This window comes from Denticeps clupeoides, chromosome 5, assembly GCF_900700375.1.
Source record: "Denticeps clupeoides chromosome 5, fDenClu1.1, whole genome shotgun sequence".
NCBI classification, from domain to species: Eukaryota; Metazoa; Chordata; class Actinopteri; order Clupeiformes; family Denticipitidae; genus Denticeps; species Denticeps clupeoides.
In genome coordinates, this window is record NC_041711.1 from 19,972,471 (window position 1) to 20,044,559 (window position 72,089).

General features: G+C 41.7%; 1 protein-coding gene across 3 annotated transcripts; it reads right to left on the reverse strand.

Moving 5' to 3' along the window:
• Nucleotides 1-1,784: 1,784 nt before the first annotated feature.
• Nucleotides 1,785-57,499, reverse strand: nlgn4xa (neuroligin 4 X-linked a). Of its 3 annotated transcripts, XM_028980091.1 has the most exons (7): nucleotides 57,159-57,499; nucleotides 51,410-52,184; nucleotides 46,245-46,304; nucleotides 40,624-40,776; nucleotides 11,721-11,906; nucleotides 9,849-10,638; nucleotides 1,785-4,093 (listed from the first exon to the last, which is right to left on the reverse strand). In XM_028980091.1, exons 2-7 carry the CDS (start codon nucleotides 51,870-51,872, stop codon nucleotides 3,205-3,207), a joined length of 2,541 nt encoding a protein of 846 aa, XP_028835924.1. In that variant the 5' UTR covers nucleotides 51,873-52,184; nucleotides 57,159-57,499; the 3' UTR covers nucleotides 1,785-3,204. The 3 variants fall into 3 exon arrangements, with proteins under 3 accessions (XP_028835924.1, XP_028835925.1, XP_028835926.1); XM_028980092.1 differs by lacking the exon at nucleotides 46,245-46,304 and having other exon boundaries at nucleotides 57,159-57,498; XM_028980093.1 differs by lacking the exons at nucleotides 46,245-46,304; nucleotides 51,410-52,184; nucleotides 57,159-57,499 and adding an exon at nucleotides 41,496-41,565.
• Between the last annotated feature and the right edge of the window lie 14,590 nt (nucleotides 57,500-72,089).

The window sequence follows — 72,089 nt, forward strand, 5'->3', positions numbered from 1 at the left end:
TTTCAAATCCTACATTAACCCTTAGTGAGCTGACAGTTGAAGGACGAAGGGCTTTGATTAATTTTACAAATGACTTTATAAATGTCACATTTGTATTTTGTTTGCTTGCTCTAGTTGGTTAAGTTATAGGATGCAGAACTAAAATAATCTGGGTTAATGATTATTATTATTTTTTTTTATATAATTATAATAATTTTTATTTACACTCATTCACTTGCATTGAAACTCCAAAAAAATCACAAGCCCAGCACAATACTTTACATATTGCTAGCATATGACAATTAATAATATCTAACATATATTCTTTACAAACATATTTAACTAATATTGATACCAAAATCCACTGCCTTTTCCGTAAATAATACAATGCTGGTCACATTAAAAGCTCAGGCAGTGTTGCCAGACAGTAAAATATTAAAATAAAAACAATGAGGAACCAATCCATATGGTCATGCACAGGCTTGGTGAGACTCAAACCCAAGACAAGGGGTTAAATTAAGAAATGACAAACATACAGTATCCTACACATGGCCAATACCCTTCCAAAAAGCTTGACAAAACTCTCCTTATCTAACCCACTTTAACCTCACAATAAACAAAAAAAGAAATATTAAACAGATTCATAACCATATGGCATTCAAGGGTTTGTCGTAATTAATAATTATTTTTTATATATATATTTTGATTGGTCTGTTTTTCTATTCTCCAGAAAAATAAAGAATCCATAGCAATACAGTTCTCACTGCCTGTGACATCATGACCTGCTCAGCTCTGTAGTCACTTGGAAGTTTTGTGCATTTTTAAAATGTATTTATCTCAAGCTAGCTGGCATGTTTATTACATAGTTTTACAATTATTGTAATACATTTATAAATATGACAAACTACAACCCCAATTCCAATGAAATTGGTGTGTGTAAAACGTTAATTTCTTTACAGAATACAATGATTTGAAAATCCTTTTCAAGTTATATTCAATTGAATACACTACAAAGACAAGATATCTAATGTTCAAAATACTAAACTTTATTGTGTTTCTGCAAATCTTCACTCATTTTGAATTTGATGCCTGTAACACATTCCAAACAAGCTGGGACAGGGGCATATTTACCACTGTGTTACATCAACAGCACTCAATAAGCATTTGGAAACTGAGGACACTATTTGTTGAAGCTGTGTAGGTGGAATTCTTTTCCATTCTTGCTTGATGTCATTTTTGTGCAGAAGTGCAAGTTATCCATGCCATGAGCACTTGCATCATATTATCACGGATGCTGATTTTCTAAACTTTGTGCTGGCAACAATCTGGATGGTCCTTTTCCTCTTAGACGCGGAGGACACGATGTCCATGATTTCCAAACACAAATCGAAATGTGGACTCGTCAGACCACAGCACACTTTTCCACTTTGCGTCAGTCTCAGAGAAGCCAGCGTCATTTGGGTGTTGTTGATGTATGGCTTTGGCTTTGAATGGTAGAGTTTTTACTTGCACTTGAAGCTGAAACAATTAACTGTGTTAACTGACAACGGTTTTCTGAAGTTTTCCTGAGCCAACATGGTATTATCCTTTACAGAATGACATCAGTTTTTAATGTGGTGCTGCCTGAGGGATCGAAGGTCAGGCAAATCCATTGCTGGTTTTCAGCCTTGCTGCTTACATATAGAGATCTTTTGATAACCATCCAGAATCTGGATGATTAACTTTTCCCAGTCTTTTGGTGCCCCTGTCACAGCTATGATGCAAAATGAGTGAAGATTTGCAAAAAAAAAAAACAATAAGGGTTATTAGTTTGATCATTAGACATCTTGTCTTTGTAGTGTATTCAATTGAATACAGGTTGAAAAGGATTTTCAAAGCATTGTATTCTGTTTTTATTTACATTTTACACAATGTCCCAACTTCATTGGAATTGGGGTTATATTATAAAATTTGAGATTGGCACCTGTTTTTCTTTTGTACACCACTTTGGTTCCAAAAGGCTAGATAGCAGAATGAATAATCTTAAATTATTCAAAATGGAAAGGAACAAAAAACTGTCTGAAAGAACAGCTCGGTGTGCTCCACAGTTGATGGACATCCATCATCAGGTGCATATGGCCTTTTGTTACACTGCTATTGTAAAGTTTAACGAACAGATATCAGTTATCCATTGCATCTCAGCTAGACGAAAACAAGCAAAGAATGTAGACTAACCACCACTGCATTGTCTGGAAGATTTTTGCACTATGGGGTTTTAACAGCTGTAAGATAATGACAAGAAGACTGTGGGTTTGTTTGTCTTACCAAAACGTGCATCTGTTCAGACATGGAGCCTGAGCCCCAGGGCCAGTGTCAGTCAAGTCCTGTGCATGGGCCGTTAATGTCTGCTTATTTGTACATGGGCATGCATGCTAAAGACGTCAGAATGAAAAAGTGTGACCCTTTTTTGAACATTCTCCCACTGGAATGAATTGCCCTTCTCTCTGTGGCACAAGAAAATTAAATAATAATAAAATAACAATAACAAAATAGATTATCATGATATATTTACACACACATCAACAGAAAGCACAAGCTCATTAATAGCCATATTTGAACTCAATAGCTTGTAATTTCTTTTATGTATTAGATTTTTGACGACAAATATTTACAATTTTGATCTGTACAAAGTTTTCATAAATACATTTCAGGCTGGGAAGTATGTTTTTTTAATAGAGCCCATGTCCTTTGTTCAAACACAGTTTGTAAAGTACTGGAGTTTGTGAAGTAAAGACGTCTTCCTCTTCAAAACTTGCACAGTAGATGTGTTTGTCCTATGTGTGCAATGTGCAGATCATACAATACTCTCTGTTCAAATGTGTATGTGTTGTCTATGCAAGCACCCATGAGCAATCACTTTCCACTTCCAGTTCTTATCTTCTTTTGGTAAAAGATGTTTTTCCCCATGATAATCTGCAGAAGCTTAGCTCCGAATATAGTATTACTATAGTAACATTCACTTTTTCACAAGTAAGTCATTGTTGAAATTTGATATAATTAAATAATAAAAGGCGTCGTACCAAAATAACATCTCATACTCTGAGATCAGTCTGATAGTGAAGCAGTTTGCCCCTATAACATATTACATTGTCCTAAGACGAAGTGCAATCTCTGGCCAGGGCTACCTCCACCCCCAACCAAAAAAAAAAGGTGTACCTCTAGGCCAGCACAGTCTCCCATATGGAGCTATACCCGAGTGGTGGAGTGTCCATGAGGCAGATTGGTACTGTTCTGGCTCCCACCAAATGTGTTGAAGTTGTGCAGCGGCTGCATCCCGGCCAGTGAGTTGGGGATCATGGTGATGGTGCTGGGGGTCATGAGTGGGATGTCATCAGGTGAACGGCGCAGGGTGAGGGTGTAGTCGGATGGACAGGTAATGCGTAGTGTGTCGTGGGCCTGTAGGGACTCACACTCATGGTGGTGTTCGTGTTCCAGCTGCTGCTGTTTCATCTGCAGGGACATTAGCTCTTCACTCTGCAGGTGAGCGATGTCATTGGTGTTAGCCGCTGCATTGGCTGGTGTAGAGTTGCGCTGGGGACTGGGCACTCGGCGGTTGGATTCGTGGCGCCGTTTGTCCTTTTTATAGTAGAGGGCAGCAAAGGCCAAAATGTTGAGGAAGAGCAGTGAAGCTCCTACAGCAATGGTGACACTTAACTCAGTGGAGTAGTCCCTCTTGTTCTCAATAACCACTGGAGATTCATCAGTAAGACCACCAGCCTTTCGCTGATCTGTGCCCTGCTTTGTATTTGCTGGTGGTACCCCTGGGTGGCGTGTAGTGGACGGCCATGATTTACCTAGTTTCTTGGTGTACGGAAAGGGGGTTGTATCTTGTGGTGGGATCTTGGTGGTCGTGGATACATATTGAAACAATTCATTTATATTGTGTAGATGCGGTACCAATTCTAGCCAGAATGCAACTTTGGTGGCTCGATAATGGTCCCTGACCCTTGGCTTGAGACCAATGTGTAGGTACAGCTGGTCTTTTGGGTTGTATTTGGACCAGGCAACCTCCTCAAAGCGATTGGGTTTAGTGTGGATGAATTTGGTGTCCTGTGGAACTGGTTGATTAGGATCTCTGAAAATGCAAAAAAATAGGTATTTAGAAAGTAAGAAAACACCAAAATGGGATCAGACAGAAGTTCTGTAAGTATAATTTTCACAGTAATAGGCATAGTGGCTATTGACAGAACTAGCCTGCAGCTATTTCTTGTTCATTTTTTTCTGTGTATCTTTGACAGAGGGAACTAAAACTACCCCCTCTGCCATTTTTTGCTTGAAGACACGTAATAGTGAGCCCATAGTAATGACTGACAGATAATTCTAGACTATTCTTTAGTATTAACAATAATAACATAGGGATCATCGACTGCTACTAAACTAAACATACATTAGAATTATAAATGCCATTTTAAGGAATTTTGATGTGATTATACATTTACAAGTACAAGTACACCCTAAAGGCCTTCTGAAGCAGGTTGATTGTAAATGTTGGAAGAGTGTTTCCTCAAATGAAATATTGGAATAATAAATCAGATCCAGCCAATTCATGCTTCCATACTGTAATGGTCCCCACGACCCAGTCTTCTTCCCCCAACAACATCCATGCAAAACATAATGTCTGTATTTTATTTTACTGTATTTTATTTTACTACTGTATTTTATTTTTATTTTACTATTTTACTATCTTCCAGAGAAAACATTATATCAACATTAAATGTTTACATCCTGTGATTTTTATTTATAAGATTAAGGTTAATCTTTTAATCATTTAATAACAGGTTAGGGTACATCTAAGTTTACACTACAGGTAGACTGGTAACGTGACCATTTGGTAAATTTCAGACAATCCATAATAGTACTTCTTTTGAAGACCTGTCATGGACTGACTCCAGAGTGGGTACACTCGCTCCGCAATTCGGGCCAGAACTTCATTGTGTTTTGATCATTGTTATCCTGATTGTGTGCGATGCAGGTGTATAAATGTCGCCTCTTGTATCGCTTCCCTGTCGGGTCCTTAATCTATAAATGCATGTTCTTATGCATGTACCTGTTTTATGTAATAAACCCTTTGTTTTTGAAGCCTGCATCATGCCGCAGAATCAAGACTTCACCTGGAGTTCTGAGCCTCTACTTGTTGCTGTGTCCCTACCATTCAAATGCAGGGTCAAGCATGCAATCCATCAATCCATTTTCAAAACCAGGTCAGGGTCACAGAGCAGCTTTATCCTTTATCAAAATTATTTTTTTGCACAAGGCATGAACCATCCCTTAGCAGGGTTCCAGACCATTGCAAGGTGAACACACTAAACACAAACTCACTAAACACAAGTATAACATAAGACAGAAAACACGCTAAACTCATGCATTCTGAAGCACACTGTCAACCAGTGTGCTTCAAATATAACTTATGCATTCACTTTGTCCTGGCAGCACATCAAAAGCAAAATATTGGTTAAAACTGTTATGTATTTACACTGACCTATTTTACATTTTTTTGCTGAAATGCTGTCATGCTCCCTGAAAAGCTTTAAAAGCTGCAAAAGCCTGTATGCTAAAGTGAAAACAGCCACTTCACTGTACCTTTAGTAAAGTGCATTAGTAAAGTACCCAACTCTCTAATGATTTCAATATTTTGCAGCAAATGGCAACTACAGAATTTTAATTTTGCTGTTAATAGCTAACATTTTCACAGATCTCCACCACTGGGACACATGTTACAGTCGGAGAGAAGCTCTTACTTTAACAATCAAATGTTCACAATCTGAAGTGCAATCAGGGCATATGTTCACATGTCCAGGCTAAACATGGAAGAATGGTCACCGTTATATGGAAGTTATAGTTGATTCTTGTTTAATGTTATAAAAGCTAGCTAAAATACCCAAGTTCAGATTGCATGCTATGAGGTGTTAGCTCTTGTGCAATATGTTAACTAATAATTCAGAGGGTGTAGATGCGTTTTAAACACTGAAAGGATTCATTTTGTTCAAAAATAACAATTTTACATTTCAGTGGGTGCATTTTTGCACTTTATGAATATTAATGCATTTTAAATTATATTTGCCCAAATGATAGCCTTTGTAGTTGTGTCTATTTCTTATTGCTGCACTCCTAAACCTTGAAATAAAGCCTCTGTTTAATGCCACCTACTCTAACAGGTTCTGAATTTCGAGTTGTGGCTCAATTTCGGTGCATCAGAGGAAATTAATCATGTACACTAGTAAGGTCATGGGGTTGCTGGTAAATCCTGTGACATAGATTTTGAAATAAGGTAAACAAACCATGACATGCACTTGATCAATATTCTCATCAGTTCTGATAAATGCAATACTTTAAACCATTCGTCATTCATTAATGGAACAGAAACACAATTTTCTTAAAACTCAACCAGTCACTACATAATCATTTCTCTGCACAGAATTAGAATTTTAGCTTGTGCCAGGCTTTAAATGTCTGTCAAATGTGAAATGTACAGTTAGATTAATAATTATAAAAATCCATGGAACTTGTGGCTGAAATAATATTTCAATATAATGTAGTCTAATGCAATGGAATCCTAATGTCTTATTTGATTTAGCCTGAGGAAATACTGATGCATGAAAGACATTTCACCTTTCAATCATAATAATCATAGCCTGAATGTCAAAATTGGTCTTCAATGTAAAAAAAAATTATAATAAAAAATGCAAACAAGATTTCCGGTAGTATTTTGTGAAAGTCGCTATCCATTTACATTTACATTTACATTTACATTTACGGCATTTGGCAGACGCCCTTATCCAGAGCGACTTACAACGTGCTTTCAAGTTACCATCGATGAAGAGATCAATTCCGGTTCACTAGGACCCCAACTATGAATACATCTATTTAGTTCACTCTGTTGTAGATTCCACAATGACAATTTAGACAATCTACTGACTGTCTCCAAATTAATTTTTTTCTTTTTTTTGTGACATTTTAACTGATCCTAATGTCTTTGCATGTGACCTTAAACGTACATGGAAATGGGTATAAGTTTTTATTTTGAAAATAAAATAATGATGAAGTGGCCCCAAATAGGCAGAATTCTAAATTAAAGAGTAAGAATAACTCTGATGCAGGCTGAAGAGACATTTACACAAAGTAAGAAGTAAAACTAGGACTAAGGAAACCAAAGCACTATATAAAGGATGAAGGGCAAATAATACACAGGTGAGTCAGGAGGACATAACAGGAACATACTGGTGGACCTGCTGACATAAAAAAGGGAGAAATGTAGGGAATTGGTTCTGAGTCTAAATAGCGGCCACTAGTGGCAGGTAGACGCTAGGGTAGGGATGTGGACCTAACTGAAGCCTGGGCAGATTCACAGGTGTAAATAAATCTGCCTAGGAGCACAGCTTGGCTCTTTGGAAGGTGTCTGTGTGAAGGGGCAGAGCACCTTATAAGTACATCTCATACTGCATATACAAGCATCTAAAGTCAGGCTCAGGTGAACATTAATATAATCTATAACCTAATCATGGCACCATAATAACAATCTACAGATTGTCTGACATCAGTTGGAGGGATTCACAGCCTCTGAAGTCTATAAAAAAGATCTAGGATTGAACAATTTACTTAAAATGTATTTTCAGTGCAAATGCAGACCAATCAGAATATAAACTAACAAGCCATTGTCAAACAATAAAATGCATAAACCTTTTTGACTTTCTGAATTAAAGTGTATTGAATAACTTGTACTTGAAGAGAATTGGACGGTTGGTAGGATCTGATCCCCAACCTTTTTTGGCAAATTTGAAAATGTTCTGGTAATAACTTGGTTCTTCCAGTTCAGCATCTAAATAATGTTTGTATGCCTCTGCTACACTACTTTTATATTTACTGCTGCTGCTACTGCTGTTACTACTGTCAAACCCACATCAGTGCTTGGGCAAACACATTGACTTTTGTGTTTGGCCCTCAAATGTTCACTGACATTCTTAAATACATTTTTTTCTAGCAAATTAGTCAAATTAACATTAGCAGGACAGTGCTGGTTCACTGATCTACAGTTAGTGCCTTAACAAAGGTTAGTGTATGGAGCCCCTAAAGTAACATGAAACTTACACACCTCATGATGGAGAGGATTTAATTATTTTCATTTTGGAATGTCATACAAGGAAATTGCTGCTGGTCTTGAACATGGGATTCTAATCAGCCGGACTCATTTTTTGCGCACACTGAAAGATAACAGGATTAGCTGATGGAAGGCCTACCCAGACTTAGGTCACATTATTGACTTAATCTAGGAACAATTACAAGGACCGGGGAAAATGCATGGTCACAAATGACTTCTCAAAGGGACCTAATTATATTTCGCACATTGATTAATATGAGAAGGTAAAACCTTTTGGCATGTGTATTAATGGGCTTCTCATGAAAAAGAATTTGTCTGATATCCTACAAAACAAGCAGTGCTTTAAGAGTTAGAAATATTACATAACTGTGCTAAACTTGTGCCCACAGAATAATAACTTGTGCATAGAGGATACATTTTTCCATTTCATGCTGCTCGCAAGAAAACAATATCTCCCCCTTAACAAATGAGCATATACAGCATTCTTTGTCAGATTTAGTCTTTTCATCATAGTTTGACAAGAATGCAGAGCTAATCAACGACTTTGTAGATAGTTACTTTTCATGGTGCTTTCTCTCCAGTTGCCTTGTGATTTCAGATGTTGTGCTAGCTGTGTCAAGGTGGCTTGACAAAATCGTTCAGAAGGTGGCTTGACAAAATCGATTTTGGCTTGAAAAAAAATCGCATTTAAATTGCATTTTCAGTGTGTGCTGCCACCATATTAGATTTGTAAAACCTATTACATTGTTTCAGCAATATATTTGACAATGTATAAACCTTTTAAGTCAGACCCGTATTTTATAGTATTATTTGATATGTTTAAGTTCATCTGGATAAATGCTTCTGAAAACCATGAGAGGTCAATTAAAAATTATCTTAATCACCAAACAACTTATTTCCACATTCACAGAACATCTGATTATGCATCAATAGCCCTGAATACTATGTTTTTATTATTGTTTGCCCTGAAAATTGCTGCAATAATGATGAGAATTTCTTTCAGATCACACGTGCAAGAAAAACACATCATTCTAGTGGTTAAGATACTATGAACCAGAAGACCCAGGTTCAAATCCAACTTGCTACCATAACTATGTAGTCTGTAATTACTGAATGTAAATCGCTCTGCATAAGGGTGACAGATAAATTCCATAAATGTAAAAGGGAGTAGCTGACATGAAAGTGGTGAACTCTGGAAGACCATTCCTTATATGCATGTGATGCCCCAGAGACTTGAAATCACTCACGTGTCAATCACCCGCTAGAACATTCTTAAAAAAAATATGAAGTCCTCAGGTACTGCACCTGCCTACAGCCTTAAAATAGAACAGTAACATAATAGTCACAGACTGAGCAGTCAGATTCAGGGAGCATTAAATGCGTTGGCAAGTCAGTTTTTAGTGCTTCAAAACATAGAAAATTTTTTTTTTTTTAAATGACACTGTATGTGAAGTGAAGTGAAAGTGATTGTCACATGTGATACAGAGCAGCACAGCACACGGTGCACACAGTGAAATTTGTCCTCTGCATATAACCCATCACCCTTGGTGAGCAGTGGGCAGCCATGACAGGCGCCCGGGGAGCAGTGTGTGGGGACGGTGCTTTCTGATTATGGGCTTCCTTAACTGCTAGGCCACTACTGCCCATGTGTGGATGTGGATTACATTGTCAATGTAGTGTGTAAAATACAACAAATTGCATCACAGTTTAGGCATCCATATAAAAATCAGCTTACCCTGTTTTGGCAAAGTTAGTCCAGTAGGTCATCACAACAGCACTAAGCATGACGTCATTCTTGGAGAAGTTGCAGTTGAAGAGGTCAGTTGGACCAATCATGGGAATACCAAACACATAAGGCACCTCATCCCCATGTGCCGAATCTGCCCAGCTTGGCTTCATTTCACTCTGGCAATGGTGGTAAAAAGCGTAAAAGTAAGTAGGCGAACCGTATTGGGCATGCAGGTCCGCTGTGGCTACCGCTGGTGCTACCCACTGGTGGTCAGTGAAGAGAGCCACCAACGTCTTTCTTCTAGTTTCGGGGTTGTCCCTATCAGCCCAGTCTGTGTACATGAACTTGATGGTCTCACGCAGTGTGTCCTTGCCTTCAGGGTAGCCATAAAGGTGGTCCACAAAGTCAGACACAGCAAAGTCAAAGTCATTGGCTGACACACCATCCTCACTGTCCACAATGCCATCCACAAACTTAAAGCCCTCCCCTTGGTTAACCCCAAGCATGATATCATAATTAAGGAATTCCCCTTGCTCCATTAGGATCTGTGGGTCATCTGGGATGACATCACCGTCAATCACAGGCCCAAACGCAATGTGATATTTGGCCTGGGTGATGTACTGCTCGATCAGTTCCTTGTAATTCTTGTTCTGCAGACACTCCACCAGGTCAATGGTGTCCAGCATGTTGCAGCCAACTTTCTCTGCCAACATGCGGGTGTACTTGGCTGGCTGGTAATTGACAGCCCAGCTGGACAAAGCTGTTCCGCTCTGTATGATTGCTTTCTGGAAAAGATCTGAAGACAAGACAAAGAATCAATTTTTGAAAAAAAAAAATATAAAAAATAGAACATGACAGCACATTTTTGAAGAAATTCTTGAAAACCAAGAAATTTACAGTTTAAGAAAATCACATCTAGACTAGACAGATTAAATTTAAATGTACTGAATTTATCAGACACCCTTGTCTAGAGCAACTTATAATCAGAAGTTACAGGGACAGTCCTCCCTGGAAACACTCAGGGTTACGTGTCTTGCTCAGGGACACAGTGGTAGTAAGTAGGGATTGAACCTGTGACTTTATAGCGATTTCTTGGCGACTACCACCCATCGTACATTGGAGGGATAAATAGTCTGATAACAATTTTATCTGAGCTCCCCAGTGGAGTGCGCCAGAATCTGAATGTTCAAAGGTTCTGCAATTATTGCTGGGTTTTTAGGGAAAACTTTTTCCTGATCCGTCATTTTGTAAATAGGCCACAGCTCTCAGTCCACAAGTTCTATTTATACCCTACTCAGGTAGTGGTGACTCAACGAGGCCATTGTGAAGAGTATGTTCACTCCTCAGAGAAGGCCTCGGTTCCCGAAAGAGCTAGTTAGCTAGCCACGCACGCATTTTCTCTCCATCATTTGAATATGGAGCATCAGCTACAGCCTGAGTACACAACCCTTTGCCTGCTCACTGAGGCGAGGCCACAGTCCCGTGACACACATTGTGTATGAAATAGCAGCACCAGTGGGCATCTCTCTACCTAAGCCCCATTAGCCAGTACAAAATGGTTGCGATAAGTTGTATTTCCAAATAACCTCTTAAAGCTTTCAAGCCTGCTGGTGCCAGGTAAAAACACATTTTTTTGTGTAATATGGAGTCTGAGGTCAGCTTTCTGAGAGCTTTAGAAGGTCGCTGTCACTATCATTTATGGAGAAGGGAGAGAAAGAAATCAGATTGACGTCTTATTGAAGGAACACCTCACAACACTAGAATGAATGCAGATGTGTTGCGAGTGTTTAATTATGATATAATGAGATATGTTTAATTATTTACAGATATGTAAATAATACAGATATGATTTTATTGTTTCATCCATGAACATCATACCTTCTGAGTAGTGTGACAGGGTCAACAAGCTGACACACGATGCCCCAGCTCCCGACCCAAAGATGGTCACCCTTTTTGGGTCTCCTTTGAAGGCCTGGATATTCTCTTTGATCCACCTCAGCGCTTGAATTTGGTCCAGGAGTCCATAATTTCCTTTGGCTGCCTGGTCGCCTGTACTGAGGAAACCTATTGAAGAATAAAAGGGGAGGTTGATTCATGTGTGTTTCACAGATCTTGAATACAAGCCTCTGATACTAGACATGTGCATTTGTGGTGTGCACTCGTGTTTGAAAGGGACTGTGCACGTCTTTTATTTGGCCGAGGTGCTTTTCCTCCCAAGATGCATCTTTGTCTTATGAAAAGACCAGCCGTCCACAGCTCCTCTAGCTGCTCTAATGAAAAAATGGAACAAAATCTGCTGTCCAACCCTACTGCTATATAAAACACAAAAGACCTTAATGCACCAGCTGTTTTGAGGCTCTTAATGGCTTAGCTAATGATCGCCAAATTCAACAAGCCAAATGTCTTTCTGGAGAGACACTTTATTCATATTCCACTCAGACATCAGATGGCAACAAAAGCCCATAAAAGCAATTACAATTATAAGAAATATTGGCATGTAACTCTCGACTTTGATGTTTCACCTTTTTGAAGAATTTTGCTGCAAAAGTCAGTGAGATGAATGTCAAGCAAACACACAAAAAATGAGTGGGGTAGTAAAACATGTTAATAGAGACATCTTGGCTCTCTGGGCAGAGCAGCCTGTGACTGGATCAGCCCTCTGTCCCCTTCAGAGGACAACCTGGGAGAAGAAGAAGTGCAACAAAGGACAAACAGGATGAGCAGCCTGATGGAAAGCAGAGCTGCCCTGTGGCTCTTTGATTGGGAGCACATCCAGTTTGTCATGGCTAGGTGGAGGGGAAACGAAGGAGGATCTCAGGATTACAAAGCTCTTCACAGCATGAGCCAGTCTTACACCTGAACCCAGGCCCCAGGTACAGCTCCACCCACAGCTATCCCCTGTTGCTGTGAAGATTGAGTTTCAAGGGGTACTTGAGGCCACATCCAGGAGAGTGCTAAATACAACAAACTGTTTCTACACATGTATTAAATACAGTCATGCTTTAAGTTCTCATACAACGTGTGAGTGATAAAAAGAGCAAAATCAAACATGTCACTTGTTAGACTAAAAATAACAAAAGTTTTGAATTGGTATGGAAGCCAAGCAAATTAATGGAATCCCTTTAAGGTCTTGTAAGATCTAATGGCTTTAAATGCAAAATGCGATATACATTTTTCAAGCAGAAGCAGAAAAGTGCACCCAGTGTGATTACCATAAAGCTAGATGAAAGTGCATTATTTCCTACCCCTCAACTCTTTACTCCTATTGATCCTTCCTTTCAATTTGAGCTTTACGTATTGCAAGAGAGGCACTTTGAAGAAAGTTTAAAGTCAGCCAAACAGAACAACAGAATTCTGCAATATTCCCCGCAGCGTTACAGCATCTCCAGAGAGCACTTTTTTTTCTTTTAGTGATAGACTCTCATCATCAGTCAGGACAGACTAATCCGCCTCTCAACCTCTGTAATAACAGTGAACCGGCAGGAGCTTTAAGCTAAATGTAGGTCGGCCATTGCACAGTGAGGGCAAATCTGGAGTTTGACGGACAGCTGCAGAACAGATCCGGCTGGTCGCTCAGCTATCTGCTCACACTTCCCCATATTGTCACATGCCAGATGCGGCTCTTCACTCTGCTAGATAGATACATAGATACAATGTAAAACATTACAAAAAAAGTGAGCTGATGAGTAAAGTGTACATGACACAAATTTGCATAGACCTTGTCATTGTGACACAATGACACAAGAGCTTCTTTGCTCACCATTTGCATGTAAGACACTGAGCAGAGTGCAGTACAGGTCATTCCCAAGAAAGCCTATTTTATCTGCATCAAGTCACCAAAGCTCAGACCTATAAAAAATAAATAAATAAAAGTGTTACGAGTATTGATTCTGTAAAACTGTGCCATGTGACCTGTGCACTGACTGTACAACAGCGAGGTGAAGTTATCGTGAGCCTGGACCACTGCCAGCAGACGAGAGAATTATTCACATTGCTGGGTATTGTGTTCTGCCCATTAAGTTCATGTAAAGGTGCCATTACGAAAAGCTGTGCATGAAGGCCGTGGTGTGCATGTGTTGTGTGTTTGTGTGTCATCTGTACGTTTGCGTTTGTGTGATTTTGAGTGTGGCTGTTGCTAATCCTCATACTGCCAGCTGTCCTTGGACTCTCCCTCTGTCATAGCTGCTACATCAGCATCTACTGTACCCCTGGCCGTTCTGTATAAAACGCTGTGCACTTTAACAAAATATTCTGGTGAATTAAATGGGTTGATCTGGTTTGTTGGAAATTGGATTATCTTTCTGGGTAAATCTATCTACTGTTGCTATGAAAAACAATCCAATTAAATAAAAGTGATTAAAAAAAGAATAAATTTTTGTTCAGCTTTATGTATCATACCACTATTGACATTTCACATGGCAAAATCAATGTTCCTTGAAGTGCTCTTTATTTTAGTTCATTTCATACAATACAGACATGACAAGATCCTTCAGGACCAACGTGCTTCTGTCAAAGATTATATTGCACGTCTATTGACAAGAAGATGGAAAATCAATAGAAAATAATTTATTGTCACATATAAAGACCAGGCTTCTGGGTAAAGCTATAATTTACAGAAAGTCAGAGAATCAATACATTGATTATTGCTTGTGCTGTTTAGTTGAAGTTCTGGGACTGTGTGGGCAGACCTCATTAAATGTTCTATTTTATGATCTGTGAAAACACAGAAATCATGGACAAATAGATGCCAAATGGTGTGCGTAAGCCCAGGTCAGGTCTTATTCCTGATGGAACTGTGGAGTCTGCCAAGATGACAATGCTCCTATCCTCAGGGCACCGAATGGATGGATGACTATGAAAATAATAAAAAGGAAAAATAAGGAACCTTCTTTAATGCAGCAACATATGTTTGGCACGAGAATGAGTCACGTGAGGCTGAAGGCATCAGTCTGTATGAACAGGCCTGTTTAGTATGGTACACCTCACATTTCGCCGGGCTGCACTGCATGATGCTGGATGAAAAATTCAAGCGTGCCAGATCAAATTTCCTTGCCTAATCATAGTCATAAATGGATATGACGAGGCGAAGATTAAACTATTTTTGCAAAGAACACAAGACAACAGTGCAACTCCTGTGGCTCTATCGCCTGCCAATGTAACAGAAGCCCATCTACGTCTGCCAATAATAAAAAACAGCATTAAAAACATTCAGTGGACATTGTTTTTTTCTTCTTCTTCTTAATCCAAAAAAAAAAAAAAACGGGAGGGGAAGGGGAAAAGATAGCACATTGACAGTCTGATCGTAATAGTGCCTAATTGTGCTCGCTGTCAGTAAGATAATCCCTTTGGCTCCCACATGAAATGTTAATTATCAAAGGCAAAGAAGGGAGGGGAGCGGTTTGGATTAGCTGAACGAGGTCAGGTCGCGCGCACACGTGCGCTGAGGAACCTAGCGACAAAAGTGCTTTCCACCGTCAGTCGCGCATATTCTCATCAGCTCTGACGTCGACATGTGCCACTGGGTACAAATCAGACCTCCCAGTGGTGAGGTGGACCACCTGCAATGCCGAAGTCGACCAAACTCAAGTCCCAGCCCAGAAGAAATGTAAACAAACACGGCATCATGTGGACACGTGCAGCATTTTAATAGTTTGATGTAGTTAAGACTGTGCTTTTGTGTTTAAAACAGAGTAAAACTCTCTGCCCTGCCTTTGATACACTAAATTTGTCCTACTCTTCGCTCCCCTTTTTTCTCACTGGGTGCCAAATGGCTTTGTTCTTTTTGAGCTACCTACATATGTAAATTTTGTAGCTATTGGTTTTTCTGTAAAGAGTAATTAATCAATTTATCAGGTCTGCCTTTATATATGTGAGAGGAAGTACTTAATGAGTGTTGAGTTTGTTTATGTCATGTTGTTTTTAATGCTTAAAATATTATGTTAAAAAGGCTAGGGAGGACCCTGATATGCAAGTGCCTCTGCTCACTGATCACTTATTCAGGTAATGCAGAAATGTCTTCTTCTACATCAGTATTTTTGTTGGGCACCCTTAAAAGCACTTGAAAAACGCAATTGTTCCATGGCAGATTCAAACTCACCTTCAGGCAATTTTGCATTCTGTAATGATGACAGGACAGGGCAGGAAAAAGGACGCATTCGCATGACTCACAAAAAACAGGATTTACTTTGAACAATGCACATACAGACAAAGACAGGGTAAAACACAATGACCTGACAAGGACTAGACACAATGAAGCTACATTTATGCATTTAACTTCAGGCCACACAATCAGGGCATTGGGAACACACACAGTCAATACCAAACTCTGGACTGGAACCCTACCCAGAGCACGCTGCAAAGTCAGGTCTCAACATAAGCTTATAAGGTCAAAGACATGATGATATAATGTCCAAAAAAGCTGTACCATTCTTTAAGGGCAGTGGTGGCCTAGCAGTTAAGGAATCGGCCCCCCTAATCAGAAGGTTGCCGAGCCACCGAGATGCCACTGAAGTGTACCGTCCCCACACACTGCTCCCCGAGCGCCTGTCATGGCTGCCCTACTGCTCACCAAGGGTGATGGTTAAAAGCAGAGGACACATTTCTTTGTGTGCACGCGTGCTGTGCTGCAGTGTTTCATAATGACAATTACGTCACTTCACTTTAAGGTCAACAGGTAAATTAAACTGAATTCAAAAATGTGTAACGATCCTCCACGGCTGCCCTTCCTGATTCCCTGCACCTGTTATCCCCCTCTTTACCGGTGTACCTGCACCAATGTTCCGGGTCTGGTACTGCAATCTGTCCATCACTGTGTGCCTGTGTGGTGTGAGCATGTGGTGTTGTTGAGTGTTTATTGTGCGTTTGGTCGGTGAACCCCTGGCGGGCCACACCGGCATTTTTTTCTGAGTCTGTTCGGTGGGCTGGCAAAGCTTTCAGGCGGACTCTGAATGGCCCTTGCCCATGAATCTTGATGGAGTCGGTGTAAATGTGGAGTGTCTATGTGTAGGTGAAATGTGTGTGTGTGTGTGGCTGTAATTGCTATGCTAGTATTTCTCTTGCAGACAATGCTCAAGGTCCAGGCCAGATTATCAGAATTCTTACAGTATATACATTCGTTTTCATTTATTAATGTTGGGCTTATCATTTCTAAACTATTTTTATTATGATGTGTATGCACTGCAAATAAGGACAGTTCTGCTGTAAAATAAATAAGGTAAAGCGCAACAAAGGCAGAGCAGGAGGAATACTTTCAGAAACTGTACAAATTGTCATTTGTCTCTGTTAAAGATGAAAAGAACATTGTGGTTTGGTCTTAACTTTGTCCCAGCACTATTCATTTTATTCATTTGTTCTTCTTTAGATTTAGAATTTTTCAAACTGGCTACAATATGAAAGCAACCAGTACACACAGTGTAATGTGATCCCTGCATTTAACACATCCCCTGAGGGAGCAGTAGACAGCCATGAAAGGTGCCCGGGGACGGGACTTTAGCTCAGTGCCACCACAGTGGCACCTTGGCGGGTCTGGATTCAAACCGGCAACCTGGTTATAATGAAACTACTTGTATGAGCTCTTGAGGGGGGAGTGGGCATCAAATGTATTAAGTAAATATAACAAGTACTACAACTCATTTGTTTTCATACCACTTTTTAAGTATTCTAATTATTCCCTAAAAGGACACTAAGCAAAAATAAAAAATAAAAATACTGTTCTTGAGTAAATGAGACTCACTGAAACAGACTAAAAAAAACACCCCTGATCCTTGTTGCTTTTAATGCTTTTAAATTCCCATAAATTCAGGAAAATGCCACTGCCAAGACATTATCCCATCAGACAAATAATGTGAAGCCCAAGTCACAAGATCAAATCCCACTTAATTCCAATGCATGCCTGACCCTACAGTTTGTTGCTTCAGGCATAATTAGTGTAAGACACTCTGCTAAATGAAGAATTTATTTTGAATCCTTCCAAAGGTGTTTACCATTCAAACCTGTATGATGTCTCATGTCATAAAAACTTTTTCATCACATTCTTTATAACACTGTCTGGCTCTAGCATTAAAAGTACCTGTTTTGCTAAAATCCTATATCCTGCCATGCTGTGTTTCCAGTATAGTTCACATGCCTGGGTGCATTTTATTTTCCTGTTGCTTCCTCACACAGCTGGGTGGTCTTCTCAAGCATGCACTCGAATCTATGGCGGCATCTGTTGGAAAGGTTTTGAGCTTCCTCAAGGCATGCAGAACTGTAGCTCTGCCAAGAACTCCTGGTATTTCTGCCATTTATTTATTTGGCTAATGATTTCAGATTTTTTTCTTCATATTCATAAATTATTACATAATACTTTGTAAAGTATATTGCAGTCTTTCCTTCAACAAACTCTGGATATTTGGGATCTATTGTGTTGATAATGTAGTTAACAGCGCAATGTCCAGAACAGTATGGCAGGACATGCAAGGACAGCTGGGGCAGGTGAGGTGTTCATATTTTCCGTATTTGCCAGTGATTGACAGAAACCCAGAGAAACAAACACAGAGCAGCTGTCAAAGTGCATCTAGCATTGCTGGCAAATTTGAACATATTAGCGTACTGGATTTAAAATGACAGCCGAGCGATTACTCACACTCCAAATGGCATCATAATTACAAGTGAAAAAGACAAATGCTGACATTTCCCCTCAGTTCCTCGCTCTCTTACCCCCCCGTCTGTCTCTCTCTCTCTCTTGCTGTTAAATATTCCACAAGCTGGCAAATTAATATGACACTGCGCTCCCTTTGTTTGCAATGACTTTGGAGAGCAGTTTGGATTATATCATATCACAAATTTCCAAACACTGCAGGTCACGAGGGATTATGAATGAGAGTTGTATAGTGGAAGTAATGAAAATAGATCCCACATTCCCTTCATTTTTTTTTTTTTGTGCTTTGAAAGGCCGGTGGGACATTGTTGCATGTCAGACCTGCAGAAATATTCATCTGGAGCTTATCTGAAAGCTATAATGCCAGTATGTTACCATGTAAATGAGTGACTTTAATTATCATGGCCGTGTTTGATGTGATGAGCCATGCACCATCTGTGCTTTGTTTTCTCATACCCCATGTTCGCCTCCACTGATGAGCTACCAACCGTAACCCGGTAGAAGGTGCGGAACCCAACTCGGCCCCAGTGAGCTGTGAAGTGCAACTGTGTTCCTGAGCCTGCAAAAGGAACAGGCAAAAATTTTAAAAGCTCCAATCAGGATGAGTCGAGTTCAGCACGGCTGCATAATTTTTTGTCGTTGTTCATATTCAGGACGTAAAACTCGGGCTCAAGTTGTTCTGGGTAGCTTTTTTTGAGCATCGCTATAGAACGCCGCGGTTATCGTGACCCGGGAGAGTTTTATTCACCCGCTGTTTGCTCCTGTTGATTCAGTTTGTATGCTTGTATTTTCGGCACTGGAACACACTCTGGTATAGATTTTTTATTATTTTTTTTTTACTGCAGAGAGAAAGAAAGGAGGGAGGAGAGAAGACCTTTCTCTGGAGACAAGAAAGCGAAGAGCTTCTATGAACCGTGAAGAGTGCAATTGGTTACACATCCTTGGAGCCAGGGCACAACCCCTGTGATGTATTAGCGTATGTTCATTAAATTCTGCCGAGGTAATTAGAATCTATTTGACACCCCTAAGAGAGGCACATCTTGGGGGAAATATTTCATCTTGCAGTGTGGTGCATTCATCTCGGCACGGCAGGATGCAAGTCCGTATTTGTTTAGTTTATCTCTTTGCTGTTTTTTTTTTTTGTTGGTTGCTACTAATTGCAGCAGTTGTTGAAACCGACATTAGGAGCGTAATGACGCCGGCCACCGCAGCCTGACCGGGCGCCCGGCCTCGGCCTGGCTGTAATGACTTGAAATCGGCTGCAGGCCCTGCGGCTCTCTCGGCCGCCATATTCACATTAATCAGCAAAACCACTGCTGCTAACAAATGGAAGCGCTGCTTGGCTACACTTCTGCTGGGTGGGCATAATCTGATAAACTTTTTTTTTTTAAATTGGTAGAGATAAAGACATTGTTGAGATACAGACGATGACCTTTTATTAGGAAATGCCTAGCTTCTATACATTGTAAGGGACAAGGCCCAGACTCATGGAATGAGCACAAAACAAGGAACACAATGAGACGCACAATCAGTGCATGTCCATGCATAGTTTAGTCAAGTTTATTAATATGCAGGAGTGCCTAGACTATTAAATATTAGATTAATTTTGAGAAGCTCAATTAAATATGTAACAATAAATAATAATAATTCACACAATAATAATGTTTCATCTGCTGCCAGTGTCCTCATCTGCACCATGTGAATAATGCTGCCTATACTGCAACTACAGATGGTGTGTGAGTGTTTTTATGTCTTGTCATAATGCATATTGGTTTTGTTTTGTCACTGGTGTCTGATTCTCATGTTTCATAAATAAGCACAATATTTGTTGTTCTGCTTCTCCGTCACACTCGCAACCATGATATTGCATTAATAACATGCAGCAGAGCTGCCTGTGGTGTTGGTCTCTGGAGTGCCCTTTTAAAAAGCACTAGCTAGCACTACTAATTGTAGCCCTTTATTGCTAATTTATGCACTGGGAATAATGGAAGTTGTCACGATAAAGCCTGAGAAGGCCTTACTGAGACCCTGTAAATTTAGTTTTTAACGCAAAAAAATTATCCAATTGTTGGTATTGTTGCTAGGCAACATCATTCAGCCAGCACTCAGCTACCAGGAGATAACTAAATACCAAGGACCATATCTAAATACCAAGTGAAAGTGATTTGTAAAACACTGCTTTTAACCATCACCCTTAGTGAGCAGAGAACAGCCATGAAACGCACCACTAACTCACTCTTTTCTCTATCCTTTACCATCCACTCCACTGTGGATGGAATATCCTGCCTGGGGAGTTTCGTGGTTTGGAGCAATCACATGACATGGCCGACTTCCATGGACTGCCCTTGTAAATTGTAAAAAGTGCCATATAGATCTATAGATTGACTGATCGATTGATGAAAGGCATTCGGGGAGCAGACTGCGGGGATATGTATAAACAGAATAATCATTGATGAGATTAACAATGGCTCTTTTTGCACCTTGTTCATTTAAGACAACTGTCCCTGAAACTTTCAACCACTCTCCCATCATGAACTGTGCAAACTATTCACTGATTATGTGAATTAGGTTTCTTTGCAGATAGTGTGAAATAAATACATACATATTACCGCTGTGTTAGCTGAAGTCTGACTCCACCCGGTCCCTGCTGTCTGGGGCAGACTGGTCTGGGCATGGTCATGTGCCATAAGTGCTGATTATGTCCCAAGGATCTCAATAGAGAGAACCCAGGTCACACACACAGGAGATAAGCAAGAGAGAAACCTCTCCATCCTACAACCACCGTAACACTGTTCACTGTCCCCCACGCAAATTGCAACAGTCCATTTAAAAATGCACGTATGTGGAAGGATACTCAGTCAAATGCAACCATGACTCTTTGCACACACACAAAAAAAAACACTCACACGGAAGGTCAGGACAGCAGTAACTAACACATGCACCAGCCCCAGGAGCTTCTCAGGGCAGCCGCCACACGAGGACACCACAGAGAAGATTAAGCTAAGTCAGGCAGCACCGAGGGGTGCTGGCATGACGAGCTCTCAAACACAAGTGCAAGACGAATGTGCAATCCCACAATGCCACGGTTGTCATAAACGTGAGGAAATACAGCATCCTCTGTGGACATGATATTGATATTGACAGGGTTTTCTGTCCTCTCCTTCTCTCTCCCCCTCTCCTGTCCTCTTACCTCCACTGGACACATGTCAGAATCAATCACAGTGACTGGAATGTGGATCGATACTGAGTAGCTGACTGATGACAACCCCTGGGGGATGGACCTCCATTCAGGCATGTTTGTGTGTGTGCTTCTGCGTAAGAGTGGTTTGTGTCGTTCTGCAATGAGCTGGTGTGTGTCAGCGCAGGGCACCCGTTGTGTGTGTGTGTGTGTGTGTGTGTGTGTGACGGAGCTGTCGTCAGGCCTCTGACTACCCAACACAACCGAGGGGGAGGATCACAGGGCCGCCTGACTGACAGGTCGTCCAGGTGGAGGACAGGCAGGTGACAGTGATGGAGGGTTTGGGGAAGAGAGTGGGCGTCCCCTCAGATGCTCCTCACAGTGGACGCGCTGGTGCTGGGATGTTCCGTCATCACACGTGTTCCCTCAGTGAGGAAGCTGAAGACTAAAATCTTTCAAATCTTTCAAATCTCAGATCAGTCGTGGGCCTAGATGGATGCGCTGTGTCTACATTGCCGTCGACACCCGCCAAGCTTCATTGCATCATTAATGCACCAAATCACGCAGGAATGTGAGTTTCCCAAACATGGCAAATATGCTTTTCCTAATCTGAAAATCTGAGTCTGTCAGCTGCAGCTCAGGACTGTGTGGAGATGAAAAGCGTACAGAAGCTGCAGCAGCGTTACTATGCGCGCAAATGCAAATCACAAAGCTTTAAATCTCATAGTTGATCACAGATCCACAGACGCACACTGCAGCCGTCGCCTCAACACACACACCATCTGTCCTCCAAGCGCGTGGCAATCAAATCCATCAGGGTCTCACAGGTCGCTCTCGGCAGGACGCGGGAGCCACGTGAAACTGCCATCTGACGGATATATATACGCCGAGCTCTCTGCTCGTGCCACCAGGGTGAGGCGAGAGCAGATTTGCTTCATTCCGCCTCGGAGAGAGAAGCCGTCAGGCGGCGCGAGCAACAGGGAGCCCGGGGCGGGAGCGCTCAATGACAGCCCCCGCAGGCTCGTCCTGTTTTTAATTATTACGTGCAGGACGCGCGAACTGTTAGTAAATACGCGGTGACAGGGTGAGGTGACCTCAGAGTTGAGTTGTATTAAATGTTGTTATCTATTATTGATGAAATGCATGAGGCCTGTTTACCATGCGAGTAACTATAGGGACAAAGTAATGCTAAGTCATAGTAATAGTAATGAATTAAAAGAAAAGAAAAACAAATCAAGTAGATTAAAGCTCTAAATGTAAGCAGGTAGGGTTAGAATTACAATTAGAATTATGCATAGACTTGACCTTAAAAAAGGACAAATCATCTGCAAATGACTTTGCAAAGTGCTCCATTTTGTAAATAATCTGCAGGAGCTAAAGTGTCACCGTGTTCTCCAGCAGATTCTGAATGACGCTCTGTTGACAGGTTTCAGGTGGTGAGAATGGATATGATTCCCCACTGAGACGTGGGGAGAGTTTCCAGTTGTCCTTAACCTTGATCAGAGGACAAATGACAGCAGCTCTCCCCTTTACAGTGTCTCACCATCCAGCCCCAGGTGATCTATACATTCAGGAAATAGAAGTTCCTCTTCCGATGGATTTTTAATCCTGATTTTAATACATGCCTTAAGTTTCTGCAAGTGTGGTACACAACTTCACTCTACACAGATCGATGGATAGATCCCTGTACTGAAATCCGCAGTGTTTAATTTCCATCCCAGGTATGTTCAAGGCTAGAAAGAAGTGTTTATCTATTATTAATACATTAATATATTATTATACAACAGTACATAGTACTACTGCATTGCCTTTAGAATGTTCTAGATTTGTTCAAATTTTGACACCAACCTTCAGCGTGGGCTAACAGAATTCAACGTACACAGAGCTACTTTTAATTGGTCGTCCATTTTGTGAGTGAAATAACTGTTCTGGTAACGGCCAGTGGGAAAAGGGCAGCGGCTCTCCGGCTGAAATTGGCTTAGCAGCCCTCAGCTACTCCTTGTTATGTCATTGACTCTGTTTATTCACCACGGGGAACGCTGCTCTGCGATCAATACTAAGCAAATACACGGGCCTGTCAAAACACCAGCTAATCCCCTTTTGGACTTCGGATCACCGACCGCACCACCCCGCGCCCTGCCGCCAAATCGTCCAGACGTTCGGCGGTAAAGGCGAGAGACGTGCCACGCCCTGCTCTCATCAGGCGCACATTGCTTTTCTCTTACAACAAATGCGTGCAGCCATTGCCGGGAAAATGCGATGTTGATTTTCCAGGTAATTAAACGTTGTCATGGTTACCCGCTAGGCAGGTTTTTATCTCAGTCCCCATACGCTGAAGCACAACATCGTGCCGCAAGTATGAGACTGATTAGCTAATGGAGCACCAGGCCGTTGATACGGTAAATCTCTATAAATATTGACATTTTTTGCTGATGCGTAATTCACTTTTACAAGATCACATGCCACATGAGCCAAAAGACCAGAGGATACAGATTATTTCTTCAGTACAACAAGAATGATTTTTTTTGTTGAGTATTAAATGTGAATGCAAAGTGTGCAGATTCATTTAGATTCTGCCTCGTTAATTAGGAGAGTGCAAACAGTCTATTGCGCTTTGTGTCTTCAGAAGATCAAAGCTTCGCCTCTGCATGCTGGTCGGATAATTCTGTCTCCCCTACGGTTGTTTGGTGACATTAGGCTTTAATCAGCAATACATCTGAAAAAGATTCAACCTGGAGGAAGAAGAACCCCTACTATTTTACTGTGCATGTGTAGGACACTGCTCTGGTCTAAGTTTGGGATAACTATTTGTACCAAATGATTCCCTAGTCATTATGGACCATCTTGGTAGAATTTCTATCTGTTCCTGTAATATCTTCTTTTCCTCTGTGTTCTTTTTTGTGATCCATACATTTCTGGACTGTGGATATGCATGTTCTACAAAGTTTGCAATAACTTTAAATTTGTCATTTACACACCTTCAATGCTCTCATTCTATCTATCTATCTATCTATCTATCTATCTATCTATCTATCTATCTATCTATCTATCTATCTATCTATCTATCTATCTATCTATCTATCTATCTTTTAGGGGTGTTGAAATCTGATAATTCTCTGCTGTATACAAATTCTCGTTAAAAAGTAGTGCTGCCTTGTTCTCACACGGCAGCCATTTGTTGAACTTTTAATTTTGACTGCTGTGGGCGAGTTTTCTTTCTGCCACGCCACGGACATCTGAACCAGGCATTTTTCTGCCGTTTGTGGTGTCAGGGGAGTGCGAACTGAACACAGACAATTTTTCTGCTCATTGTAGTAGAAAATGGGCAGTGGTGGCCTAGCGGGTAAGGTAACGGACCCATAAATAGAAGGCTGTGGGTTCGAATCCCAATCCGCCAAGGTGCCACTGAGGTGCAACTGAGTAAACCACCGTCCCCACACACTGCTCCCCGGGCGCCTGTCATGGCTGCTCACTGCTCACCAAGGGTGATGTTTAAAAGCAGAGGACACATTTCACTGTGTGCACCATGTGCTATGCTGTGTTTCACAATGGCAATCACTTCACTTTCACTTTGAAAGTGTACACTTACAGCATTTATCAGATGCCCTTATCCAGAGCGACTTATAATTAGTAGCGACAGGGACAGGAGACCTTAACTCTTGTATTTGAAAACATGTGACCGTGTAGAAAAGTTATGGGCTGCATCCTGATGCTTCGATATCGAGGCATTGATAATCGTAATCGAATCGAATCATGAAACCAGTGAAGGTTCACACCTCTACTATCTGTTTGTGTTTGTCTATACATCATAGAATTTTTGACACACCTTCTTTATTTAATCGTATGTTTATAATCTTTTTCAATTTCATTGACTCAATCTTCACTTTCCATTCAGTAATGACTTTCTTTTTAAATTGCACAGTAATGTTATGGTACATTTTGTGCTCAAGTGCAGTGTGACACTAGCCTCTCTGACAGCTAAAAGTTAGCTGGGGCCGGAGACACGTTGAACCAGAAAATGACCAGTGATGTGCTTGGAAAAATGGTGAAAAATAGCCAAATTGGTTTGTTAAGTAGCGCTCATTATGCCAGAGGTCACCTACCGGAGTTTGTTTTTCGAGCACTCCAGTTGTCATGTGCACCATTTGTCATGTGATCTCTGCTCTCCAAGTGCTCACAGCAGAGGCAAAACTCTGCTGATGACTTTTTATTCAAAGTTGGTAGTGCTTTTAAAATATGTGGTTAAAAATCAATAAATTAACAATCACTAAACATAAAATGATCATATGTTAGGGCTATTATTGTTACAAACTCACACATATAATATTGATGCTAACATATAAAGCAAGCTGGTTAATTTAGAAGATGCGAGCAGTCTCCTTCCTCTCAACCTACACACTGCCTTGAGCTGCGTTTATTTAAGATTACAAAGGTAACTGCGCTCTGGATGGATGCCCATGTTTTTCTCCTGCACATTGTTCACGTGAGCATAACATTGCCGTTGGCCCAGAAAAGAGTTTTTATAAAATCACATTAAGTCACATTAAGACCTTGATAAGCTGCACTTCTCTATTAATGATGCCTGGCAATGAAGAGAATTTGGACAGACAGGTACCCTCCTACACAATGTGAATGGCAGCCAGAGTTGACTTTAAATATTACATGACAATTTTCAGTTAAAAAATTTAATTCAAATTTTTTAAGTAGCCCCATGAAATTATACATTCTGTATTAATTTTGTGGAAATACATTGTGGAAATAAATGTACAACATTTAGACATATGATGAACAAACCCAATATAATAATATATTTTCAGTAAAATTGTGCAGATCATCTGAGCTCTTGAGACCCCAGAGGCTAGCCTCCACTTCACCTCATCAGCATCCATTTTCACATCTATCTTGCAAAAACGCATCAGACGGTGAATGCTATGAAAGCAACTACCTGAAAAAAGTAAATGATTTACCCAGACTGTCAAATGTCTGATGCATATCATGTTTACAGTGATGAGGAGCTTAGTGTCAGAAATAATGATAACTGCAATCACTGCTTTCATCAAAGACTAAACTATAAAGACAAACACTATTAACTCCAAATCATTGTTCTGATTTCAATGTAGATGCAAGGAACCATACGCAAAACAGCCTTTATATAAAAACAACATCATGCAACATAAAAAGCTCCTTTTGTTATATACTAAGTACATTTTATTTATTAACTGCATTTAACACATAGAATGCTGTCTGGACCTGTCAACAGAGTTAAAGCATGTTCCAAACACTGAACAGCCAGACTGTTTTAGACAAGTCATTCATCACATTTACATTTACAGCATTTATCAGACACCCTTATCCAGAGTGACATTTTATCATTCATTTTATTTTGAATTAGCTTTATAAATTCATGTTGCAGGGAGCAGAACAATCTCCACGGTGTCTCCAGACTCTATCACATATGCTGAATGTGAACCTGCTTTCATCTGTGAAGAGCAAAGTGTGCCAGTGTATATTTTGCCAATCTTGGTGTTCTCTGGCAAATGCCAAGCATGCTGCACGGTGTTGGGTTTTAAGCACAACCCCCACCTGTGGACGTTGGGCCCTTGTACCACCCTCATGGAGTCTGTTTCTGACCGTTTGAGCAGGCACATGCCCATTTGTGACCTGCTGGAGGAAGTTTGCAGGCAGTGTGTCTCTGGCTTGTCTCTTGGTTATGCCTCCATGCTTTGGACACTACGCTGACAGACACAGCAAACCTTGCCACAGCTCGTATTGATGTGACATCCTGGATGAGCTGCACTACCTTATAAACTTGTGTGGTTTGTAGACTCCATCTCATGCTACTACTAGAGTGAAAGCACCGCCAGCAAACATCAGCCAGAAAGCATAGGAAGTGGTCTGTGGTCACCACCTGCAGGACCACGACTTTATTGGGGAATCAATGACATGCTAATTGCATGTAATTTCCACCTGTTGTCTATTCCATTTACACTACAGCATGTGAAATTGATTGTCAGTGTTGCTTCCTACGTAGACAGTTTGATTTCACAGAAGTGTAATTCATCGGGAGTTACATTGTGTTGTTCTCTTTATCGTTTTAGCCATGTTTATTATAGAAATAACAGTAAAATAAAAAAAGTATTATAATGATGATTACAATAATTTCACATACAGATTTTAGTTCCCTCAGTCATCAGCGCATGTTTTCCATTCCATCATGGTGTATCGCTTTCTTTTTCTCCTTCTCTGTGTATGTAATAGATGTATGGACTGTGGATCACAGAAAATCCTTAATTGGATTCAAGCTCATGTAATTAAAATTAGACTCAGCGGGGATCATCCAGTAATTAGTGTCAAGCTATTAACTTTCTTTTATATGTCTGTTAGCAGCATATTTAAATATTTTCATGAATTTTAATCAGAGCTTCACATCAAAACAGCAGATGCATTATTTAAAATGGAAAAAGAGTCCAAAGGGTGTGCCATGTCAATTACATGAAACAGAATCTGAGGGTTTATTATTTCAATTAGATGATTGATTTTTAAATCTGTCACTTCGATCAAACTTTATAGGCACTCAAAATGTCATGCAGCTTATTTAACCTGAAAAATTTGGCAGTCAGAGGAAGGAAATTCTTGCAGTGCACATCAAAAACACTCATAGAAAATATGCTTCTGTATAAAGCTGAAAAGGGTTTTGTACCTTGCATCTAATGTAAACTCTAAAAAGTTCAATTCAAAAGGACAACAATTTGTGGTATACAGAGGTCATTTCAAAGAAAATATTCTGTGAAAATACAAAACCATTTTTAAAATATTGCTTTTGTATGATTGAACAGAACCATGTTGGTTTAAAAAAATGCTACAATGTCAGGTGAGGTTTGGATACTCTGTTGCACTACTTAAATATTTTCTAACATGGTAATGATGATAATTGATAAAATCCTTTGCAAAAATGCATTCCAGATTGTCATATACAGTACACATCCTAGAACTGAATGAATGAATATTCTTATTAAATACTTTGTTCTTGATAACAAAATGACACCAAATTTAGCAACCCATGGAGGTATGGATTGGTAGTGGAAAAACACACTATCCAACTGATGTAATGTCCTAAACCAAAATGAGGTTCAGTAGTGAGTGTGGTCTCCCTACAATGCCTAGACTTGCTCCTGATGAGGTACATGGTCTCTTGAGGGATCTCCTCCCAGACCCTGACTAAAGCATGCCAATTCCTGCACAGAATATGGTGCAATGTGGTGGATGGAGCATGATGTCTCAGATGTGCTCAACTGGATTCAGGTCTGGGGAATGGGTGGGCCAGTCCATACTATCATTGCCTTCTGCTTGCAGGAACTGCTGAGCAGCCACATGAAGTCTAGCATTGTCTTGCATAAGGAGGACCCCAGGGCCAACCACACCAGCATATGGTTTTACAAGGGGTCTGAGCATCTAACTTTGTTACCTAATGGCAGTCAGGCAACCTCTGGTTACCAAAGCATCAGCCAGAAAGCTATCACTGATGTGTGCATGGGGCGCACTAGCGGCTGGCGTTCGGGGCTTGTGTTGATGACACTTGGACTGGGAGCGCACTTGTGAGGTGAATACGTTGTCAGAAGAATTATTTTGAGCTCGTCTGTTCATGTCTCCGCCAATTTATGTCTGCTCCCCCTGTTGGCCTGGCGGATGGATGGCAGTCATGACAAAAGCATAGGAACTGAGAAGTGGTCTGTGGTCAGCACCTGCAGGACCACGCCTTTATTGAGGATGTCTTGCTAATTGCCTATAATTTCAGCATGTGAAATAGAATATATTTTAGCATTGACGTAATGAAAATAAACAGGTTACAGACTGCACAACATGCAGAGTTCACAACCCATTCAGGTAATTCGTATGTCTCGCTTAAGTGTCTACACTGGTAAAAAAAAGTGATTTACTTGATGTTGCAAAGAAACCATTTTAATAAATAATACATGCAGTTACATGTAGATATTGTATGTAAAAGAGGCATCAATGTTACAGAAAAACCCAAAATAAAAGGAGAAAGTGATATAGGAAGTTAGAGAGAAGCCAGGAGCAAAGCTGTAGAAAAGTCGATGGTCCATTAGACAACAGGGAGCGGGAAAGGCCCAGAAACTGGGGGCAAGAACCATTTGTCGACCCTTTACTCCTCCTGATTGGGGGGGGGGGGGGGGGGGTGTCGCAGCCCGACAAATGCACAAGCGGGGGACCCCAAACAAATGGCTTGCCTTTCACGTCTCTTGCCCGGGAGAGGCCATTTGACAAAGATATGGAGAACACAGAGGTGATGAACCTCTACGCAAGACAACAGTACAAAATGTCATGGACTTGTGACTTCCCATCTTACAGGAATAACAGAATGTTCAAGGAATTCCAGGAGGAAAAAATTACAAACTGAATCTGTACAAATGAATAAGCATAGACTAAATACACTAGTAATACGGCTGCCAATTATTTTACAAATTATGAACAGATTCTCATAAAAAATAACAGTAAATCTACTGTTTAAATCATTTCCAGTGACTCTGTGTTCCAATACCTGAAACATCATGCATGCCTCTGTAGGTGGACTGAATGTGAATGCATGCAAATGCACAGAGTCTGATGTAATAAGCTATTTGAAATGTCAGAGCCTTTGTAACTGAAGGTCAAGCTTTCAGACAATTCATTTTCCCATCCAGCATGCATTTCGCCACACAACTGTCAGCATCAAACTCATGAGATGAAAGGACCCTAGAAATGTAATAATGACTGCGGTTGAACAGCCTGAATGTATGTTTAAATGTAAAAATAACCCATTATTCCTTAAGTGTTGAACAATACAGTCCTATGGTATCATCAGCACAAATCAACAAGGGGTGCACTGAAAGATTTTACTGCATGGCGCAGTGAATAATAACAATCCTAACAGAAAGTAGATCATTAAGCACAGTCTAGATTATCAGCTTATATCGTTTGTTATTGATAAAGTTTCTTACTTGTATTATATTTTTAATGAGATATTAAATGCTTTGCAATTACATTACATAATAGGAACCACAGTACCATTACAGAACAGCATTACTTTACATATTATGGCTAGGGCGCACTTATTGACTTGAGCATTCAATGTTGTTTAACACAGTGTGTTTTGTCATGTTATCACGTGCCTTCCTCTGTCCCTGAGGTTTGCGTACAGAAATGGAAACATTTTATATCACCTTACATATGATGCTTCAGATCTGATCACCTCATTCTATCATTCCAGGTATGACCCGCTCCTGACCTTCTACCCCTGATTCCAGACAGATGCACATTGGTTTAATGCTTAAGCACACAATGACTAAGCCCCTGTCTCTACACAGCATTGTGCATAGAACCCTATATCTGGATGGGTGTTTTTAGCATTGATGTAATTTAAATAAACAGGTTGCAGAAGGTTTGATTGGCTTATTTACATTACGTCAATGCTAAAATATTAGGTGTGACAGATTACTTAGCATTTTTAGTTTAGCCAGTGTTCACATTTATCTGAGCAGTCTGTAGTCAGAAGAAATCAGATGCCAGAAAAAGGTGCAGCTCTTAGCACTAAAGTCAAACCCTGCTACACTGAAACAATGAACACTGGCTAAACATAGAAAAATTAATTAATCTGTCATACCTAATATTTTAGCATTGACATAATGTAAATACACAAAACCATAATGTAATCAAAACTGCTGTAACCTGGTTTAATTACATTACGTAAATGCTAAAATATAAGGTGTGATTTATTTTTAAACCATTTTTTTAGTTTGGCCCGTGTTCACTTTTGACAGTGTACATGGGTCTGATTTATTGTTTTTCTCTTTAATTGTCCTTTGTCATTTCCATGCTGGCCCCACCCCCCATGTCGCAGTCCCCTCCCTGAGTATTAGGGCCTGTGTCTGTGTCTGTAGCCTCTCTGGAAAGTCCCAATCCTATATAATGTGCACTTGCCATTACCTCTCTATCACTTCGGGTGGTGGTTAACTCATCACATTCCCTCCCCTGCGTGATCTGGAGTCTACAGATCTGATCTTCGACACATAAACCCCCATACTTGTATCTGCAGTACTGTGTTGTGAAGGTGATGTTTTTGTTTGTATCATACAGGATTGTGCCATGGCACGTGAACTGCTTGAGCCATTTGAGCATTATTCAAGCCGTTGGACTTACGTTGGAGATACATTGAACCGCTGACAGCGGTGCTGGCTGACTGCACATTCACCTATGAACAGAGAAGAACCCTTCCCCTTTTTTCAGCGGATTGGTTCTGCACCCTTTTTTCCTTCTAGTGTTTTTGTGTTTACTTCCCAAATAACTCCCAATAAAAATATATATTAATGTGATGTCTAAAAAATCCTTGTTTAATATGTTTTGTAATGCTACATTCTTAAATTAATGTTACAAAGTATGCAGCGAGCAGGGGAATTTTAAATTAATTTTATTGCAATATTGTTGGATAAAATATTCAAACTTTACTGTCTTCAGACTCCATACTAGTGTTTCTGAATTGTTCTTGTCTGACCAATGTTGCTAATATGTTGCCTCAATGTTGCCAATAATAATGTGACCACCCGTAATGTGCAAGATGTGATGGGTTAAATGGGTTAAATGCAGAGCACACATTTCGTTGTGTGCAACTGTGTGCTGTGCTGCAGTGTTTCACAATGACAATCACTTCACTTTCTTAGACTAAAACAGAGTTGCAACTCAGCAACAACTCTGTTTTAGTTTAAGACAATATAAATGAAAGTGATTGACAGGTGAGTTGTGGCCCTTATCAGACGTCCTTATCCAGAGTGAATTAAAATGTTATTTTGAGTGCAGATTTGATGAAAAGGAAATAGATTTTTGTTTTGTTTATATATTTACATATTCAGTCAAAATTTGTCTGGAGATCATTCTGTTAAAAGCATCTGTACCATGAACTATACTGTGAAATGTATTGTATTGTCCAGTGCATCATCACATCTCAACTGTCAAGCCATGGTCAGAGATAAGGATTTCTTCTGTAGTGACAGATAACTCTACAATATCCAAAAAGAATGCCAGTGCATGTTCACTTCCACCCACACATGCTCTGCCACAGATTATAGGTACTGAGATGTTTTCTGATGATATCAGCTAAATGGAAATCCTGCTCTCTAGAACACTTCCAGTTACTAGCTTTTTCTGGTTGTTAACTGCTGGCTTTCTTTGAATGTATAGTCATGTCTAATCCTTGGGATTGGGTTTCAATGTTTGTTTCAATGTTTCTTGATCAGTGGCTTCAATGATTTAGACATTTGGAGAGTTCGGTGGACAGAAATGGATGCCCCATAATCTCAAACATGGCCTCCAAGGTTTTCCTTTTCACTGTTTTCCTCGATGTCTTGGAAAAGTCAGAGAATGTTGCTTTCAACAATTTGTAATCAGTTCATCTGTAATATGCTTGTGTGGGATGTAAGATAAGTGCTTTGCCTTCACAAAGACACAAATAAGTATTTCTTCTCATCAGCTTGCTTTTCCATTGAGCTCTCTGCAATACCAATTTTTCATTTTTGTGATTACTCTGAACTGACTGATTCATCTTCTCTTTCCGGATTTACTGCTGTTGAACTACCGGGTCACTGTCCTTGTTCTTGTTGCCATGCTGTTGACCCTTCTCCTCCACCTTGTTGCCCTGTTGCCTGTCAATGTTATAACTGTCTTCAAAAGAAATTATATATGCACTTGAATTATATTGAGATGGCTGGCATGCATCCACAGTGTAGTTTCTAATCTTCTGTGTGAACATGATACTACTGCATATGCAAAATATGTAAATAATTTCAAATATGCATTATCAATATTGTTAACTATGGCCTACCAGGGTATAACTTTTTTCCTGATTTAATGGAACTCAACATTGTTCTAATAATTCTCAGGAGTCACAGTGGCATCTGTCCCAGAAACACAAATTGCATGAGGAGCCATGGTAAATTATTGCGGAAGAAACAATTGGCCTTTCTGTCTTTGAACCTCTGCTGCCCCATTATGTAAGCCCTCTTTGTTAAGCCTATTTGTGTCTATTCCTGAGCATTGAAAGCTTATTTCCATTTTCTGACAGTAAGTTTCTTTATAAATCCACCCAATTGTGCCGCAAAATTTCCAACAAGTGACCAGAAGATCGGAGCATAATCATTCTCTCTGTGGGCCACCAATTTTTTTTCCAGCTTGAGGAACACTGGTTTTCGCAAGTGATGTGCAGGTCCCAGGATTTAACGAGTGTTAACCAACCTCCATCACACAGCTTCTCTACTTGCCTATACAATTTAATGAGGCCAATGCATTTCTGTCATTTTACTACCAAGGCTGTGTAGCATCCCCCTTCAAATTTCATACTGTGCACAACATATTTTATTAAAATGAAATGTGTGGTTTTCTTGAACAACCATAATTTCACAGTTTAATAAAGAGGTGCTATTATTTCCACTGTTACGTGTCAGGCATTGTTATTGCTCAAAACAAATGTTACAGTATAATCAATGCAGAAAAGGAACTCACAGAAAGTGGAAATTGGGGCATTGCGGATAAGCTATGTATATGGCCTCACACCACATGGTGCATCATGTATTCCTGGCCTATGACTTTTACCCAGCCTCTCTCATGCCTTTTTCAACCCATCCCAATTCTGAGGCGCTGATATCTCCATGGGGACAATTAAACCATTTCGCCATAAAAACTCATTTGAAGCACAAGCTTCAATTGTATGGCTACACACAGCCCACAAGGGTTTGTCATAGTTTAAGAAACTATGCCAAAAAAAAACCTTACGTCATGGTGGCATGGTAAAACAAGACAGGTGGAAGGATTAACGCAAACACTACACAAATACACAACTACTACAAAGGGGAATTGATACACAACACAACATGGCATGACTTACAAGGACGACAACAATTTGGCATCGGGAATCTTGGGATGACGATGTAGACACACAAAACTCCGGGGCACAGTCAGACCATGACACCACTGAGGTACTACTCAGCAAAGAATTGTCCCCACACACTGCTCCTGGGTGCCTGTCATGGCTGCCCGCTGCTCACCAAGGGTGATGGGTTAAAAGCAGAGGACACATTTAGTTGTGTGCACTGTGTATCACAAAGACCTTCACTTTCACTTTATTTCACTTTCATGTGGCCTCATTTTATGATATCTTGGAGGAAAAGGCAAAAGAAGACAAGTCTACTCATAAATTTAACTTAAAGCAGGTTTCATCTGCCTGAGGCCACTGTCCAGCACATAGAGAGTTTAATAGGTTTCTCATAAAATGACTCACAACAGAAACAAGAAAAAAGTAATAATAGAAAAAAGTGTTCCAAAGACTACAAGTACAATAGAATTGAATTAATGAGTCACTGTCGCAACATTTTGAGCAATTACATTTTTAGGATTTGAATTGCGCCATGGCAATCAGGCTCTCCAATTACAGCGTGCATTACTATCCTCACGTTTATCACCAATAGGAGAGGTGTCACTACCAATCTCAGCATATTAAACAACAAAATCTACTTACAGTTATGCAAACTTGGCCATATATGAGACATAGAAGTAGAAAGAAATTGCAGTGACCTAAATCACATATTAATGTGCCCTGTACACATTGCTTTCCACCTACTTACAACAGGGGCATTGTTCAAAAAGCAGAGAGAAGTAGCTTAGTTATCTTAACTGTTGCCAAACTAAAGAACTAGTTTCAGTAATAGAATCCAGACAGATGTGGCTAAGGAAAGGCCCAATTGTTATTCTGGCTACAACCAAAAGGGCTGGGCAACACTTCCAGGAATCAACACTTATCATACAGATATACCAACATTTTCATATCACTGATATACAATTATTTACAAAATAACAGAGCATTTGGCTATGCATTGTGCATGAATTTACAATAGATGTGTCTGCTGACCATTTTAATAAGGATGGCCTTTAAAATGCCACCTGCCAATGAGTGGTGTTTGCCAATTATTTCTTCCTGACTGCAGGGAGCAGAAAGTTCACCTTCATAAAAGGTCTTCAAAACAAGTGTGCCCTCAAAGTGTATGGAAAAAAACAGACATTAGGCTTTTAATTATAAATATAGACCAGATACTGTGTTTTTGGTAATATTATTAGCATGAAATCACAATATAGAGGTATGGATCCATTGTGGGCCTTATTATATGATCTTTCGGAATCAGAATGTGGCTTTAGCCATTTCCAGTTGAACATGAAAAACATATGTCCGTCTAGAGCTGAATTCCTCCCATTAATGAGAACAGCTGAGGGATGAGTGTGATCTTCGGAAGACACACACTGCCTCTTGTTCAGATGGTGACCACAGATCACTAATGATTTGAAATCTGAATGTGTTTTTGTTGCCGCAAGCAATGAGTGGCTGAGGTTCCTCCATTAAAGGCTAAGAGCAGTCAGACCGGCAGCAGCTAATTTATTGAATGCACAAGACTGGCACATGCTGTCAAGGGTGCAGACAGGAGACCATTTGTCATGCTAATGAGTCTTCTGAAAAAAAACCCGACAAATAGCCTGCACTCTTTCTTTTCCATTATATGTGTGCTGTTTGCTTTTTTTTAGGAATGTACTTATTATTTCTGGGTTGTCATCGTCTGGGATCTAAGAGAGATGTCACATTTGAAATGAGTTTTGTCTCACTTTCATTTTTCTTTGTTCAGTATTCAGCAATGTCCTTCATCATTATTAAGGTGTAAAGAACACAGTAATTATGCCCAAATCCTCTCTCTGGACCAGGTGCAGGATATTACAATGAGTAAAAAGGTCCTCAATAAATCATGAATACTAAACACCAAAAACTTTATACGCACCTGAATTCATAAATTTTCAAAATATTATGTCAAATGTTCCAAAGGATTATGAGACAAATGTGTGTATGTGATGCATATGATATAGAGAATGCAATAATATAGAAAACAAAGGTAATATATATATATATGGAAAATATCACTTAAAGTAGATTTTGTTTAATAGGTCTCATCCGTGATCTATTTGATGCACTGTCATTTGGTTTTCAGCGGGACATGAGAGCAGCTGGTAAACTAGAGAAAATGAGGACACCAATCAAACCTGTCACCAGTGCAAATGGTGGCTTCACAAAAAAAGTTTTCTTGTTTTGATTCATTATTCAGCATCATTTGTTTCATGTGAAAAGTAGAAAACCGCAGAAAAGTGAGGCAGCAGATGCGTCTAAACGTTTGAGTGGTGATGTATCTTTATCAATAAGTGAGAGCCATCAAGGCATAGGTGACATTTCACCAACTTTTTAGAACAATCCAAACATTTAGAAAACTGATTTTAAATATTGTATATATCACCTAAAAACACCCCGCTGGTTCTCACCCTCTTCCTGTATCTGAACAGTGTTTTAGGCCATTAGAACTATTCTCAACAAAGACCCATTTGGCCTCCTCCACCACGATAAAGTCACAACACAAGTGCTTCATTCCAAAAGGAAGAGGTCAGCAGTGAAAAATCAGTAGCTGCAACACCCTTGGTGACCCTAAATAAACCACATCTGTCCCACTACACAGCACTGCAGGACACTAGCGGATGACTTTGACCTCCTTGCAGCCGTCACTGTCCTTGGCCAGCTGGGCGGACACTGTTCTGTCTGGAGCCTCCAGGGTACTCTACAGGATTAAGCATGGCCTAAGGTGAAGAGCCTGACAGCACAGACAGTCCTACATAAAGATGGAGACGGACAGTCGAGGAGTTTTAGGGCCAATTCAGATGATGCATCTTTTGCATGCGTGCTCAAACATGGGAGCAGTGTCTTTTTTTCAGGTGCACAGAGAAAATGTTGCGATGACTGAACTACTGAACATCTGATGACTAAAAACAGGTCACTTGCTAAATATATATATATATATATAGAATTTCCATTTAATTACACTAATTTTTCAGTAATGTTTTACTGAAAAAAATCTATCATCACCCCCGTCACATGCCTCTGACAGTTTTAAATATGGATTAAATCAAGTTTTAGTCTCTAGAATGAATTGTGATTCATTCAAAATAATTCACTGCAAAATTTGTGATTAATAAATTACAGAATTTTTTATTAAATGCCATATCTTTGTAGACAACAACTGTAAAATTTCATAAAAATTGGCTATATGTTGCAAATGCTTATGTACAAAAACAGCCCAAAAAGCATTTTGCTTTTATTTACTGAGATTAGGCCATTAGCAGCAAATCCATTTGTTATTATAGTTAATGTTACATTAAATTTTACATCATTCACAGATTACTAATGCATACAGTATGAAACATGTTGTATATATGAAGCATGTTCATTGTAAATACAAGCATCAAAGTCCTTCAGAGGTTCAGTTCTGATATGGTGAGCATCAGCTCACCAGTTTGGAGTCTGTCATTTGATGGACTTTAGAAAATAAATAAAACTAACAGTCCATTAGTTTTACTGGGCAGATGGCTCGTCTTTGGTTGATTTGCTTTGGCCTCAGTAGCAGGTCATCTTGGACACACAGGCACACACACACACACTATTAAGATGAGGGTACATATATAACCACAGTTTGGAATGGACCCTCAGAGTTATTACTATTGTACCTGTAAGTTGTACAGCTTGGACACATATAGTGCCTTGGCCAAAGAGTCTTCTTGGCTAAAGGGCATTGAAGGAGTCCATATTTATCCAGGCCTGAAGATCTTGAGCACATCTTTGGCTGAACAACCACAACAGAGCCTCAAGGTGAGATGTAATAGAAACCAGCCTTCCTTCACTGTCTAAAATCTCTCATACGCACACGCACACACACACACACACACACACACACACACACATAGTTCCCAGAAAGGAATCAGTCCCAGAGGTACGCTAAGGGTGAAGAAAAGGGTTAAGTGGAGAAGGAGACACACACACACACACACACACAAACACACGCAGGCTGTGTCAGTAAGCCATCATCAGTCCACTCACGTATATCAGTAATGGGGAGTGAAGCAAGGGACAGTGCCGTGTGTGTGTGACACATCCCAGCTCAGAGTAATGAAGCTCAGAGAGCTCGTCAGTCGGATGCTTACAATGGCCAGACGCAGATGGTGCAGTATTACCAAGCATGGCAAACACACACACACACACACACTCAGATAGATATTCTCCCTCACACACACACATACACTAGGGTCCACAAGAGACTGATGCTCAGCTCTTAGACTATATACAGTTGCAATTTTAAATTTGGACACCTTTCCTAAAACTGTCTGCTACTGTGAACTTGGTAGGTTGGTAGGTTCAAAGTACAAAGATGTAAAAGACCTCGAGCCGGGAAAATGCTGTTTAAGGATGGACAAACGGTACTTAGTAACACAAGCACCACAGCCTCACTGACGGAGAGTGTGTGACGTATTGACGGGTGTTTTTTAATAAACCAGAATGAGGAAGTAGGGTCAATGCTCAGCTGTCAATGATCCCCACTGGGTCATCCCATTTAAAAAAAACATAACTAGCAAGCTATTCTTTTCTGTTTGCATCTAACTATTTCTGTAAATATATCACATTAATGATGTGATATTGGCAAACACTCTATTATAGCTTCATGAGCCTTATATATCTCATTTTCATGTATTTTTTGTATGTGTTCATCTACTCTGGTATTTTTCCATGAGGCATCACTCATTGTCTGAGTTCAAGTCTACTTTTCTAAGCTCAGGTGATGATGTGACCTGTCAGGAACCACAGCGACGCACTTCCAAGCGCTTCGCTGACATTTCTGTTACACAGATATATAAACCAGGAGTAAGAGTCACATTACACCGACAGTGTTTTGAGCGGCTGAGCTGCTCCGTGTCCTTGTAGGACCTGCGGCAGGGCCAGGCGGATGGGGGAATGTTGAGTGTTTGCAGAATTTGAATCCACGTGCCAGCCATTTGCCTGCCCAAGCCCCAATATTCACGCCAAGGCGCACAGCCCTCATTCACAGCTCTGCGTTGAGCAGTGATGGGCCGAGCGAGGTTCATCTCTTCACCTCTGCTTCAACACACCCACACACACACACAGACACACACATGCATTCCCCGTCCCTCTCCTGCATGAACCGTCGCTATCTCCGCCGCTTTCCTCTCCTGCCTTCTGTCTCGCCACAGAAAGCTGTCAGCGGGTGAGAGCATGGCGCATTAACGAGAGCCTCCCTTCCCGTCTTCCGCTTTATACCAGCGGTGCACCATTTTCCAGAACACCTTCTCCCCCTGGCTCCAGCCGGACTAAAAATAGCGGGCCAGCGGACGCAGCAGCGAACAGGAACGCATACGCAACGCGGTCAGCGAACGCGGCCCGGCTTACGACAGCATTACTTATACATAAGAAATAATGCGCTGCTCAAAAATAACAATAGTAAGAACATCATAGAAAAGTGCTCTTCTCAATTAATGTCTGTGATTAACTTGCACTGAGTGTTGAAATAAAAATGTCACCCAATTACGGTTTGAAACCTGACATGCTAATGGCGCTGTGATTGTTCCTAAAAACCTTTTTTAGCAATTTTATCTCATCTAGATTGAAAGTGTAATAACACATTTCTTCATTAATCTAAGTGCCTGAGGCTAATGCTTTTTCCAAACCTGTCCACGTCTGTCACACTTTGTTAAAATCATGGACATTTCTGGTGCCATTTAGCCTGTTGTTACGCAGTATCAAATGCCTGGAACTAAGTACATCACAGCCCAGAATCAATCAGACGTTCATATGTAGGGACCAAATCAATAGATAATATGCATTTTACCAATGTTTCATAAACTATGTTGTCTGAAAACTACTTCAGGAACCTCAAGAAATGCACTTCAGACAAGAATATCCTTTTAAATTGAATTGACCTTATCAGTTATAGCTTTCCCACATCAAGGCGTCCACAGCAAATATAGCCGTCGGGTAAAAAAATGTGACTTACCCAACACTCCCAGTCTGTAGTTTATTGTGACCACAATGACGTTCCCGTAACTGGCCAGGATGCTGCCATCGATCATGTTCCCGGTGCCTTCCATGTAGGATCCACCGTGGATGTACACCATGACGGGCCTCAGGCCGTTCTCGTCGTGTATATCTGGAAAGAAGGGGACAGCAGGAGAACAAGTGAACTTACACACAGGTGGCCGATGGCCTGTCTGCCACAGAACCCAGTGGGAGTCGGGGCAACGATGATCGGTAGAGAGCTGCTTCGTTATGAACCCAGGAGAATGATCTTAAATGAACGAGTAAAAGCATGTGAAGCGTCTGTTTCCCCACGCCATTATACTGTCTTAAATAAACAGATCGCAAATAAAAAATAAAAATTAGCATTTATTGGGCGATGACCAATCCAGAGTCAATGAGAGGGACAAATCAGGATCCAACTGAAGCATAACTCTGAAGGCACCTCAGAAATTCACTTAACCGACTTCGTAATGCACCAGCAATGAGTGTGCTGTCTGTGAGACTCTCCTAGCCTTGATTCAACCTGCTGAGTAGTACACGCCTATGTGGACATTTCTCACGAGCGAGGACACGGGGCTGGGACAGCGCGTGAGGGAGAGCAAGCACGGTTGCGTTCAGGAGTGTGATGGGGGCTGCGTTTTCTCTTCATGGCAAGAGGAGGAAGCGGAACCGAACTCCGAGTATTGATACAAGAAGCTGGCCATAATCGGGTTTGACGAGCGGACACGATGTCAGAGGCGGAGCCGGAATCGTGGTCGGAGGCAAACACGAGGCAGAAGGCCAGTCTGGAATAGTGGTTGAGGCAAAGGTAGTCGGCGTGAGGTACAGGCAATCCAAAGAAAAGCTTACAGCGGACGTGATCGGAACTGCCGTATGAGTTTGCGCCCGTTTCTGCTGGTTGTTGTCCTGGGTGAGGAGTCCTTCCGGGTCAACGAGGTCGGGGTTGCCCTCGCGCCTTCTGGCGTACCGGTGAAAGGGCGGCAGCGGTGACAAGATTATGAATTAAGAGGGGAGTTTTGGCGAAAGGCAGATATCATTCCACAAATAATCAGGGGTTACCACATCCACGAGCGCCCTCATTCGTGCTTTCACTGCGGAGCTACAGTGCCTTATAGTTCATTTATTTTCCATCAGTTTACTTTACAAATCTGATTATTTCATTGGATTTTGTCTAAATAAGTTGTCTAAAATGCATCGTTTATAATGAAAAAACTTTGAATTGGGCAAATATATAGAAGTAAGTAAATATGTTACAGTATTTACATTTTTTGCACTTATTCCAATACTTGTAAGAAAGTAAAGAAAAATGAAAAGTGCATGAACAGTACAATGTTATACTGCCTTTAAAATGAATGTTGTCAAATCATCTAAAGCAATAAATAAACTACAGTGACATATTGACTATAAATATCATACTTTAAGAAAATAAGTGGAGGCTCGGGAGTCATGTTATTTTTATGAAACTAACTTGATTAGAGCATCTCATTTACTGTACAACAAAATAATTTAAAATGTTATATTTTCTAATGTTGTCATGTTATTGATAGCCATGTTGCCAAGACATGATGGATCATGGAAAACTTTCATGAAGGGATCATTAGCAACATGCTAGCCAGCTTTTGTTATGTACTCTCTCTCTCTCTCTCTCTCTCTCTCTCTCACTCACTCACTATCTTTTAGTCCTGTTACTCATGGTTGTGGCTGCTGGAGCACCTCACAGGACACTGGGTTCAGGACAGGAATTCACCCAGACACAGGGCACACACACACACACCATTCACACACACACACACTCACACCAACTGTCGATTTAGTCGCCAATCCACCATGTGTGCATGCCTTTGGCCAGCGGGAGGAAACCAGAGAACCCAGGTGCAGCCCTCACCAACACGGGGAGAGCATGCAAACTCTGCACACATAAGGTCTGACCTGGTATTAAAACTCATGGAGGTGTGAGGCCACATCACTAAGCATCGATTAAATGTTACTTTTTAATCTTAAAGCAGCGAGGCCAGATTAAGCTCCTTAAAAGGATTCATTCAGTTTAGATGGTTTCAGGCTTTTGGTCCCCACTTACTACCGTTGTGTCCCTGAGCAAGACTAAGTTGCTCCAGGGGGGACTGTCCCTGTAACTACTGATTGTAAGTCGCTCTGGATAAGGGCGTCTGATAAATGCTGTAAATGTAAATGTTAATAAATGTTAATGCTATTTTAATCCCCTTTCAACTTTGCGGTTTTGTACAGTGAAGCAATGTTAGCAAACATATATCTGAACTTTTAGGGTTTCATTTTTGATTTTCTTTGAAGGTCAAACATTGGAATTTCTGTGCATGATGGCAGCATTATTTGCACCCATCCTAGCACCCATCTTAATTAAATAAAAGGCCATAGTGCTTATTGCAAGGTACTTTTTTTGCTGTGTGGGTGAGTTTATCTGTCATATTTCTGGAGCTCCCAGCAGAAGTTCTCCTTTCGTTGTATCCCTCCCTCGGGCTCAGGTAGATGTTTATAATATAATTCTCTTTTTGCCTGTTTGGACATATTGAAGCTCAGAACAAGATAAAAATAAGGAGGGAATGGAGCCAAACTCGGATATACAGCCGATTGTGGTCTTTTGTAAATGTATTTGGACAACTCTCATCTCCATTTTTTTCTGCGTATATCTGTGTATATGTTTGAAGTGTGTGTGTGTGTGTGTGTGTGTGGGAGAGAGAGAGAGAGAGAGAGAGAGAGAGAGTATAAATGTAGAATTAGCCGCCTGGCCCATCACTGTCACTGTGATTGAAGCGAGCGTTGCCACTGCTGCATCTGCTGAAGCTACTGCAAGGGGGCGTTGCATCACTTAGCCTCTGCAAGCCTGGCACAGGATGCCAGGGACCTACGGGCAGACCGACTGCATTAGAGCCACGTACGCGCTGCCCTCCACCGCCTCCTCCACAAAAGGAAAGCAAAACAAAGAAAGAGAGAGTAAGAAAGAGAGAGGAGCTGAAAACAACCCCCAGTGACAGGTTATTAATCTGCATGGTGCCCAGAGTGGGTGCCAGGCGCACTTGCTAATGCAAATGCATCTATTTCACAGTTCTTCAACTGAAGTATGCAGTCTTTCTCTGAAAAAAAAAAGAAAAAACTAACACACATACACACACACACACAGACAAACCGAGGGGTCTTCAGAACCAGCATTAAAGTGTACCGCCCCGGTCCTCTAACCCTTACACTCAAGCCGGATCATTGTTTGAAATGTACAGATGTACGTGCTTCTCACATCATGTGAATTTATTTAGATCTCTCACTCTCTCTCTCTCTCTCTCTGCCTGCTTTGCTAAGGCCGCTTTTTAAATTTATCATCAACAGCAGTCGAAGCAAGTGGAAAATTCAAGAAACACATTAGGAAAATGGAATGCTGCTATAAAGTTGTCAGGGCCCTTGGAGAGATACGCATCTTAAAGCTCCTTGACGCAATTTGCTCTGGGCGTGTCGACTCAGCTGGGCGTCCAATAGCCTTTCACCCTGAATCACTTTAAATCCAAAGAGGACTCATGACCTCAGAAGAAGAGAAACGAACCCACGAGAAAGGTAAACTGACATGGTGGTCTTCTCAGCACTCATGGGTCCATCTCTTCAGTGCACTGCTATTTGGACACAGAAATAAATATGTCCCAAGTCTTCTCTGTCATCATCTTCTTCCTCCTCCTCCGACGAGCTGGGGGGAGGCGCTGCCTGGGCGACTCCGCAGTGAGCACACCCTGTGCATCCATCACTGCCGCCAAGAGCTGGGGGAGTAACATATTCCCCCACGGGCCCAGCGGCAAGGCACACATTACTCATTTTATACAGAGAGAGAGAGAGAGAGAGAGAGAAGGAGAGGAAGTGTGAGGGAGAGAGGGAGAGAGAGAGACACTGACATCATGGGGGGTGGCTCATCTGTATTTTCCCTTAGTTTCAGCAAATGCCGGGGCTGTTGCGGGTGCTGCTGACGGATCTTAAGGACTACACAGATCCCTTTCATGTGCTCCGGTCTACAGCGTGTGGCATTGCATCACCACAACCTCTCTGTTTTCTGCTCCTCTTCCTCACTCTATTTCTCTTTGGTCAGTTGGACACTGCAATGTCCCTTGGTGATAGAGGGTTTCTGCGTTACGTTTGTAGCATCGACATAAAACCTGCAATAATAATACAATTTTTTAAAAAGGGCTGGCCAGAAACCCCCGTGGATCAGTTCAACTTGCTTTTAACGGAACGTGCGTGTGTGCTGAGCGCTTTCCGATGACGTCTGCGCAGCAGAGGGACACGCCGTTCGCCGCTATAGGCAGACAGTCCTCATCGTTCTCTCCTGATGTTCTTCTGAACAGCCTGAGGACAGCTGCTGCTGCTGTTATGGGGGCAATGCAGCACTTGGGGGGAACAGGTACCGTCTCAAGGAAGCAAGATGAGTGAGTCTCCACCATCAGAGATGTTCGGAGAGTCCGTCTGCAGCAGTCCTCGGTCCTTCAAATCAGCTTTTTTTTTTTAGTTTGTTTCGTTTTCAGCACCGTTCTAGCCAGGGTTTACCCAGGCATTTCGAGGTCTGGTGAAATAGCGTCAGCACAGTGTCATTTTATTACATGGTATTATGTAAAAACCATGTAGGAGCCCATCATATTGAAAGCTATGTAACAATGAGGTCTTTCTAGACAGATAGCTTTTTTTCTTCTTCAGCACTCTATTCATCATACCTGGCAATAAGAAAGTAATTTGGGTTCCTACTTCTTTTCAAAAGTAAAAAAAAAAAAGAAGCCTCGATAGAGCCTGTAATGTGCATAACATATCGCAGCCATCACTGCGGTATAAGCCAGCAGGTTGAGACAGTGGGCCTGCTGCGTTCTGAGGACTCGGTGGCATCAGTGATAAAGGGACCCCTCCATGTCCTTGGTTTTGTCAGATTCTCTAAACCACCAGGAGCCAACGGGAAAAATTATGGCCTGTCATGGTGCTACACCCCAGGGCTTCCTCATCCAGATGTCTCCCTTCCCGACATTACAGCGACTTGCCGAAACAGCTACAAAAAAACTCTGGACGGCATTAACATCATGCAAAAGGAGCAAGGGAGTGACAATAGAGAAAAAAAGCTACAGCAGATTTTGACAAAGTTACAAATGAACTGATGTCCATTGTCAAAATAACATGGGTTAGTGCTCATGCTTCTGCGAGCAATGAACAGAAGGGGGAGAAACGGAAAAACAAACAGAAAAAAACATGAATTTAATAATTTCTCTGAGGAGGTAAGAGACGGCACATGCACTCTGAGCTGAAAAGCTTTCACTTTGTTTCTCTTGGGTGAGACTAGTGTAAATGGGAATGATTTTTTGCGTTGATTTCAGGCAAATCAGCCTTTACCCAACCTTCCGTCCCTAAACTCTGTATCTCCAAAGAGGAAAAGGTTAAAAAATTTAATCCAAGAGGTGCAGAAGACTGATTTGCACTTCAAGGGAAAAATGGGGAAAAAGTAAATTAAGAAAAAAAAATAGTTTATGTTTTTTATTCATGCATGAAAATCAGGCGTGTATTTTGGGGTTTTATTCTCTTTTTAAAAATGGGGGGAAAAGACAGAAAAAATACCTTTGTCTTCGCCACCATCATTACTGGTGAAATCATCAGCTTGACTGTAAGTGTTGGGTCCTACTGTCAACAACAGGAGAGAGTAGAAGTAATAAGGGAGGAGCAGGATTCAAAAAGCAGAAGTTTTGACAAAAATATTTTTAAAAAATGCAACTCAATTAATTAGGAAAAAGGGCAGTATTTGATAATGTAGATAAATTAGTCTACACATTTTTCAAATGTGGCCAGATCAAAGTAGTATAAAAAAATTGTCAGTCTAATTTCTCACAGCCACCATGAACTGCGTGTTTGAAAAAAAAAAAAAAAAAATATATATATATATATATATATATATATATATATATATATATATATATATATATATATATATATATATTTATATAAAGGATATTTGGCACAAGTACAAACATGTCAGCTTTACCAAGGACACCATGAAACATGATTTGTAAAACGTTCAGAGATGCGCAATTTCCATCAATGTAGAATAGCATAATCCCATTCAAAGGTCCAGTTTTACACCACAAATGAGTGACAAGTTGGCCTTGTCCCTTTCCCCCAGTGGGGTTTTACCTTTATTAGCCCAGCTGGAACCCTGGCCTTTTTAAGATTTAGATTGGCATGTTGCAACTCACAAAACACAAGGGTGAGGTGTTAGTTTGTCGAAAAACCACTTTCTGGGACTCTGAGACGCAGCGTGAAACAAACAGCAGCTGCCAAGCTCTACAAGTGAGCCCTCCAACCCGCCGCGCTTCCAGCGGCAGATTTCACTGAGTATCCACGGGCGCGCGTCTACATAACACGATGGCCTATACCATATTTAGCAGTAAACGCTCAGTGCATTGAGGCATGGCGACACTGCACCGAACGTGCGGCTTTTTACGGGAAAACAGACGGGCGGCCATTGCTCGCGAGAAATAATATCCAGTGGAGGACTTCAGCTGTCCAAACAAAGGCTAGTGGCACGTCAGAGTGAATCAGCGGAGCGTGAGCCTCCACATCTGTCCCGGCATAAGAGCACCTAGGGCCTTCACTTTTCCGAGATGTCCACGCTGCCTCGTCAACCTGTAACAGGCCAGGACGGTCGACATTTAACAAGAGAACCCCAAACTTGACCTTTTTTTTTTTTTTTACTTACCTATTTGCAGTTTCATTAACGAAATGCATCTTGATAATACCAAACTGAGACCTTTCAAAAGGAAATGCTAATCCTGGCCAAATTATATCAGGGATTTGTCATTCGAAGCCATTCCTTTCACGACCGGTGACACGAAGAGCAAATTTAATGAGATGACCAAGCTCTCCGGACATCCAAATCAGGCAGCCGACATGCTGCGTGACTCACGCTGCCTGCCCCACCCCCACTTTCTTTTTTCTGCTCCGAGACGGGAATGAATGGTGACGTTCCATCTCGGTGGGGCAGTGGTGACCCGGCCCTCGCACTTAATCCGTGGTGCTTTTTTTTTTTGTCAAGTGATAGGCTGGCTGCTTTCAGTCCCACTCACGGCTTGATATGGACCTGGCATGCCAGGACAGGGAGTTGGGCATCGCTGTCATACTTTAACACATATGTGTCGCATGACACGAGCCAGTCAGGCAGGCGTGATGCCGTGTGAACACAGCCATTCGTCAAGTTTCTTTGGATCGCATCAACTCGCCTGACTTGCTTTTTATGTAGCGTGAATTGAATTCTGTACAGTGCAGCGGTGGGAATGGTGGGCTTGATTCGATTACATCACAGAAGCAACTCATTCGTGACAGTGCATCTTCTCATCATTTGCCGAAAATACTTTTTTTTTCTTTTTTAACACCATTCAAACATGAAGCGAAGTGCATTGTCAGATGTGCAAAGACGGAATCTGAGCAGTCAATGAAAAAAAAAACACTAATTCCCAGCACTTCTCGCTGATGTGTTAAAAGGGCCACCGTTGGGATTAGATCAGCACTACAAAAACGCAGGGGTCGACGATGGCCACGTGACCAGTCCCCAGCTGGGCTGTGGTGACATGTCTGCCCCCGTTGCTCTGAATGGACAAATAAAACACAGGTGATCGGCTGTAAGAAAGCATAGCTGGGACACTGCAGCCGGCCACCTCTCAAAACGAGCCCGTCTTAGGAAAGAAAAGAAAGAAAAAAATCCTCCAGAATGCATGCGTGACCAAACAAATTGGTTCATATTTTACTATGCCCCAGTGTGTTATTTCATTATCTGTAATATGGAAATCCATGAATAATTCAACACAGATGTAAATGAGCATCACCTTGCTGACCAGCGAACAAATAAAGAGTCCGCATCCGCAACCATCTGTGCATCTCACAAGCACGTAGCTACTCAACACGCTCCCGCTTTGGCCTGGTCTCTGATCCGCGCTCATTATTAATGACTCCATTAAGGTAAGGAATATAAATTAAGCCGCGGGACTATTACGAGATTACCTCCAGGATCCGTGAGGATCCACGGGGTATCTGCAGTGCGAGGAAGTGTTAATTGCTGCACCAGACACCTGATCATTTTTATTTTTTTTTTGCCAGGCATGGATCTGACAGCTTTATCAGCTGCAATTTCTGTAGACGTTTAGAAAAGGAATGTGGCAAAATGCAAGCAACAAGCACTGATTTATGAGAAGCTGCAGCTATACCGAATGGTGAGACAGAACTAATGTACAGGATGTTCACAATTAAAGCTGGAGTGTGTCCTGCTGTAGTATTGTCTTTTTCACCAAAACCCTCCCTGCAGGCTACACATTCATTCTGATTAATTCAGAGTAAAACAGGATGCCGCCTCCCCGGTCGGCGCTCTCAAAAGAGGCAGATAAAACCGGCTCCAGACTGCAGCCCTTTTGTCTGCATGAGATGCAGCCTACCTAAAAAAAAAAAAAAAATTACTGAATAAAAAAAACAACAAAAAAAAAAAGAACAGGCTCAAATGTGTTCAGCACTTATCCTCTTATATCTCAATAAATATATATAAAAAAAGTGGTACACGCGTCCGTGTGACGGGTGAGAGAATTGCATTACTGCAGCATGCACTGCTTCAGCTCCTTCACCCTTCTTAAATGAAATGACACAACAAAAGCTCTCTTTTAATCTGTCACCCCCACTTCACACCAAAAAAAAAAAAAAAGGGTAAATCCCTCTCTGATCCTCGGCAGGCAGGATATTTTCACATTACAGAGTATTTTGAAAAGGCCACTTTTTAAGGGATGAAGGATGACAGGCAGGACGAGGGTGCCCAACAGGCCTGGGTTGTCTCCACGGGGAGAAACGTGTCCCACTGCGGAGTCTGGGGGCGCCGCTCCCCGGCCAGGTGCGTTGGACGCGGCACAATACCCTATTTTCATATGAATTCTGCTTGTTGTGCTCACTGAAGTGTCACGGCACGCATTCTAACATCAAAATAGCTTTACAACACCAACAGGAAAATGGATTCCTTATCTGCCTGCGTGCAAAGCAGAGATCACCGATCACTACCAAAACGTATCTCTGTCTCGTACACACAAACATTGGCAGAGTGTCGGTTTATCAGTGATTCTCATAGGGTTTTCAGAATACAAAAAAAATATGAATTCTGTATTGCATACATTTAAATTAAACAAGGCAGTACTCAGTACAGTACAATACTGTGACTTTTTTTTTTAATTAATAAAAATAAGGCAACACCTCATAAGGAATACTTCATTCATGCACTTGAATGTGGATGGGAGGCAGTCAATAAATAAAGTATTTGTGCTGATGCTAACATGACAATTGTCAGGTATTGTGGAATGTCCCATAACTTGCTATAAATAGAAACGCTGAATATTATCATTGAGTTGATGGATGACAATTCACCCATGTTGAAAAGTAAGACATAGTGGAGTTAAACACTACCCAACATGACGACAGAAATAAAATGGGACTTCTCTTGTCATTCAATTCCACCGCCACTCTTAGTGAAATCTCTAATTAGTCAAAAATTCCTCTCTCGCACTCATAACATCCATGTGCGTGAAGGTGATGTGGCTGCTGACAAGGATGATTTGCTTCAAACGCTCAAATGCTGATGTGGATGATAGACAACTATAAATAACATATTATTAATGTTGACAAATTCACCAGCCTCAGAATATATTGACACAGCACAGCTGTTTTATTCATTTATAGAGAATGTATTCTATGTATGTATTCTAAAACTATTCTGGAGTATTTTACCCAATCCAACTGATTTGATTCTGTTCAATAAAATGTCCAATTCTGTCAAAGATGTGCATTTATCTACAGAAGCTTTCAGCGTGGTGGTAAGGTGCGTGGAGGCTTACTTTTTTTTTTTTCCAACACATGCCACAAAATCTTGCAAGAATTAGACCAGCGCACTGAGATTCTGACTGTCTGATAATCCCCTTTCTCTTCGCCTTAATCCAGCCCTCGCCCAGGAGACTAAATTTAGCATGAATCCACACACGCTTCATCATGTGCTCGCAGCCCTTCAGGACAGTCACAGGGTTCAGTGTGCTGTGGACGGCGGGTGGGGCGTCGAACGGACATAGTGAGTCGCGGGGCCTTGCATATTGAGGCAGAATAATAAAAGTCCCGCAGAGATTCAATAACCCAGCTCTGGCAGTCAGGCTTTAACAGGTACCCAGTGGCCGTGGCCTTGCGCCGTTATTAAACATACTTGTTAATTAGAGGTGGAGCAGTTTGGGGTAGCTCCCACTAATATGGCCCTCTGCGAAGCTCGGGATCAATACACACTCACCAATTGAGCCTGAGCTGACTTCAGTAGGACTCTACACTCCTGGAAACCGCCCTTCGGGTATTTCTTTCATTCTTCTTTTTTTTTTTTTTTTTTTTAACCAATTTACTAAAACGTGGAGAGTATCTTCATCCACCATTACATCTGCTTTTTAGAGCCCACTTCACTTGTTTTACAGTCACACTGGGGTAAAGCCCTCTGGCTAATTGAGCAGTTATGCACCAGAGTCATAAACACTCTCAGGAGCACCTTCACAGCTACCCCAACCGTAGCTACCGCGGTCCACATCTAAGCGGAGGGCATCCTCGACAGCTCGAGCTGGCAAAACGTGCTGACAGAAGCAAAGAGAAGAAGAAAAGCCGTGAAAGAAAACGAGGGATTTGGAGCCTCGGCCATTGACAGACTGGGGATATATTCGTACGGAAATGCTACATACCATCCTCAGTGGGCACGTAGATGTTTAAGTAAAGGCAGTCTTCGCTCTGATCCTGCACGTAGGTCACCACGGTATCCAAGTTGGCAGTGAACCACACGGGCAGCATGTCGTTGAGTAAAAAGCGATCCTCAAGGAACTGAGGGCAGACCGGAGCGAACTGCGTGGCGTTCCGGATGCCCGGCCAGGACATGGGCGGTTCCGGAGGCTGGAAACGCCTCTCCCCTGTTGGGGGGAGCGCATAAGGGATCCCCAAGTACTGTTCCACTGGTCCCAGGATCTCATTGGGCAGAGAGGTCTTCAGGCCGCGCAGCTTTCCGTAGTTTGTGGTGACGACGGGGTGTGTCTGGGCGCGGGCGCCAGTCAACCACGTGGCCGTGGCCGCGCAGCTGATGAGCAGCTGGACGGTCACCATCAGGTGAACCGCGGACGAAGGTATCCACAGGTTCTCCCCCGACCTCGACATGGTCCAGCAGTGTTGTTGGAGCAGCTCTCTTGATCTTTTCCCTTTCCCAGGCTCCTCCTCCTCAGGCTGAGCTATCCAATCGAAACAAGGATCCCCCACCAATCAGGCAAGCAACATTAGTGCCCCCCATTCCAGGAGGGTGAGACAGGTTCTTTGCTGCAGTCTGTAGTTGTGTTTACACCCTCAGGAAGTAGGAAAAAAAAAAAAAAAAAAGAAAAGGGATAGAAATGAGGAGTTCCCTCACGGTCCTCCTGTGATTTGGCGTCTCTCTCGCTCCCCCTCTCTCTCTCCCTCTCTCCTCTCAACTCTAGCCTGCGGGAAAGACAGAAAAGGCCATTTAAATTCATGTTGAACACAATGCAACAAAGTCTATGAATCTGTTGTCTCCCTGATGAGGAACTGTTTGGTGCTGAAGGCACCAGGGACAATAACCGAGTGTCAGGCGACGCTTTTCAGGCAGGCCACATTTAATAAAAAAACGCTAAGAGCATATCTCAGAAGCACAATCGCGTGCCTTAACATCTCAACCACATTCACAGGCTCCATAATGTTTTCGATGCTGCATCATTGCCATGAACCTTTAAATTGCCCCGGCGTCAGGTTACAGATCAGAAATCAACTGCAAACAGTGCTGTTCCACTAAAAAGCTGCAAAGTCCCAGGTTTCCACGGGTGCTGGCAGTGTGGGACATGTGTTGAGTAATGCTGCTTTCCACTGATGCCGAAAATCATCCCCAGCTTTGCCTTTATTTATCATGCAGATTGAATCATCACTCCTCGCTGTGATTTTGCCTGTTTATCATATGTTTGAATTAAGACTTTTTTTGCTGCAGAAGCCATCTGCGTCTCTCCACAGAGGTCGTTTACAGTGCGCGTTAATCAGCAGTATTGATCACCTCCGATGGTCTGCGTTTGGTTCACATTAGCGAAATGGATTTATGGGGATGTGCCGGAGCGCCGTAGTGACAGAAACCCATATAAATCAGAGATGGGCGTAGCCCCGCCCCCTATACCCAACTCTCTTCTTTCATTAGCAGGACTGTCACACAGACCCTGGTGGGGTAATGGTGGGGAAGGGGCTCCTTAAAAGCCTCAGATATGCTTTCCGTCAGCGATGTAAATCGGAATCTGTGCGGCGCATCTCAATGACCGAGCTTAACACGTTGCAATGCCGACAGACAGAGAGAGAGAGATGGAGTGAGAGGGGGAGGGTGACTGATGGAGCTCAACCACATTTCTCTATTTGCGGGTGGAAAAATGGCACATTTAAAGCATCACAAGCACTTCCCCCTGAAGACAACAAACTATTTCCCACAGGGAATTGTTCACACTGATTCTGTCGTTTAATAGATAGCTGCTGGATGCATAAAGATATCTGGTCTTTTTTTTTTTGTAGGGAAAAAGCACGAAACAGGTACATTGTACTCTCTGCACATTAAAGCCAATGGAGTATGAATCCTACAAAATGCATTTTACATGTGAACGACACTACTAAGAGCCATTATCCGAGACGACGGAACATTAGCGTTGCATTCTCCATGCTCCGCTCTAAAGCTTGTGAATCATATCTCACTACAAGCAGCACAATAGAGCGGTTCCCACCAGTGTAAACAGTCGGCGTGCATTATAACTTGAGTCGTCTCGCTTCAGTTTAAGCAGATTATAGATGGTCTCCTCGCTGGCCGATTCTTTAAAAAAAAAAAAAAAAAAAAAAAAACTGAGAACAGAATTGTGGGCACTATATAAGAGTGCAACGACGCCGAAGATGATGACATCCCATCCAACATTGTAAAAAGCTTCCTGTGTTGTAAGAACATTGAAAGGGTGCTATATGACAAAGAATTAAAAAAAAAAGGTCTTTATGTTGGAATCAACCATGTTTACGACTTCCCCTTTTAATATTAATATTATGTAAGGTGACTTGAATAATGTAAATGAACATGTTAAAACGTTATATTAAATATGAAACACTCAATATTATCATTGGGTTGATGGATGACCTTCATTCACCCATGTTGAAAAGTAAGACAACTCTATTATTCCAATTTCATGACAGAAATAAACATGGATTCAAGTAATAAATGTGGAACATAGTGGTAATAATGGAATAGACAGACTGCAAATAATGTGTTTGAATGGGAAGATCAATATTCTATAATGGATGTTGCCTCCTTAAGCCATTTACAGCAGAGATATATAATAGAGTCACCTATACATATATAAATAATTCTGGGATTTTTCATTTGTTACTATATTTCAGTGAAAGATAAACATGATTCGCTATGAATATTTAATCCAGTCCATGGCTCGAGCTGCTCTGCAGCTGCTCGTGACTCTAGTCAGGTGAAAAGATTTCATTTGTTTGTATGCAGGGTGTCCTTCAGCTGACTCCATCTGAATTCCGGTTTCTGGTTTCCAGACCTTGGCCCCGAAATGAGTCTCATCACTGTGCCTCTGATCTACGGTTGACCTGATATAGGATTTCTCAGTATTGATTATTTCCCCATTAAATATCTCGATCATTGATCTAATTAGGCGAGAGCCACTCTAGATAAACACGCGGCCAACAACGAGGTTTTTATCGGTGCTGTACAGGCAACAGTTCCTAAAATACATTCCAATCTGCGGCCAGCGGGTCATTTTAGTGCTTGCAAAACAGTCCTGTTCTGAGGCCATTATCACCGCTGAGCTCCGACCGCAGCATCTGTCGGGCCGCAGGACGAGCCTTGTTTCAACCGGCCATATCAGACGAACCAATTAGCAGCCTTCACGCTGTCCTCAAAACACGGCGGGACAGGATTCCATCAAGGATGACGTGCGTACACTGCCCGATCCCCACTGTCTGGAGATGCAGTCGCGAATGGAGGTTTGGTAGGTCATAAATTAACACTTCAAAGGTGAGAGGGCTTTTACATTTCCACTTCATGAGCTTCTGAGGAGCCATTAAAAATAATAAGTGCTACACATCTTCGGCTATAACAGGTCTTTCCTAAACATGGTCATTTCCGTCCGTTTCTGGACGATAAAATGTACTGTACCTAATTATATATAATGAACAACTTTCAGAATGACACAAGGGAATTAAGGATTATTTTCCACGTGTATGGTCATATCACTTCTGTCTGGTCTGTGCTTCTCCTCTCTGAGCTTCTCCTCTCAGGGAAGCAGGAAATCTGCTTCCTATGGACGTGCCGTGAGCAGACTGTGCGGTTCCTTGTCCCAAAATAAGATAAATCTCTGGCAGTGGAGGCTCACACATCCCTCCCTTAGCATAAGAGGAGGGGGGGAAGCGGTTGCTCCCCATGATTATCAGGTGTAACTTGTGTGAATTTCAATGAAGACCTGGATTCGTAATTAGCATATTAATTAATATAACAGATCTGGTTGAGGGGCTTTAGCCTGCTGTATTGTGGAAATGTCACATGTTTTGAGTACTGTGGGTGACACCGTCATTCAAGTTAAGGGGAAGCGATAAAAGTGTTATTCTAGCAAAAAGTCTCACCTTCAGCTGTTTCCCCTGTTAATGATAATGTCATGATGACTTTCCTTAAATGTGCTGGAGCGTGATGATGGCAACTTACAGAGTACGTGAAGCCCTGTTGTAAAGCCCTGTTCGGGGCTACATGTACAGTTCTGTACAGAAGTTGTAGGCAGTAATGAAACTAATTAAAGGTTTAGGGACTATCTAACGTGAAAAGAGGCAATAAATTCATTTCATTTCTTAAAAACTGTTACAAAAACTGTGTCTCAGGCTCCCTTTACCCTACAAATGGTCCACAGATGGGAAACAGAGAACAACAGCATAACAGAATCTCTTTCTGTAGACGCACACAAAAAGAAATTCTGCAATCGATGGATCAGGTAAATTAATATTTGCTTTGTTTTTGAAAATAAAGCGTGTAGCTTAGGTAACTGTGGTTTTGTATATGCACTGTATAGTGCATGTTCCCTGTGATCACACAGACTTCGCAGGAGACTCTCCTGCAGCCCAAGCCCCCTTCCCCCATACGGCCCTGCAGTGAAACCCTCGAGTGCCCGTATCGGACATGGCACTTATTCTGAAAGCCCTGAGCGCACAAGCAGCCAGCCACAGATTCAGAGACACACAGAGAGAGAGAGAGAGAGAGAGAGACAGGGGAGATGGGGGAGGGACTTCATGTCAAGTCTCATAACTTTCATTTTGATTTATATTCGGCAGACCAATTTTTTCTAATGTGTGATAGCTACAGCCATAACAGATGCTTTAGTTTTATAGTAGGGAGGTAGAAGCATAGTCGCCAGAAGACCCAGGTTCAAATCCCACTTACTACCATTGTGTCCCTGAGACACTTAACCCTATGTGTCTCCAGGGGGTGGACTGTCCCTGTAACTACTGATTGTAAGTCGCTCTGAATAAGGGCGTCTGATAAATGCTGTAAATGTAAATACAGCATCCGAAGGGAGAATTATAACCTTCATTTTAGTTGACTTTTCGCTGCATGTGTCGAGGGGGCCGAGCACGACACTCACCTCTCTAACCTGGAACATAAATGAATAAACCGACGACAGCGACCCTGCGCGACCTCCGCGTGCCGGAAGGTGACGCTCGCGCCGTGGGAGGCTCGCCGTCCGTCCGTCCGTCCGTCCGCAAATAGCGCGCGGCGCGAACCCAGATGTCCACAGCGCCACCGCGTGGCCCGCGACGGAACCGCACCGCACCGCACAGCCGAGACAACTCCACGCCGCCCGTGAAACCGCGTTACGCTCCCGCTCCCGGGTTCACGGCCCCGGGCCGGTAACGCGGCGCGTCCTTCAGGGCTGCATCCGGAACGGGGTCCTCCACGCTGCCCACGCAACTCACACGTCGGAGCGTGTGGACGAATTAACCCCCAAAAGCCACGATTAAAGTAACACCTGCAACAGTCGTGGTGATAATAATAATGGTGTGGTGGAAGACTGGCCGAAACTACGATCCTTCGCCGCCCTTCGTTGTCATCGTGTAACATTGCAAACAAATGAGGCAAAGAGTCTTAACCCCCGCCAGGAGAGAGTTTTCGATCACCGCGGCATCGGTTCTGATCACCTGGACGGCTTTTTTGGCCGTTAGTGACTTTTTTACTATTATTATTATTATTATTATTATTTCATCTTCTTCATCTTCTTCTTCTTTCCCCGCATCGCGTTACGAATCCCCCCGGCGAAGAGGGACGCGAGTCGCCGCAAAATGTCTGCGACCGAGGCGGATGGAGCAGCTCGCAATTCGGCAGAAATCGAAATGAGAAACATCGGACCGGGTCGCCCCGCTTACCTTCGAAATGTCTGCGACGCGCGGGGATTTTTCGGTAGTCCTGACTTCACACACTCACACACACACACGCACACGCACACACACACACACACACACCACAGCAGATCGAGGGAGAGAAGAATTCGAACTCCTCGTACAAATCCAACAAGGCGCCGCAGTCCAGGCGCCGGGAAGTGTTTCTGTGTGGCTGCTCATTCCACGCAACGACGCGTATTAAACGCACGGAATCTGACTCCCTCCGTACGTGGAGAGGCGCGTAAAAAAAAGGAGATTAAGGGTAGTGGGAGCGAGACTGTACCAGTGTCTCTCTCTCTCTCTCTCTCTCTCTCTCTCTCTCTCGCGGTCTCTAGTTGCCATTGGACTGCGCTGAGCGAAATTTACAAAGCCCGCAGCCAATGGATTGCCGCATTCTCTCCATCACCGTTAACCACTGCGCGAACGCGCCACATTAGAGGGATCGGAAAGTCCCCCCCCCACACACACACACACACACACACACACTGCACTGACCCGTCTACCCTCCCGACGCCCAGGACACACAGCCTGCCTGATTCATTCTCCCGTTATTTCCCGTGCAGCCATGAGCTCTCCATGGTGCTGATCCGTTTGGCTTAAAGGGTTAACAGTGGGGATTTGGTTGTTTTTTTTTTTTTATTATCTGATCTGGCAAAGCCGCAACCAAGAAACAATCCATTTCTATTTCTATCGAGCTGATGTTGTCCTGTATGCAGGTACCTGGAGCAGGTCGTGGGCCAAGAGCCTAGACGATGACAGTTCTGGATGAAAGTGGTGAAGTCGGAGCTGCGGAGTCATGCAGATGAAGCCGCTGGCTTCGAGGCTGCAAATAGAATCGCACCGCATCGACACAATAAAGACACTCCAGCCGGGACTTAAAATGCATTTGGAGAGGCAATGGTGGAGATAACGCACCCACACACTGCCTTTATTCACAGGATTTACTGGACCACCTGAAAGTTTGGCACTGTGACTCGCAGGAACTGAAAAGGTCAATATCTACTGACAATTACTTGCAATATAAATTTGTTTGATTTAGTTCTAGAGTGAAAAAGAGCTCGCCATGTAATGCATTTGAGGGATTATGGGGTATTCTTAAATAGCTTCTTTAGAGATGGCGTGTTCATATTCATCATTATTTTAATTTCAATCCTGAATAAATTCTCACAAACATGCCATTTACTCCTCAGCGGAATTCAGCGGAAAGAAAAAAACAGTAGTAGCCTGTTTCCTTGGTTTATAATGTTGAGTGGAGGTCAAGAGGGGGCCTGGAAGACCAAGAAAACCTTCAGAAAGGTTGCTGGGTCATTAGAAAGGCAAGTAAACACCCACTTCTGCCTGCAAACAGATCTTTTAGAAAATTGAGCAAATTCTGTAGGCCGATGAAGTAAAACTTTCTGGGTGCATTGTGCAGGTAAAGGAGTAAAGGGTGACAAGAAGAATAGATATAGATAGATATCAGCAAATTCAAAAATCATCTGTAAAAAAAACTGCATGGTTCTTACAACAAGATAAAGGCCCAAAATCTTCGATGGAACATATAAAAAGGCAAAGGCTTAAACCTAACTTAAGTGAAAATGTGAAATATTGCAATGAGGTGAAGAGTATGCAAGACAGAGCAAGAAATTTACATTACAAGGCTTTTGCAAGGACCCATGGGTGACAATAGACATAAAATCACATCTTACTGAAATTAATGAAATTTTGTATAATCTTGAAGCATCCAGTGAGCGATTCACAGTAACAGACATTAAGGTTGCAAGAATGCCCAGGCATTACCGGTCTGATCATAGTTAAGGTTTACTAACCTTACTTATCTATGAGTGCCACGTGCAGCATCATGGCCAGGGACTCATTTGCATCGATTAGTGAAGGTGTGACGTTATGAACGTGTGAAGGGCTGATAAAAGGAGACATGCTGCCAGCTGTGAGCACCCATTAGCACATCATCCCATTCTGTGAAAGCCGAACGCAGGTACACACAATCTGTGCCCGCTGCGTGACCATCCACAGCACTAAAGCTCTTAAACTTTTTTGTGACAAGCGCAGTGGCGATTTCTTTTTATTATTTGGTGGACGTGCTGTTTTTTGGCATCCTTACAAAGCATTGTTTTGTATTTAAAGTGAAACTGATTGTCATTGTTATACACAGCACAGCACACACTGCACACAATGAAATGTGGCCTCTGCTTTTAACCATCGCCCTTGGTGAGCAGTGGGCAGCCATAACAGGCACCCAGGGAGCAGTGTGTGGTGATGGTGCTTGGCTCAGTGGCACCTCAGTGGTAACATGGCGGATTTGAACCGGCAACCTTCCGACAACCACCACTGTCCCTGAGTACCCTGCCCGCTGCTGACAATTCTGGCATATTCAGATAAAGTGAAATGATTGTCACTTGTGATACACAGCAGCACAGCACACGGTGCACACAGTGAAATTTGTCCTCTGCATTTAACCCATCACCCTGAGTGAGCAGTGGGCAGCCATGACAGGAGCCCGGGCAGCAGTGTGTGGGGACGATGGTTTGCTCTGTGGCACCTCAGTGGCACCTTGGCGGATCGGGATTCGAACCAGCAACCTTCTGATTACGGGGCCGCTTCATTCACCGCTAGACCACCACTGCCCCTAGCTCTTTCAGTTTTCAGAAAATGTCGTAATGTTCATCACACGTTCAGATCAGAGGTTCTCAAAATGTTCTCATGATAATTGCACCATATTGACAACAGATTTGCATTCTTGAAGTGAACCACTGGAGGAATCCTACCATACCATATTTTGAGAACCAGTGCATTAGATTAGGTTGAATGATGAACGCAGCACTGTTCTGACAGGCTTTACATTGCATTTCGCAGAACAAGAAGGTTTTATGTTTTAAAGATGTTTCCATAAGATTGTTTTAAAGCCTCTTTAATTTCTTAATGTCACTCCATGGGAATTGAACAAGTTTGTTTTATTACCCATAATGTTTAGTAGCATAAGGCAACCCTTACTGCTACCTTCTTTTTGTTCAGCAGTTGAACACGAGGCAGTAAAAAGAAACACATTTCTACACGTGCCCATATCTGCTGCTTTGACTCAGCATGGACTGAAATGAGGGCGCCCAGTTCACAGCGCTGGACACTGTCACACTGTGTATGGAGCTACTTCTCTCTGTGAATCAGGATGAAGCATCCATCTCTTCCTCTGTCTGTGTGTCTGCGCTTCCCACCTCCTTCACACCACCCTCGGTCCTTCAGCCACCATCTGACTCCCATGGTAGCCAAGTCCCGTTGTGGTGCTCTCCCATGGAGACACAGGCTCATAAGCTTACAGCGTCACTCTCAATACAGGGCCCAACAAAATCTAAGAACAATGGAAAAGAACAATGAATACTACACTTGTTCCTTCGGAATAAAAGGCCCAATGTATAAGATGACATAAAAAATGTAAAATTAACATGACACCAGGTCCATGATCTGTAAATTACCTATAAAAAGGGCAAAGATTTCACTTCTTTACAGAGTTCTTGCTGAGTGGTGATTTGTCAGTCTCTTCTTGTCCTGCATATGTCACTAACATTATTAATCTTTCGGTCAAAAAAGCACACCAGTCAAAGCACAAGAAAAAAAAAACAGGGATTTACATTTTGCACCAGATTGGTTTTAATTTGGTCTAGTATATTTTTTTTAAATAAAAGGGTCTTTTGTTTTGTAGGAGGGTTTATCTGCCGACTGTCTAGGTGAGACAGCACCCATTTTCATTTTTTCATTCCTCCAGGTAGTAAAGTCTTAGACACTGCACCTTTTAAAAAGCCCAGCTCAGATCTGAAATCAGTACATGTTAATAATAAAAAGTACTGCAAGCCACCCTGAGACTTGGAGAGATCGTTGTCAGCGCTGTTACACTTGAAGACTGCAAACGCTTCTCTCCTCCTCTCTCCTCTCGGCTCCTTTGTCGCGTTTGGCCGATGCGTCTGTTGTCTCTTGCTTGGATTAGCTGTTCGGCTTTGCATTGTCTCGCTGCCTCGCTTCTTGTTTTTCTCTCTCCGCTCCTTTCTTCCCATTCGGCTAACGAGGCAGGATCTGTCTGCCACCTCTCAGCACGGCCTTACATTTGATCTTTGTGCATAATCCACCCTGCCAAATAAATGAATAAATAAATAAATAAATAAATGGAATAAGACACAAAAGCAGCAAATCTCTTGTGTGTTAGCTGTGATGAATCAAAGATGACACGTGCATCGATAGCTGCTGAAAGCCGGCCGGCCCCTGCAGAATGAGTGCTGAAGTGAACATCCCGGTCCACACCTGGACACGCGGGGAACATACAGTGGACTCATCAATATCTAACGAGCGTCATTTGAAGGGTGTCAGGATGTCGATTCCTGCGCCTTAAAAATGCAAAGGAAATTGCAGTCAGTGTTCTAGAGACTAATCAGGGAGAGGGCTTCACCTTACCTCTGCAATTTTTTGACAAGATGGCACTTTCTGCCCTGCCGCCACAAGATCGATTGAAGACATGTGCTTTATCCCTGAAGCCTTCTGTCGGTTGCTGTTCATTTAGCGTATTTTACTGTAATTGAGATGCTGAGGCCTTCTGCCACACCGATAAAATGAGTTGAAGACCTCCTTTTTTAAAACAAGGCAAGACTGAAAAAAATGGGACAACACCCCGGTCTCATTCTTATTGATTTGTATTGATCATCCTTATTGATTGATTATGGGCGTGAGGGCCCTGGCTCAAGAAGCCTAACAAATGCCTTCAATTGGTGGGTGAAGGGTGTGAAGGATGCATTCTCTGAGATGTCAGTTATTACTTGAGACAATATTTGGACATCTCAGGCCATATTGCTCAGAGACTGAGATTGTCTCCTTGCCCAGTCTGGTTGTAGTGTGTTCTTCTCAGGGCTTCACAAGAAGTCGGAATTGCATTACCAGCATTAGCACGTCAGTCTAAAAAGAAGATTAAACAAGAAATTACTGATATCCTTGGAGAACATCTACTTTGCTTAATAAGTTTGGATGCAGCGTCCCAATGAATATTAATAAATCTATTAAATATTAATGTACATATGAAATAATAATCCCTTCTACGTCTTTGTACAACATTTTTCTTTGTAATTGTAATCTCATGCAAATTTTAGTCACAAAAGTAATTTCATAATAACAGCATTTTCTGGGAATTTTAACCAAAGCATGAACGATATTTCACTGCTGTCTGCTTTTGTCAAGAATGAGTGCCCTTGTCTCAAAGAATTTTCTCTGATATAAAAATTCCTTATATTTTGAGCATACTGTATTAAATAGATACATTGTAGTTAACTTTAATTTATGCATTGCTGAATTCTTTTAATTTGACAAAATGAGTGCTGACAAAATCAAGCAATCTTTCCGTCTATAGTAGCTGTCTATTAAATGAGAAATGTTGAACAAATGTGGAATAGGGACACCCCATTCAGACAACTGTCCAGACAGTGACACCACCCGTTCCCAGCTGATCCTGAGACAGAGCCATGGACTACACGTCGGCCAGTGGTGACTGGCAGCTACCAGCTGAGTTGAGTTGAGTGTTATCAACAGCCAACAGGAACATAAGACATTTTATGGACTTGATATGAAGTTGATGCCCAGGACAGCCTGGAGGCTACAGGCCTGTTCCTCTTCTAAAAGGCATGCAGCTGCATATTTTGGTCCTCTTTCCCTGCCATGTGAAAAGGACAATACTATTAACCCACTTCCACCTGCTGCTCAGGCAGCGAAGTGACAACAGGTATTACTGCAGAGAGAAGGCTTGGCTTCCAGCCCAGCTCAAGACTGCAACCAACTGCATTCGCCCTGGAACGCCACTGAACAACAGTGGACTGCAGTACACAGCACTGAGCACTAATGCATTATATGACATGATAAACAGTATCTAAACATATCGTAATAATGCCTGAACAGATGTTGTAATGTCACCATATTCTGCTAATGTTTCCTTACTTGAACATTCCCCTGCGGACCCTTGGTCAGGGTCTGAAAGCCTTAGGCTGTCCGTCATGGTTTCTACCTCAGCTGCTCCTTGTCAAATGGAACATGATAAACATTTACTTGAACCAATTAAACCTCTCTGTCACTTGAGTGGTTGTACTATAGCCCCAGGCTTTGCAAGACTAAGCTGCATAAACAACCTTTTTTTCTTGTTTAATCAAATCATTTGCATTATTTTATATCAAGGCAAAGTAGCATTTATAATACTTCTAATGAGGCGAATCATATGCATTCATAATGCTGCATTCATTGAGTCATGGTTCCATTGCAATTGGTTTTGAAGAGCTTGAACATAATTATGTTACCCATTTGACAATAATTGTCTAAAATTTAAACTTGAAAGGCCTCTGTATTTAATGCACCACAGTCTTGGATCTCAATTCACACAGAAAGTGCAGCATAGGCACAGCATGCAGTTGAAAATGCGGGTAAGTCTAATTAAAAAGCTTTTACATAAGTAGTGTGTGAAAATTGCAAATGTGGGTGGCCTACAAATAATAACACACAATAAGAAGAGCAATATATATTTCTAAAGAAGATTAGAAGGATTCATTTCAGCAAAGCATTCTCCCCTATTGCGCTCTCTCTTTATTTTTTTCTCACTCCAACATGCTGCAATATTACTCGTGATTTGTCAAGCACAGCCTATAACAAAATAATATCCATAATTATTCCTGCTATTAACTAAACTGTGGGCATGTGACTATAAGAAATGGAAACTATGCTATGCTGTTTCTGTTTACAGCCTCGTATTATAGTTGGTTGCTATTCAGATGCCAAAATGAATCAGGTCCAGACCCAGGCAGCAGACTCTTAACTGCCTAGCTGACTTCCACTGAAAATCACAGTGCTTTAGCAATATTGCCACTTTTTCATCTTTGACAAATCTTGCTTGCCTCAGAAGATGAGCTGTCTGTACCAGGGACACCAACCCATCAGCCCAGGAAGTCCACAGAAGAGTCAATACCAGTGGAATGGGAGGAATGATCTAAAGGTAAGTAATTCAGTGTACCTAAAAATGTGTAGGACCTTCTGGAAAAAAAAACATATTACATCATATGTGGAAGTGTAGACATACAATATTGTCCATAACCCCTATAACAACAGTAGAATAGAAGTCCTCATGTTTTAAATTGTGTAAGCAAATCTAAGAGTGTTATTTATTTGTACTACTGATTGAAAAGCAGCCCCAAATCACATGTAGTTGAGAATGGTGAGATATCCATTGCCTCCAGGTGATCCAGGTGCCTCATAGCTTGTAAAGAAGTGTAAATCTGTATGGACACTGTGCGAAAAACAGGGTCGTTTCAATGCCCCAGGCAAAAAAGAACCTAGAAGTATCTAGACTGTGATTGTTGAAGCATCCAGACCTGGACTGGACCTTTGGGAGCAATTAATTTGTTGATTTGACACCACTTGATCACATGGTTAATGCGATTATTTCATTTGCAATGAAAAATGCATACAATAAGCAGTTGTTATGTTCTATGGGTGAGGCATTAATATGGTATTATGTCATGGTTGAAGGTGAATTACTTAAATGTATTACCTATTAGGCAGGGGAATATCTCACCATAGCAGATTGTTTTTCTTTTATGCCGTTTATTTGATGAGTTTGTAGAAAGTCCCTTACTTGGCAGTGCTAGTCAAAACACATCCTACAATGGAGGGTGTGCTCGGCCATAATCTTTTTCCACTAAAAATATATATTGTGCAGTTTTATTGTTGCAGTGTAAGTACACAATAATCAGGCATTTTCAAGGACTCTTTCAGCTCGGCCCCTTGGCATGTGCCTGCTCAGCCAGCTAGGAAGTGACAGCCCTCCTTGCTATTGTAAATATCTGCTTTTACTCTCAAAGATGACTGACAAGGCCTGCATCCCTGTCATATCCAACTCATTAAACACTTAATATTGTTTGGTGTGCAGGTTGTGGATTATCCTTCCTATGTAAAAGCCCTTCAGGTTAGAAATAAAATGCTACACAAATTCAGCAAATTTGGGTTTTCAGAAACATGTCTGTTAATGGGACATTGAGGAAAATCCTGCAGGTCCACAGTCTGCTCTAACTAATTTGGATGCTTCATTGCAATGGTTCAGTGGCTTTAAAAGCAACCCTTTTTCAAGCTGTTGGAATTCAATTCCAGTCCGTCTCCTGTGTTTAGCACTCTGCACACTGCAGGCATGGAGTGTGGATACATCAGCACTTTCTCCGAAACACTGAACTCTTTGTGCAGTTTTCTGATGGAAGCCCATTGGGCATTTAAGGTTCATGAAAATCCATGGACACACCCTAACTGACAAAGCCTGCAGCAAGAGTGATCCGCTGACAAGTGGTCGAGCTCAAAGGAAGGATCTGTGAGTAAAGTGCTGCTGTTAGCTGCAACATTTAGAGAACTTGCTGAGCACTAAGAAACTCCAAAAATCAACAATCAATTCTTTGCATCCATCCATTCTTTTTGTGACTTATTTGTGACAATTATGGAATTAAGGATTAAATAGATATGTGATAGATTTAATCAGTTGCAAATTAGCTCACAACAAAACAACAAGAGTAAATGTTTTACACACACGCTCCTGGAAAGGTTGTTGTACTGTAATCATTGTAAGACGTTTGCACAGCCATCTATGCCACACAGGAGAATGTTGGGAAATCAATAGCTCATACAGTATGCACATCAAGCACTCATATTGAAAGTTCCAGCAGAATGTGGGGGACTGGAGTTGAAAATAAACTCTAGAGGAAGTCACATCTTCCAAAATGACAGTTGGTGGTGTAGCCTCCCACGCAGGCTAAGGTTAAAATTGTGATCACCAACGCCGACAGCTTCAGGAAGGATTTGACACTTTCTGTCACATAAGTAGTCATCCTGCCCATGTAACATTTGTCTGGATGAAAACTGCACCTCTTAAAGAGAATGTCATTCACTTGACTTTTGAAAGTCAAAGTTGATAATTGGTCATTTCCTTTTTTGCCATGTTCAACATCATTTTTTTTCTACGATTTCATAAAAAGGGTTAGGGTTAGTAATATAGATAAAATTTGATCCATTGTCCCACTTCAAAATGATTGAAAGATAAGTCTTTCTACCCACATCATCACTGGGTGTGTCAGTGCTTTCAACAACAAGCGTCGCTGATCTAGCTAGGTCTGACTGAGCCCTAGCCTGTTTCCCAGCAGCACTGGACCACCAATTATTCCACCTGATCCAAATCTATCTGAGGCCCTCATTGCAGCATATAGCCTGATGCCAAATAGACCACATACCTTGCACATACCGTGTTTGCTAACATACTTGGCCAATAAATGCAATTCAGATTCTAAAAACTGTGTGTCTAGTTTTCCCAAATCAAGCCCACATTGTGTTCTGATGCTGTAACAATGGCTGGACATGGCAAGGAAGGAGGACTCATACGCACGACGTCACAAGACGGGTTTAGTACATGGGGTGCAGGACAGGGGAAACATCACCAAACAACACTGTGTGCATCGTGTGCTGTGCTGCTGTGTACCACATGTGACAATCACTTCACTTTAACAACCCGCCTGAGAACGGACACAAACAGGGCAGCTTTATACAGGCAGACACAGGTGAAAACAACCAGGAAACATAATAACACAGGACAAACACCAAACTCCGGATCTGGAGAAGCCCCTTACGGACCGGATCCTAACAGATCCAGTTCATGCAGTATGGTAAAGGGCCAGTTCATGTGACATGCAGAATCCAAAAGAGTTTTTGCCACTGGCAAATGCCAGAGGCGAATGGCCTTTCGATGAACAACTGGATGTGGATGTCCCAATGACCCCACACTAATCAGCAGGGGTACAGACTGTGCCACAGGCCTGTCCTGCCGCTGCACAAATGCTGCCAAGCTGCCTGGCAGAGGTGATTGCGCAGTCAGGGGCTCAGGCAGACAACCTGGAAGTTCTTGTCCTGCTTGCCAGACATTGGTGGTCATCAGCTGCCATCTGAAACCTTTTTAGTTATAAATCACTATGTGAAATGGGTCAGTGGGTGTTGATTCGCTTGTGGAAGATCTACATATTGTCATATATTCTGTACCTGTGTATTATATATTTTTTATGATTTATTGAGAATAATATCAATAATAGTTTAAATTTGCAGGCTTAAAAAGGAAAGAATGAGGGCAAGACTTAGTTCTATACAATGAAACATTTAAATGTCAGGCAAGTTTTTGGCACACTTGTTTGTTCTTAATCTTTTATGAAAACTTTAATGGGTTTGGTCAGTTAGGCACTTAATCAGTTTAGTCATTTAACCTTAATGAATATCCCAGCAGATATTTATATACAGTTTAGACCACAGTCTGACATTCTGGTTGTGAAAATTTGGAACAAAAGCTTGTCTGAGCATTTTATTTGTCGCTCTCAGCCACGGATTTGAAAACTATAAGGACAGGGTAATAACTGGATGTGAAATTGAGCTGAACTCAAGTGACCTTCACTTTTCATCATCGCTCCGAGATAAAACAGAATGATGAAATTTGATGTTAAGAAGAAGGTGGGTGCTGAAATAAACAACCCTTAAAAAAGAAATGAGTATCAATGTTTCATTATTCTCCACAGGCATTGATGCAGGCAACAGGATGACAGGATGAAGATTTTATATATGCTAGTGGTCACTGTCAACAGAAACTTTAAACTCAACATTCATTTGTGTTCAGGTGAATTCAGCACTGAAGAAATGTGGGATATATGATGAAATGTCAGATGTCAAATACCCGGCTCACAGAGCAGCGCTTGCTGGGAAACCGCAGTAGAACCGGGCTGTGCAGTGAATCATGGGTAAAGGCCAGGAAGTTGCTGTGCGTGTTTAAAGGTCACGTGAAAATTGCGCACTCGCCTGCTGCCTTGATAACATGTACTCTAATCTAATGGCAGCGTTAACGCCACTGCTGTTTTCAAGATCAGCATGAGGTTAGTGAGCCGAGTGAAGTTGTTGCTCATTCTGGCTTTTACTCTCTCTCTCTCTCACACACACACACACACACACACAAAACAACCTTGGTCTTTGAATGGGGAATGGAGGCAGAAGTCATATTTGACTTGTTTTTGTGGTTCAGGACAGTTATGTAAAAATACAACTGTGCCATGTGGTATTTTTAAATAAGTTGTTTCATTCTGCCCTCATTTGATCTTTATTTAGAATGCGACGTCAGACCATTTTTTTGCAGTGCGCAATTAACACTCCAGAAGCTTTGTGTTATTATTTATTAAATTACCCATAAATGGATTTATATATTTACACATATCTCTGATGGATACTTTAAAACAAGTTCGTGGGAGAGCAAGAGACATTCTTCTGGTTTTAATTGTGCTGAACAGCCCAATTTGCCTCCTGTCGCTGGGTTGCAGAGGAGGCTGGAGCGCTGATGAGTCTGTATTCGCGCTGATGCTTCGAAGATGTATCACAAGCTTAATTCTCTTGGAGAGGACAGGGCGAGAAGGCGCAGGAGATGATGTGGACACATTAAAAGCGAGCGATAAAAGGCTCTGGCTGCCACTGATTAGTAAGGACACCGAGATAAGAGCGCAACAGGCGAGTGCCGGAGGAATCATGCCATTTGACCAGTCATGGTCATATGAGTGAAATCATTTCTTTTATCAGTCAAAATTAGATGGTGTGTTTATTCTAATGATTTTGTATTTTATTGTCAATCAAATGAAGGCATAAAGCACAGACGAGGCATCTTAATGACCCTCATTCTTATCCTTAGTAATAACAATAGCACTTGCCCTTTGACATTTCATGAATATGTTATTAAAGGGTTTTGATATAATATTTTCCTCTCATTAACACAGGGCATATCAAGATGTCACAGCAAATCTGGAACAAGGTTCTTGATAAGGGCCAGGGCGTGCAGCATAAGGGAATGTCAAAGACCTTGAATCTCTTCCAGACTGCAATTAATTTGTAGGAGAGAAAATGCGGAGAATGTAAATCTGCATGGATCGGCTGAGAAATTAAACATGGGAGGTCTGTGAGCCGCTGTCAAAAAGCATTTATACGCTCAGTCAGAATTAGCTGACCATTAAAAAAGAATGAAATGCTGAACTACAACCCTGAGTCACACACCTCCAGTTGTGAGTTGTGATTTACATGATCTCGCTTTGTGTATCCGCAGTTTGTATGATCTCCCCATTTTGCTGTGGGTTTTCTCTAGGATCTCTTGTTTCAATATGCTGTACAAAGACAGAGAGAGTGTGTGTGTGTGTGTGTGTGTGTGTGTGTGTGTGTGTGTGTCTGAGCCCTGTTGGTGGGTTGGTGTCAACATTTCAGATAAAACGAAAACACTTCCAAAAACACAACAAAATAGAAATTTTGCTTGTGATTGGACAGTATCAATGTCACTCAAAACCATTATTCCTGTTGCCCTTTCATTAGCTGAGATAATCTGGCGTTAATTAGTATATGTCTTGTCTGTCTGGAGAAGTTTAAGTTGTAGCCAGGATTTTGTGACAAGTAAAGTAAAGTAAAGTAAAGTAAAGTAAAGTAAAGTTACTAACCTCCTGGTCTAGGGTCAGGGGGAGAACAAGGATCTTTTGGGAGGACGAAAATTATCCCATGACAACCGTTTTATGAAAAGCGACAGGTCTGTATTTACAATATATACAATATATCCAAAAATTGCGTACAAACCACTGCTACGAGGAAAAAGGGCGGCACTAGAGGAAATACATAAAAAAATCTACTCTATTCCGTACACAAACCCTAAACCTATTTGGCTCTTGAACACTTTAACTGTCTATCTTTCCCTTCAAAACGTACATGGGGTGGAGTCTACCTGTTATTCCCAGGGTGTATAACAGTCATAGCTGCCACCGCACCACCAAGCCCCCAGAGGGAGACCACCCAGAATATGAAGAGGAGGAGTTGCCAAACTAGGCTACGCCTGCTCCTTGCCCCCCACCCCCAGTGCCGGGGGTTCCCTTTTGCTGCCACGACCACAATGTTCGACAATGATCGAGTAACAGCACTGTCCTCCCAAAGAACCTACGACCTGGCACACACCCCCCACAGGGCCTCCTGTACTCCCTGTCACTACCAGAACGTCAGGCCATGGATGAATACATCACCTTGTCCCTTACTAGCGCCATATAACATTTCTCATTTATCTAATTATTCATTACAGACATATATACAGACATAATATATTTATTAAAAGACATGTTCCAAAAATGAGTCGTGCAACATCTAAATTCAGCTTATATTTTCCAAAAGTTTTTATTGTTTTCACCCCAGACTTAACCTGGCAGTTTTATAATTAGCCATGCTTACACATCATGATGACATTTGTGTGTGAAATGTGTTATGAGCTGGTCAGTTTTAATCACCATGGCATGACATGTGTCACAAAGCATCTGCTTACACAATAAGAGGCCAAATGTTAAATATTGTGCATTTCATTAATGGTTGTTAGGTGTTAGAGCATATGTCATATCATACAGTCATACATCATGCTGTTAAAATAACACCACTGAAATCACTTCATGTATCATAATATTGTGCAAATTATACATTAATAATCATTTTTAACTGTTTCCCCAAGAATGGTTTGGAATTAGTCAACATATGAATAAACCCAGGCGTCTGCACCATTTCAAAGATTTATTTTCCTTGCTGCATTTACTGGTGCTCATTTTTGAGTTAATTCATCCAGAACTAATACAACAATATGCTTTGTGATTTGGACAGATCTAATCCTGGAGCTTTCTCATTGAGAAATATGTAATTGTGTCCTGTTTCATATACTACCAATAATTTTAAAGCTGTTGGAAATGTGATAAAACAGAACGGAAAAAAGCCAAAAAAAAAAAAACAGCTAGTTCAGCTAGCTCTTCAGACTCACATTTTAGAACATTCAGGCATAAAGGACATACAGATTTAACAAAATACACACACCCCTGGTAAAGTGGTAGGTTTAAGTTTTGTGGAAAAACATAACAGACTAGAATAACTCATTTAAATTTTTCATTTGAACTAATAATTTGTTGGAGCACCTTTTGATGTAATGACAGCATTCAGTCTTCTTGGGTTTACACCTGCCATCTATTAAAGAGACTCTGATGGACCCCGCATAAAGAGGAGCTGTCATGGTAAGAATGCTCCTCTGTTGCATGTTCTTACAGAGAAGTTGGAAGGCATCAAAGTAGTCTCATTGTTGAAATATCCAGATTACAAGTGCTTGCTTTGATTTGGTAAATTAGACATTAGTTGGGGGACAGCAGCAAGGTTCTCCGGGGACTGTGAGGTGTCCGTGGGTCACTGAGGAGATCAGCTAAGCCTGAAATGGCAGAACACATTTTCATATATGGGTATAGGTGCTTATCCTGAGGAGGTCAGAGGAAAATGGGCGGAGACATGTACCACGACATGCAGATCCATCCCACCCTAGTACTCTGCATAGGGAGAGCGTGTCATGGGGGGTCGAGCTGGCAGGGATGTGACAATCAGCCTTGCCACACCACAGATCACACACAGTAATCGGTGAACTAATTTAATTGCTAGTTGCATTTCTTTATCCAAAGTCAACATGATGTTTCTTCTGAACACGCCCAAACCAGACAGAGGTTGTTTTTAACTCTAACCCTATACTGGGATTAGGATCTGAAAATGACACAGTCCTTTTTAGGGCCTATTTTATGAATGCTCTATTGTATTTATATGAGTGCAAAGTCTTTGCAATATAAGAAATCACTCATTCTCCACTAGAGTATGCATGTGTACCTAGTACAGACCCTTCTGTTCGGAACCATTCACTCCAGTAACATCAGCGTCCATGTTTTATGGATGTGGTTTTAGTCCTCTGTTTGAAAAAGCACTTTTGCTAACCCCTTCGTCTCAACAAGGTACTGTCTCTTGCAGATCATTCTGACTGCATCC

Coding starts and splice junctions, on each gene's coding strand:
- nlgn4xa (XM_028980091.1), bottom strand. CDS start 51,872: ATGTCGAGGTCGGGGGAGAACCTGTGGATACCTTCGTCCGCGGTTCAC. Junction 10,639..11,720: donor CCTGTCACACTACTCAGAAG/GTATGATGTTCA, acceptor TCTTGTCTTCAG/ATCTTTTCCAGAAAGCAATC. Junction 4,094..9,848: donor ACTAACTTTGCCAAAACAGG/GTAAGCTGATTT, acceptor TTGCATTTTCAG/AGATCCTAATCAACCAGTTC.